General features: G+C 45.2%; 1 long non-coding RNA gene across 1 annotated transcript; it reads right to left on the bottom strand.

Moving 5' to 3' along the window:
- Positions 1-12,434: 12,434 nt before the first annotated feature.
- LOC104657708 lies at positions 12,435-67,546 on the bottom strand. Its single transcript, XR_747322.1, has 3 exons — positions 67,190-67,546; positions 57,033-57,157; positions 12,435-12,631 (listed from the first exon to the last, which is right to left on the bottom strand). It is a non-coding gene; the product is annotated as an uncharacterized LOC104657708 (long non-coding RNA).
- Between the last annotated feature and the right edge of the window lie 4,543 nt (positions 67,547-72,089).

The raw sequence follows: 72,089 nt of genomic DNA, 5'->3' as shown, positions 1-72,089 counted from the left end.
TCTATGACAAAATGTTCACATGTACTGGATCTGAGTGGTGGGAGCATGTGATTGTTTATGGTTCTCTGAAGTTTTTCAATGTTTCAATTATTCCAGAATTTAAAATGTTAAAATAATAATTCTATTATTCATTGGAAACACTGAAATCAACTTCCAATTAATGGCATAATCATTCAGTTATTTCCTTTTTGACTTTTTCTGTTTTTTTTTTTTTTTTTTTTTTTTAACATAAAGTACCACATCTTCCTACAAAGAGCATAGCTGAACTTCGACGTCATTTAAAACAAAACCAGAGAGAGCCTTTGGGGTAGAGTGATACTCGAAGAGGTTCAGTAATTTGCTGAGGCCAGCCCAGCCGTAAAAGTGGTAGAATTCTGTCTCCAAACCCTGAACTCCAGCTCTTTCCACTTGTGGAGGGATTCCCTGACGAGACTCTTTGGGGGGCTTTTCAGGACTGACATGTGCCTTTAGTAGTTTGAGGGGGGGCCTGGAGCTTAGACAATTGCTCGGGAGGCTGAGCGAGGAAGAGGCACCGGCCTGGAGCCGCTCAGTTGTAGAACCTCCAAAGCATGAGTCCCCTCCCCTGCCCCACAACTCCCACCCCTCCTCAAGGTGTGTTGGAATAGTCAGTGGCCTCCCGGGCCCACCCTTCCCCTGCTGGCCATCCACTCACCCACTGGGCCAAAGCAGGGGTCTTGGGCTCATCTACCAGGAAGTACCGGAAGAAGCTGTGGGAGTGAGAGACGCCCTTCCTCACCTCCTGCGGGAAGAACATTCCCTGCCTTCCTCACAGCGCCTCATCAACTACAGCAGACCCAAGTCACAGACTGGCATCCTACCTGCTCCCTGAGGAAAGGAGAAAATAAAAAGGTCGAAGGATCCCAGGCCTCGAAATGATTCTCCAGTCATTCCTGCTGGTTTGGCTGTCCCTGCTGACCCTGGCTCTTTATCCTTTGCTGTTGGGTGTAGATTTTCACTCTGTGTTCCCTTTGTGTTCACATATTCAGCCACTTGTAAGAATTCCCTTCCCCAGCCACGGACTCAATGGGCGGTTCCCACCAGACAAGTCTGCCACCCTCCCCTCCCTCCGTCCTTCCTCTTTCCTCCCCTCTCCATGCGCAAGTCCGTAAATTCTGGACCAACCCTCTGAGTTCCACCCCTGTGTATCCACGGGGTCTCCAAGGCTCTGCTTCGTACATTTTCCAAACCCCCAGCACCTGACCGTCCATGCTTCGCTCCCAAACCATCTCTCCTCTGCTGAGCTGCACGTGGAAAGGTCTGCAATCGTTCCGCAAGTTCTCACCCTCAAGCAGTGTATTTTAATTTTTTAAGTGTTGTTTTGATTAAAAGTGGGAAAACAATGAAGGAACCGTTTACTGTAAAAGTAGTCAAATACAGTAACTCTTCTGAAGGCATAACATCATGGGTAAGACACTTATCTAGCAAAGAAAATTAATTTGTAAGCACAGTTTTGGCGCTGGAGAATTTATCTGGAGCCATAGTACCCCGGTGACCAATTGAAAACCTGTTCTGAGGAGGATCAGCGCAGAGGGTTATGGGCCACCAGGGAGAGGACGCCCTCCACTCCTGTTGGTCTGCTGAGCTGAGACCCTGGCCAGCACAGCCTTGTCTCACTCCCCGGCCCTCCGTGGCTCCCCACCGCCAGCCCCTGCGGTGTCGTGAGCCTCTTATCAGTGTTGCAGACCACCTGAAATCACTGATAAGCCTCTCACATCTGGCCTGGCCTCTCTCGCACTGCAGCCTGGCTTGGAAGGGGGGGCCCAGATGCCATAAAGCCACACTTGCTGTCTGAGTGACCTCTGCAAAATGAATTTATAGCTTCTGCTTATCTCTGGCCACAGGTGGTGCTTCCTCCAAGGAGACTAGGCCCTAGGAATAGGTGTCCCCTTCAGAGCGGGGATCCATTAGAGGAAGGAGCCGCCGCCCCTCCCCAGTCCAGCCTCAAACCTGTGAGCCACCCCCATCCTCACTGCACCTCTATTTTTTTCTCTAATGCTCTGCAGTTTACAGAACATGGACAGACATGGTGGCCGATGTCACACTTTGTGTTTCAAAACACAAAATGAATGAGAGATGTGTTCAGAACACAGTGGATATCTGCCATCCGAAAGATGACGATGAAATGGGATCTTTAGACAGTGATGTGGCTCACCTGAAGGCACAGGTATCTGGCAGAAGCAGGCTTTGGACCAGTTCCTCTAGTTTGAACACAAGGCTCTTCCCACCAAGCACCTTGGCCTCTCAGCTGTAGAATAACCCTACTCCCTCCTGCCTCCATGTTTTCTTTTCTTTTCTTTTTTTTTTTTTTGAGACAGAGTCTCACTCTGTTGCCCAGGCTGGAGTGCAGTGGCACAATCTCAGCTCACTGCAACCTCTGCCTCCCGAGTTCAAGCAATTCTCATGCCTCCACCTCCCGAATAGCTGGATTACAGGTGCGTGCCACCATACCCGGCTAATTTTTGTGTTTTTAGAGAGATAGGATTTTGCTACGTTGGGCAGGCTGGTCTCGAACTCCTGGCCTCAAGCGAGCTGCCTGCCTCGGCCTCCCAAAGTGTTGGGATTACAATGTGAGCCACCGTGCCTGGCCCTGCCTCTATGTTTTCAAAGATTGTATTACAAAGTTCTCTTGTGTCCTGTGTTTCGGGAGTGAGATGGTTAAATGCTACCACCCCTAGGTGGGTGGGTGGCTGGGGCAGGGGGCAGAGGGGAGCTGGGGATACTTCTTGGGGTTCCACAGGAGGCGTCCAGCTGCATGGAGTGAGGATTGTTTTGACCTTGAAGTCTTCCAACCTACTGGCTGCTTCTTGGTCAAAAAACAAAAACAAAAACAAAACAAATTTGACAAACCCATGGACTGTGCACTGGTATCACATAGGGGACAGTGGTATCAAAAAGTGGGCACACGTCAGGACTCACAAAGTGGAGCGAAGGCCTGCAGTGGGCGTGGTGAAGGGACGCAGCTATTCTGCAGAGAGCAGTGTGGAAAGCAATCTTCCTCGGCTGGATGAACCATGAGCACAGAACTCCCAACAGTTACCAACAAGGGGCCTGATGCGGGAAGACTTCCTGGAGGGGAGGACATAAGAAGACATCCTGAATTGCCAGACAATGAAAAGAGGGGCAGGAAGGGCATGGGGGACAGATGGCATGGCAGTGTGAGCCAGCCCGAGGGTCCAGAAGGCTATCACATGGCTTAGTGCTGGGCACAGGACAGGATCCAGACTAAGAAGATGCACTTCTTGCTAAGGAGACTGGGAGATTTGGACTGAGTGGAATTCACCCCGGCATGACAAAGCGGCAGTGGCCAGACTCCTTCTCTAGATCCCTCCTCATTGGGCAGGGCATCTCTGAAAGAAAGGCAGCAGCCTCAGTCAGGGGCTTATAGATAAAACCCACATCTCCCTGGGACAGAGCACCTGGGAGGATGGGCAGCTGCAGATGCACTTCAGCGGGCTTAATCTTTCCTGCTTGCTGGCTCTGAGGAGAGCAGCTGATCCTGCCAAAGGGGATTCTCCCAGCAGAGCGCAACAGCTCTGCTAAGGTCAGACTGCCTCCTCAAGTGGGTCCCTGGCCCCTGTGCCTGCTAACTGGGAGAGACCTCCCAACAGGGGTTGACAGACACCTTATACAGGAGAGTTCCAGCTGGCATCTGGCTGGTGCCCCTCTGGGACAAAGCTTCCAGAGGAAGGAACAGGCAGCAATCTTTGTGGTTTTGCGACTGCCATTGGTGATATCCAGGCGAACAGTGTCTGGAGTGGACCTCCGGCAAACTGCAGCAGACCTGCAGAAGGGGGCCTGACCATTAGAAGAAAAACTAACAAAAGAAAGCAAAAACAACATTAACAAAAAAGATTCACACACAAAAGCCCCATCCAAAGGTCATCAGCCTCCAAGATCAAAGGTAGATAAATCCATGATGAGGAAAACCAGTGCAAAAAAGCTGCAAATTCCAAAAGCCAGAATACCTCTTCTCCTCCAAATGATCGCAACTCCTCTCCAGCAAGGGCGCAAAACTGGACAGAGAATGAAATTGATGAATTGACAGAAGTAGGCTTCAGAAGGTAGGTAATAATGAACTCCTCTGAGCTAAAGGAGCATGTTCTAATCCAGTGCAAGGGAGCTAAGAACCTTGATAAAAGGTTACAGGAACTGCTAACTAGAATAACCAGATAACCTGATGGAGCTGAAAAACACAGCATGATAATTTCCTGAAGCAAACACAAGTACCAATAGCTGAATCAATCAAGCGGAAGAAAGGATATCAGAAATTGAAGACCACCTTGCTGAAATAAGGCGTGCAGACAAGATTAGAGAAAAAGAGAACTACAAACCACTGCTCAATGAAATAAAAGAGGACACAAACAATGGAAGAACATATCCATGCTCATAGATAGGAAGAATCAATATCATGAAACGGCCACACTGCCCAAAGATAGGAAGAATCAATATCATGAAACGGCCACACTGCCCAAGGTAATTTACAGATTCAATGCCATCCCCGTTAAGCTACCAATGACTTTTTTCACAGAATTGGAAAAACTACTTTAAAGTTCATATGGAACCAAAAAAGAGCCCGCATTGCTAAGACAATCCTAAGCCAAAAGAATAAAGCTGGAGGCATCATGCTACCTGACTTCAAATTATACTACAAGGCTACAGTAACCAAAACAGCATGGTATTGGTACCAAAACAGACATAGAGACCAATGAAACAGAATAGATACCTCAGAATTAACACCTCACATCTACGAGCATCTGATCTTCAACAAACCTGACAAAAAGAAGCAATGGGGAAAGGATTCCGTATTTAATAAATGGTGCTGGGAAAACTGGCTAGCCATATGCAGAAAACTGAAACTGGACCCCTTCCTTACACCTTGTACAAAAATTAACTTGAGATGGGTTAAGGACTTAAATGTAAAACTAAAAATCATAAAAACCCTTGAAGAAAACCTAGGCAATACCATTCAGGACATAGACATGGGCAAAGAATTCATGACTGACACACCAAAAGCAATTGCAACAAAAGCCAAAATTGACAAATGGGATCTAATTAAACTAAAGAACTTTTGGACAGCAACAGAAACTAGCATCAGAGTGAAGAGGCAACCTGCAGAATGGGAGAAAAATTTTGCAATCAACCCATCTGACAAAAGTCTAATATCCAGAGTCTACAAGGAACGTAAACAAATGTACAAGAAAAACAAATATCAAAATGTGGGCAAAGGATATGGGCAGGCACTTCTCAAAAGAAGCCATTTATGTGACCAAGAAAGATATGAAGAAAAGCTCATCATCACTGAGAAATGCAAATCAAAGCCACAATGAGATACCATCTCAAGCCGGTCAGAATGGCGATTATTAAAAAGTCAGGAAACAACAGATGCTGGAGAGGCTGTGGAGAAATAGGTGGGAGTGTAAACTAGTTCAACCATTGTGGAAGACAGTGTGGCGATTCCTCAAGGATCTAGAACTAGAAATACCATTTGGCCCAGCAATCCCATTACTGGATATATACCCAAAGAATTATAAATCATTCCACTATAAAGACACAGCACATGTATGTTTATTGCAGCACTATTTACAATAGCAAAGACTTGGAGCCAACCCAAATGCCCATCAATGATAGACTGGATAAAGCAAATGTACACATATATACCATGGAATCCTATGCAGCCATAAAAAAGAATGAGTTCATGTCCTTTGCAGGGACATGGATGAAGCTGGAAGCCATCACCCTCAGCAAACTAACACAGGAACAGAAAACCAAACACCACATGTTCTCACTCATAAGTGGGAGTTGAACAATGAGAACACATGGACACCAGGGAGAGGAACATCACATGCTGGGGCCTGGGGCCTGTTGGGGGTCGGGGGCAAGGGAAGGGAGAGCATTAGGACAAATAGCTAATGCATGCACGGTTTAAAACCTAGATGACAGGTTGATAAGTGCAGTAAACCACCATGGCATATGTATACCTGTGTAACAAACCTGCACATTCTGAACATGTATCTTGGACCTTAAAGTAAAATAAAATAAAATAAAACAACCAACCAAACAAACAAAAAATGCCAGAAGACTGGGTATAAATTGAACCAGAAGTCTGGGTTTAAATCCTGATGCTGACTCCTCGAAGCATCTCTTGGCTTCAGTTTCTATAGTAAAATGGGGTTAATAATAATACCTACTGAATAGAGTTGTGTGAAGAGTCGTGTGAGTTATTTCGTGGAGAACATTTGGAGAAGAGGCTGGCACACACCAATGGCTCACCCCCTGTGGTAGCAACTGTCCTCAGGAGGGTGACCCCAGGAAGCAAGGAGACAAGGCTGGTGGCAGACAGATCAAGGAGCCTGAGCAGGACCTGGACAGGAAAAGGGTCAGGGAGAATGTAGTCAGGGGAAGAGTGAAAGCTTGGCCTGGATACATGGAGCATCGACAGCAAAAGCCAGAGCCCCCGAAGCCAGCTAGGCTGTGGAGGGGGAGCCCTGCCAAAAGTGATTAATTATAAACAGATTTACACTTGCAAATGAGGTTCTCTGCTAGCAACTATTTAGGCAGGGAGCTTTTACACAAAGCATCAGTGTGACCTCTCTATATGCATTTCTAAAGTGATTGACGATTCTCCAAGGTCAAGTTGCAGTGGTATGTAGATTCTTAAAAATCAATCCAGGCTTGTTAATGCCACCAATAACTGAAGCTGAGAAACTTAACATTGTTTGCCTTTCACAATTATTGTCATCCAGTCTGGGCATAAAATGCAGGCCAGGACTTGCCAGCAGGCTGCTCCAGTCGGGTTCCTCTCCGACTGTTCAGGGCCCCTGCACCCACCTCTCCACCATCCAGAGGGACCTTCTCAGGACACTGATCTAACCTGGTGCACCCAGCACACCCAACCCCACAGCCTTCCGGGATCAGCTGTGCTGATGGAAGTCGCTGGGATCACAGGAAAGGTGGCCTGGGAGAAAGGCTAGTGTGGGTCTAGCAGCAAGTCCCGAGTAACCTTGGCAAACCCTTTTCTTCTTTGCCTGCTTTTCCAGGTGTAAGAAGGAGGTCCAGGAGGGGATCACGCTGTGGTTCTCCACAGCCCTATCCAGCCTCCCTCCTGGGTCCTCGAACGAGTTCCTTTCCTCTGGCTTGGGCAAAGGGTTGGGGTTGGCGGTGGGGTGCTCATCGATCATGTTCCTGCTCCCTAAGTTCCTTGGCCCTCAGTGGTGACCTGGGACCAGACGAGGCTGACTGCTGTTGTTATCCCAAACTTCATGCAGCGGGAAAAGCACCGCTGCCCTCTAGCGGCCTTTGGCCAGAATGACCTTGGGCGGAGGTCCTAAAGGGCTCCCTATGGGGCTCAGTGAAATCCACATTTAACAGCCCTGAGTCCCCACTACGTGTCAGGACCCAATGTGCCCAGTGAGGGACACATGCCTGCCCATGGGAAGCTCACTCCTGGAGAGGGACAGGTGCATGGGTCGGGGGGGCACCACACATAGTGCCTTTTAGCACTTAAGTGACCTTAATCTTTCTGCATTCCTACTTCATCATTATAACCGGGCTAAAAATAAAATGACTTCCTTGCAGCAGCTGATCACCATGACTATGTCCCAGATCCAGCCCCTGCTCGCTGTGCCCGCTGCCCCCAGCCTGGACCAAGCCTCCAGCCTCTCTCCCTGTTTTTCCGGTTCCCACCTTGCCCCTCACTGCTTCTTCTGCACACAACAGCCAGAGGACGCAGGGAATCCCACTGCAATCAGACCACACCATCCTCTGTCCAGCACCCTCCAGTGCTTTCCACCCCACCTGGAGGAAAAGCCGAGTCCCAGCCATGGCCTCTGGGATTCTACAGGATTTGGGCCATCACCTCTCAGATCTCAGGACCTACCTCTCCCCAGCCCACCACACTGCAGTCACACAGCACCTGCTGGCCTGTCCTGGAACACACCAGCCTTCCCCGGGAGTGCCCAGCCTCCAGATAGCAGCTCACCTGACATCCTCACCTCCAGGTTTTCCCTCTGTGTATCCTCCCTGGACTTTCGATTTCAAATTGCAGCTGTCACCAGACACTACCATGTCCACTTCATTCCTCTCCGCCACACCTATTGCTATTACAGTGCACAGTTTACTTATTCATTTCACCTAACAGTTGCCTCCCCCAACCAGAATGTCAGCTCCATGGAGACAAGGACTTCTGTCTGTTTCATCCCTGGCTGTGCCCTAGCATCTATTGTAGTACATAAGTCGTTGCAGGCGCTGGATAAATATTTGTTAATTAAACAAACAAACATATGAGTGAACAAGTTTGGATTAGTATCAGCGAGTGAATCTTAGAGGGGTTGGCAAATGTTATCTCCTAGTATGGTTTATCTGAGCTAACGTCGAATATGAAATGACCAAGAGGGGGTGTCCTCACTGCTGTGGGGCACAGAAATCCCTTTCTCATAGTTTCCTAACCTCAGCAAGGCTCTTGGGGTGGGAGACAGGGGAACATAGAAACTGGGATTCAAAATAAATAGGAGCTTTCCCGCGTGAGGTAGATGTCCAAGCCAGGAAGCAGCAAGTATAGAAGTCACAGAAAGGTGCCCGGAAAGGGAGCAGGGTCACCAGGGTGGCTGGAACCAAGAGTGTGGGAGTCCAGGGACCCAGAAGAGAAAAGGAGGCGGAGGGCAGGTGGCCACTTGGCACGTGACTTCACATTAAAAGCAAGCTCTGCATTCAAAAGCTTGGGTAGGCTGGGCGCAGTGGCTCACATCTGTGATCCCAGCATTTTGGGAGGCCGAGGCAGGCTGATCACAAGGTCAGGAGATGGAGACCATCCTGGCTAACACGATGAAACCCCGTCTCTACTAAAAATACAAAAAAATTAGCTGGGCGTGGTGGCATGTGTCTGTAATCCCAGCTACTTGGGAGGCTGAGGCAGGAAAATCACTTGAACTCAGGAGGCAGAGGTTGCAGTGAGCCAAGATAGCACCACTGGACTCCAGCCTAGCAAGAGAGACCCCGTCTGAAAAAAAAAAAAAAAAAAAAAAAAAAAAAAAAAAGCACACATGGAAGCCAGAGCTGTCCAGGGGGTGTCCGGGAATGAAATTGGCTGGCCTGGGCATAGGAGTAAGCCCCTCATCCCAGGAGTGGCCAAGGAGAGACAATGTTACCTCTTGGGAAGAAAGTAGAGGGCGCATCTGCATTTGAGGTTGGACAAGGTGACCTGTAGGCATCCTCCCAAAACTGCAGGTTCACATATCTGTGACTGAAATGTCCCGAGAAGGGAGCCGTGAGAAGGCCCTGAGAAGCAGCCCTGCCCGGATTCCCACTCCTGTCAGGAGAGACCTAAACCAAGAGAGCCAGCAGGCTTGAGGAGCCTGTGTCCACCGCCCCATTCCAGACTGGAGCACAGAGAGTGGAGGCAGGATGGACTCACACAGCCTCACATATCTCACTCCTGCTCTCTCCTGCCCAGGGGGCCGAATTCAAGACCCCTAACGCCCCCGCTCAGTCTGTTTCCTTACATTTCACTTGCCATTTTTTAAAAGGTCCATTTATTTCCTATGATCTGCAAGAAGGCAACCGGCATGTGAGAGGGTGAGTATGGGCGGCTGTTTCCAGTTAAACAAGAGAAAGTTTTTCTAACTGTGTCAAAACTGTGAAGGAGAGACTGGCTGGGCTTCATTAGGATCAGCCCGCGGCGCCCAGGCCCGGCTTAGTCACTGTGGCTTCCTCACTCCTCAACACTTAACCAATATCTTTGGTCCCCCACCCCCACCCCTGGCAAATCTTTAGGCCCCACCTGGGGTTTGGTGGCAGGCGTCTGATGTTCTCCAGCCCCTGACAAAGGTCAGTCTGCAGGCCCATCACAGCCAGAGAGTGTGGAGGCTATGCTCGGGCCCTGCTGACTCATGTGGGCCTTGACTCAGCGATCCAAGGCTCCAGGGGCACTGCTTTGCCTCACAGGGTGTCAAGCTAGTGGCAGGGACCCACCCAGGCCAGCCAGTCTCCACTCCCAAATCCAACCCAACCCCGCCCTGCTGCAGGGCTCTCAACCTTGGGCACTAGTCCTTTGTCAGTGGCAGGGCTGTGCACTGTGGGGTGTTTAGCCACAGCCCTGGCCTCCACCCACAGGATGTCAGCAGCATCACCAGACGATGGCCCAGTCATGACGGCCAAAAACGCCCCAGACATGGCCAAATCAGGGCCCAAATCAGCCCTATGTTGAGAAGCTCTGAGCTAGAGCCAACAGCATCTTCCCTCTTTGCCTTGTTTCCAAAATTTTCTTGTGAGGTTCTGCAGGAAAAAAAGAAAAAATGCCTAAGTTTTCATGTTGGGATTTGGACATGAATGGGAGGCTACAAGCCCTGGCTTGACCCCATGGAGGTGGAGGGTGTTTTACACAGGGCCATCACACAGGGACATCACCTTGCTGGCACCTATAGGCATTGACTGTGTCATCCCTAACCCTATCCAGCCCTCTCCTATCATGGAAGAAGAAAGTGCAGCCCAGAGAGGTTAAGCAACCAGCTGGCAGTCACACAGCAGGCTTAGTCATCTATCCCCTCATCCAGTGCTCTTTCATACCCTACGCCAAACCTGGACCCAGCCAGCACCCACCAGGAGGCGAAAACTTTGCAGAGGCAAAACATCCCCTTCCAACAGGAACTCAAGACGAGGGGAGAACCTCATTTTCATGTTACAACGCTGTGAAAATGTGCAAAGCAAAATGTGGTAAAAACATGGGTTGGAGCCAAAGTGGTGGAATGAGAAAATACTGCTTGCCATGTGAGCCGGCTAATAAAAGGAAGAGCCCGGAATTGTTTGTTGCGATTATAAGGGTCATTTTTTCCCCCCATAAAAAAGAGTAATTTTCATTTACAGGGACCCCGGGCAATTTTCCATCTAATTTGATGTTTTATAATGTCTGCAGAGCCACACAACCTCAGTAGGCTGTGGGGGCCAGAGACGTTTTATTTTCAGATGTCCAAGGTTATTGGTTCATCAAGAGCTGAAGGAAAATGCGACCGGGTTTTCATGAGTCCCGGTAAGAAAGGGGGCAGGGGAGGGTCTGGGCGAGTGGAAATGAATTTGCTGTGAAGCCCCAACCCTCAGTTGAGTGCCACCCCCACTCCAGTAGCACCCAGAACACCAGGCTGGTAAGGCTGGGGCACAGTCATTGCCTCAGGTAAGGAAGCGGAAGACCTGACCCCGCCCCGCCTTCCGTCCAGAGCACAGCGCCATCCGGCTGACCTGTCCTGCACACACATGGCCCACCCAGCTCTCCTATTAGGAGTTTTGTGTGTATTTCTCATTTAATCATCACAGCAGCCCATGGAGAGTGGGGACTGCTATGATCTCTGGTTTACAGATGAGGAAACTGGGCTTAGAAAAATTAGCTACCGGCTTGAAGCCTCCCGAACAGGAGGTAAGAGTCTAAATCTAACTACTCTGTCTATACTGTGGCATAATCCTTTCACCACCACCATCATACTAGGTCCTTCCTGCTCACCCAGGCCCCACCTATTTTGGCTTCACAAAATGGGTGCAGGGTAGGGGGTGTGGGATACAGAGGTTGAAGGGGACGCAGTCTTTACCCTTAGTGCTTATAGGATTGTTGGAGACTTGGGACAGCCATCCAAAACCAATCCCAATGGACAGTGCATCATGCAGGGCCTCAGTTTCTTTTTCTATAAAATGGGCGTAACACCATTGATTTGACTGCAAGGTTATGAGGCTTCGATGAGATAACACCATTGGGAAAAAATTTGGTCTTGACACTCCCGTCCTGCTGAGATAGCCAAACAAAGAAGGGATTATGGGAGTAAGGACTAGAGACAGAGGGTGAGAAAAGATGGAGTGAGGAGGAATAAGGAATAGAAGCAGAGAAGCACAAGGACAGCTGAGAGAAGAGCACAAGGTAGGGTGCCCATGGCTGGGCTTTTACTGAGCACTTAGTGTGTACCAGGCCTCGGGCGGGGTGCTTTATGTGCGTAAAGCCGTTCAATTTCCAACAGGGGGTGTGGAGGCAATTATTTCTACTTTACAGATGAACCTTCTACTGCCTGACATGGGGGTGGACCACAACCCGAAGGTTGTTGTGACAGGGCTCTTAACCCGACCTGGGGACCTGGAGGGATCACTGTGGGGCAAAAGGGCAAACAATCACATTCCCGGCTCCTGGAACAGGCCCATTCCTTCCCAAGATCTCTCTTCTTCCAGGACCATCTCTGTGCCCAGTAACACAGACTTGGTAGAAAGCAGGGAGGGGCCATAGTAAATGCAAATGTTTTTGTTTTACACAATACCTGTTCTTACAGAAATAGAGAATACCACAAATGAGCTGGGAGAAAAGGAAAACGTCCTGAATCCCAGTCCTTAGACACTGATGCATATATTTCTAATATTTATACCAAATGGGATCATAATGCATCTTGTAGTTTGCAAGTTCTTTTTGAACTTTATTGTAATGGACGGCTTTCCACATCAGTTAATATTCTTGTATAGCACTGAAATGACAACATGGTGTTCCACTGTTCAGCCACTGCAGAATGTTGTCTAACAATTTCCCAATTCAGCAGGCCTCTCTCACCCACTTTCACTTTCCTTGTGTCAGTTATCCACGATCAACTGAGCTCTGGAAATAGATGAGTACAGTAAGATATTTTGAAAGAGAGTTAGGTGAACCGTGTTCACCTAACTTTTATTATGATAGATTGTTATAATTGTTATTACAGTAGATTGTTATAACAGTAGATTGTTATAATTGTTCTATTACAGTAGATTGTTATGATTGTTCTATTTGATTATTAATGTTATCAATCTCTTATCATGCCTAATTTATAAATTAAACTTTATCATAGGTATGTGCATATAGGAAAAGACATGGCGCATTTAGGGTTTGGTACTGTCTGAGGTTTCAGGCATCCACTGCAGGTCTTGGAACATATCCCCTGCAGATAAGGGGATAAGCTGATATTTGTGATGATTTAGAAGGTGGCATTGGATACTCACATAACTAAGGTTCACATCGTCATTTGCAGGAAAAAGACAACATCATACAGCCCTCAGGATCAGATAGGAAAGACAGAAGGGGTCTGCGGGAAGAAAAGGGAAGAGCGGCGAGCAGAGGGGCTGGTGGAATTTGCTTCCAGGTCGTAGAAGATGCGGAAATTCCCTGCTTGTTAAAACAAGAGAGGAAATGGAGGCCTCTGATCTCAAGGGCACGGGCAGAGCCCAGTCAGCCCGGGGCTTGTGGGCTGCACATTCCCTCTATCATGCGGGGCCAGGGAGGCCCCCGGATGCTTCTGCTTCCACCAGTCCTGTGCCAACTCCACTGAGCCTCCCCAACTTCTCTGTGTGTGCCTGACCCCAGCTGACCTGCAGGGCCTTGAGGACAAGGACCACACTGGAATCATTTCTCTATTGCCCAAGTGCCTTGAGTAGGGCTAGGCACAGAGTCACTGACAGTGAATGAGCACATGAGGCAATGAATGGGTGAGTGATTCTTGTAGAATTTAGAGAGGGCTCAGTCAGGTGCACAAGGAAAAGTAATGGGAGGCTATTTTCCAACCCTGTTTTTAGAGAGTCAGATGAATTGATGAGACATTGACTTGATTCCTTCTCAGCTGCTGGTTTATTCTGCATGTCCAACAAATTACTGAACCTCTCTGCCATCCAGTTTCCTTGTGGGTAAACTGGGCACGATAGGAGGTAGTGCTGGGGCTGATGAAGATAAGATGGGTGGCATTTTACTGTATGTGATTATACCCAGAAAGAAAAAGGGAGGGTGAAAGCTCTGAGCCAGGCACGTGGCATCAACAGGATATTGATTGTTAGAAAATGCATGCATTCTTAAGGTGATCCAGGATTTGTTTTAATCAAATATGGTAAGACCCAAAGAAGTGACTGTTAGGAATGAAAAAGTTTTTATCTCACAGATCCCTAGAAATGAGAGGCACAGCTCTCCCTGCAAGTCGCCAGGGTCAGTCAGGAGGCAGAGGGGGCAGAAACACGTGGGTAAGAGCCTTTGCTGTGGTTTCCATGGGAAGGAATGGGCAAGGCAGTGTAGCTACATTGAGTTGTCTAGGGGCATAGACGGGAACAGTGGTCCTGAGTGAGAACTCAATGGAGGAGGTGGTTGGGGTGTGGGATCTGGACTGGTTGGTTTACATCTGAAAGTCACACTCACAGGAGTGGTTTCCAATCTATAGAAATTGGCTAGCCCTGGAAAGGGGCAGTCTCTCTACGGTCTGCAAGGTCCCAGTCATGAAAGCATCAGAATACAGAAAATAAAAGACATGGTTTATAGACTATGAGGCCCAGTGCATTAACAGGGCTCTGAGATCAGCTGAATTCAAATCCCAGTTTCATTGCTTTCGCGTTGGTAGCTTTTCATTTTTTAATTTTCATTTTTTGAATTAGGGTCTCATCCTGCCACCCAGGATGGAGTGCAGTGGTGTGATCACAGCTCACTGCAGCCTCAACTTCCCAGGCTCAAGCAATCCTCCCACCTCAGCCTCTCATGTAGCTGGTGTGTACCATCACCCTTGGCTAATTTTTTTTATTTTTGTAGAGAGGGGTCTCACTTTGTTGCCCAGGCTGATCTTGAACTCCTGGGCTCAAGCAGTCCTCCCAGCTCAGTCTCCCAAAGTGCTGGGATTATAGGCATGAACCACCATGCACAGTCTTGTTATGTGGCTTTTAGCAAGTCACTTAGCCATTCTGGTCCCTGTGCTATCGGCTGTAAAATGAAGACTACAGCAGCTACCTCTAGTGGTGTGTCAGGGGTGGCCAGCCAGGCCTCTGCCTGGGACACGGCTCAGTAAGGGCATGAAAACATCACTGGCATAAATCAGAAATCCAGCTCCAGTTAGCGCAGGTCTCCAGTCACGATAGCTTACAGAGCTGGCCAAATGGGAGCTTGAACCCTGGTCCTGCCAGTGTGGACACTGCCTGGAATGGAAATTAAACCACGCTAGTCTCTGGATGACCCACCTCAGCTGTAGATTTCTGTACCAGGCTCCGCAAGCTGTATCCACTTGGCTCCAGCCATCAAGAGGGAATGTGAAGTTGCAAATCACAGCCAGCTGAGATTCAGAAACAGAACGAGGTATTATGTAGGGCTGTTGACCCCAGATGAGGGCTTTATTTTATTATCTACATTTTAGACTCTTTAATATGCCTCCCAAGATGCTGTCTGGTTTGGAAAATCACCTATAATAAATGCACATAATAAATCTCTTATTTTGAGCATAGAGAGGCATGCAATTTTTATTAATAAAAATAAGTTCCTCTCTGCACCCCTCCAAATAAGCGTTCCACAAGTATTTAAAGACAATCTGTTGAAAGGATGCCAGCTGGTCCACCTCCCAGAGCAACTAGCCAGTCTCAGTTGGGCCTCCCGTACTCACTGGGTGAAATGAAAGGGTGTTCTGGAAGGTGCCGGCATCTGCTCCCTTCCCTGTCATTTCGTGGGTCCCAGCCATTTCCAACCCTGGGCAAGTCCATCCACTCACACTGTCCCTGGAGAAATCACACAAGGGCATAGGACCTCCTTCTTCTCCCTTGTCCTGAACTAGACCCTCCCCATCCTGCCATCCCTGGGGCTCCTGGCCTCCTGTCTCGCTCCCTCCTTCATCAGACACTCTGCAAATCTCCACCCTAGGACAAGGAGAGGAAAACACCCTGTGTGGCCATTACGGGGAAAATGGAGGGGGATGCAATGCCCTGGCGTATAAGTGACAAATTTCACCACTTCACAGCAGCATGATGGATCTTAAGACCTCACACAAGGCTGAGAAGGAAGAAAGAAGGAAGGAAGGAGAAGGAAGAAAGGACAGCAGGAAAGAAAGAAGACAGGGAGAAATCAAGATATGGGACCCAATACATCCTACAAAAAATATATATGTATACAAATAGCAGCACATATTTTATAATTGAAAAGTACATGTCAAAACTGTAGAACGGTTGACTATGGGAGGAACGGAGCTGGGGTATGGAGCTAAGAGAGAAGAAATCAGTGAAAATTAAGGCTTTCTCCTACTAGATGGGGATGAGGTCAGGAAATGATCACCACAACCCTCTGCATCTGAGGCCCCATAAGAAATAAAACATAAGGAAAAACTAAATACAGACAGACAGACACACACACACATGCACAGAGAGAGAGAGAGAGAGAGGCAAATCCTACTCTAAAAATGACCTGTTTTTTGATTATTCCAATGAGCCATGCTTGCTCCATGCCTGGCTTTGGACATGCAATTCCCTCTGCATGAAATGCTGTTCCCCACCCTTTCAGCCATTCGACTTTGCCCATCCTTCAGCTCTCTCCATTTCCTGTCCTTCCCCCACCTGCCCCCGACCAGGCCAGGTGGCCGTACCTGTCGTATTAGTCAGCTCAGGCTGCTCTAACAGAACACCACAGACCAGGCAGCTTAAAGAACAGGAGTTTCTTTTCTTACAGTTCGGCAGGCTGGAAGTCCAGGATAAAGGTGCAACAGGGTTGGTTCCTGGTAAGGCCTCTCTACCTGGTTTGTAGACTGCCACCTTCTTGCTGTGTCCTCACACAGCCTTTCCTGTGTGGATGCTCAAGGAGAGAGGGCTCTGGTGTCTGTTCTTCTCCTTATGAGGACAACAGCTGTACCAGATTGGGGCCCCAAGCTGATGGTCTCATTTCACCTTAATCACCTCCCGAAAGGCCCTATCTACAATGATAATCACACTCTGAAGTATGGGGTTTAGGGCTTCCACATGTGAATGTGGGTGAGGGGGACGCAATCTAGCCCCCAATACACCTCCTGCCCTTGTTTGTTTTCCTTCAACAGCTTCTCATGCACCTGCGCGTATCCGAGGCTATCCTCTGAGCACGTCCATGTCAGGACTCACTCACCTTCGATGGTCATCCTCGCCTGCTCAAACGCACCTCTGCCCCCTCCTCCTTGCTGCAAAAACCACAGGCCCACATGATGTTTCAGTTGGCAAATCCAAAGGCTCCTCTCAGCTCACGTCCCTGGGACTTCCCCATGAGAGTCTGCCTTGCCTGGCCCTTGGACTCTGCCCTCTCCTCTCCTCTCCCTTTCTCTCCTCTCCTCTCTCTGCCTTTTGCCCCAGCAGTGGCTTCTTGCTGCTTCCACATGCCAGCCTGGCTCCCCTAGGCCCACTCCCATTCCTCTCTGCATGGTTCCTGGGGGGTTTCTCCACACCATGACTCCCCTCTTCCCTGGCTCACTGGCCTGGCCATGTGGATGCCATAGGCCCCTCCAGCTCAGTACACCATGAATGAATTCATCCCTTTCCCCGACAAGCCTATTCTCTGTCTGGCCCCACCACTGGTGACACTGGAGACTGGGGCATCCTCTGTGACTCCTCCATCAATCCCTCCATTGGACCAACCACCAAATGCTGTCCTCCCATCCTGCTGCTTGTCTCAGCTCCCTGCAGGATGGGGATTACTTTGCTGTGCAGGGACACCAAGATGTGGGAAGCAGAGGCTGGACTCAAGAGTCCTGCAGGAGGCAGATTTTGAGACAAGCGAGTGAAGGCGGTTGGATAGATAGAGAGGAGGGTATTCAGCTGGTCTGCTCATGGCTCCATCTCTGCCAAGAAACAGAGACTCTCAAACTGTGTGACTGAGATGACTTTAATACAAAGACTACTCATCAAGTTGTGAGCGAGGTTTGGGTAACCAGCAAGAGACAGTGCAGAACCCAAGGGCTAAGGGCAGGGGGTGGTGTCACTGCTCCTAGGCCTGATGGGGAGTGAGGGGGTGGTCACTGGAACAGAGACAGAAGAACAAGGTGGGAGCAACGGGCCAGAGCAGTGGGGTTCCAGCAGACAGAAGCAACCAGCCCTAAGCAACCTCATGTGTTCATGTATGTATGTATGTATTATTATTACTATCATTATTTTGAGACAGAGTTTTGCTCTTGTTGCCCAGGCTAGAATGCAATGGTGAGATCCCGGCTCACCGCAACCTCTGCCTCCCGGGTTAAAGCGATTCTCCTGCCTCAGCCTTCCAAGTATTTGGGATTACATGCTACCATGCCCAGCTAATTTTGTATTTTAATAGAGACGGGGTTTCTCCATGTTGGTCAGGCTGGTCTCAAACTCCCGACCTCAGGTGATCCACCCGCCTTGGGCTCCCAAAGTGTTGGCATTGTGGGCGTGAGCCACTGCGCCCTGCCATAGTATTATTATTTAGGTATGAAAAGGCCAGCAGATTGGGAGAGGACTGGCACTGAAAAGATCATTTGTTCCTTAGAGTTCCCAATAAGAAAGGGCTCACCATGCTATGAAGATCCACGGGGGAAACATCTGGGTGGGTCAGGAGACAGGGAGGGGAGATGGTAGGCAAGAGCCTTCATTGAGGTTTTGATGGGAAGGAAAAAAGAGACAAGGCAGGCAGGCTTAGGATTGCTGGTTTGAATAATTTTAGCTGATCTGGGGCACAGAGTTACTGCCCTGCGTTGTGTTCCCAGCCCTGGGGTGAATAGGGCAGGTGGAGTGTGACAGCTCCACAGGGGAGGAGGTGGAGGATGTGGGTTCTGGATCTGTGGGTTGGCATTTGTAAAGCACACTCTTGAGTGAATTGTTGACCATTTCTAGATTGGCCTGCCCTGGGAGGGGCAGACCCTTCAGAATTAGCGAGGCCTCAGAGGTCGAATAATCTGAATACAGAAAACAAAACACCTAGTGCATACACCACACAGAGAGGGAGCTAGGGGAACCAATATCCACCCCCACTCTTCTCCCCCATTCAGATCTGTGGATGTCGCCCCTTGGCCAAACCCAACAGGATTATGGAGAGTGAGGAAGATGGCTGGGACAGTCAGGGAGGGGAGTGGCTCTGAAGAGGGACTAGACTTAGCAGCCGCTAACCTAAGCTCCTGTGCAGACAAGAGTTTTTTACTCTTTTTGAAATCTTACCAATACATGCTAGTTGAAAGGAGATGCAATCAGCCTGGGGAGATACAACAGGGCTTGCAGAAGGAAACGCATCCTGAGCTGGGTTTTGAGGGATGAATAGGCATTTTCCAGGGAATGCTAGACACACAAATGGAAGAGCATAAGCAAAGGGATGGAGATTAACACAGTATGTTTGGCAAGCTGCAAACTTTGCAACAGTTCTGGATTGTGAAATTTCTGGGGAGGAGGCTGGCACAGAGCAGATTCCCTGGGAGTGTCTCTGCCCTCGGTCATTTCATTCTCCTCTCTGGGTCTCTCTGCAGAGCAATGTGTTCATGGGTGTAAAGTGCTTCCAAGGGGGCTGGTACAGAGGGAAATGCTTGGTAAATGGTGGTGATTATCATAATGATGATTAGCATGCCTAATAACATCACCTCCCCTACTTCCCCGCCTCTGGGGGGCCTCAAATAGGACAACATGTTAGAAGTTCTTTGCAAAACAAAGGATCAACACAACCCAAGGCAGAAACAAGGCCACAGGGCTCAGGGAACCATCTCCTGTGGGCAATAGTCTGGTTTCAGGACAGAGGAGCCAGCCCAGAAGTCAGACCCGATGGCTCTGGTGCTTGGAGACAGGGGTGATGACTGGCCTGTTTGGGATTCGCTAGCCTCATCGATCAAATGATCCAGGGGATGAGGGAGAATGCCAGGGTCCATTTCCCATCTGTGATCAGCCTTGACTCCAAGTCCATACTCCACACCCAGTTTTCTGGAAGAGGGAGAAATAGCCCTCGGGGGCCAAAGAATATAATACCCTTGGATGCCCCGGCTGTGTGAGACCGTCTGAGAGGCCTTTATCACTGCACACAGCGGCTGCCAAAGTCAGACCTAACTCCTTCCCAGGAAATTCTTGGCTCTGCTTGTGAGCAGCCCGTCTGGTGGAATTAATTTCAGCCTATATGATGGTAACGCCATGCAAACAGAGACATATAAAACAGTCCTCCCAAGGCTTTGCATGGCAATAAAGACTGAACCGTGCTTAATTTATGCACATTGCAAGGCTACCCTCTGCAGGAAGCATAAAGCCATCCCTTGTGGGGCTGGAACAGTAAGGGGCTCCTCGTGCCCCTGGGCCTCACGGAGGGAGCTCATTCCCTCTTCCCAGGCTCCTTCCATCTTTCTGTGTGGATTGTGGATTTCCAGACTTGGGCTCTGGCCTTTATCAGTGAGACAGCCATGGTGTAGGGGATCTGCAAGGGCTGTAGAACTGGAGGTGGAACTATGTCCTTTGTTCCATGCAAACCACTGCGGAAGGGACACTTGGAAGGTGATCTGCATCCTGGAGTCACGGGGCTATCATCTGCTAATGCTAGAAAGAGATTTTGAGATCAGTTCAGACCCAGGCGAGTTCAGAGATTTAAAATGACGCAACCAAAGTCACACAACATACTTGTGGAATGATATGGATTTTGACATCAGAGTAGGGGTGGGGCAAGTTCAAAAATTTGGAGTTGGAGAGTCCTGGGTTAAAACCCAGGATCTGCCAGGTCCTTGCTTTCTGACTTCAAGCAAGTTATTTCAACTCTCTGTGCTTTGGTTTCCTTGTTCATAAAGTAAGTGCACCATGGGAATTCTGGGAGAATTAAGGGAGATACTGTTTGTTCAGCATAACCACATGCTCAGCATATGGTAAGCATCCAGTAATAGCAGCTATTGTTATTATGGCTTCTGAGTAAATGCATATTTTAGTGTGGGTTTCTTTCAAGCCAAGACAGGAATTTAGGCATAAGCAGTGATACGTTTGGGATCTGTGTCCCCACAAAAATCTTGTGTCAAATTCTTTTTTTTTTTTTTGAGACGGAGTCTCACTCTGTCGCCCAGGCTGGAGTGCATTGTTGGGATCTCAGCTCACTGCAACACCCGCCTCCTGAGTTTAAGCCATTCTCCTGCCTCAGCCTCCCAGGTAGCTGGAATTACAAGCAGGTGCCACCATGTCCAGCTAATTTTTGTATTTTTAGTAGAGACGGGGTTTCGCCATGTTGGCCAGGCTGGTCTTGAACTCCTGACCTCAAGTGATCCACCCACCTCAGCCTCTCAAAGTGCTGGGATTACAGGCATGAGCCACTGTGCCTAGCTGGTGTTATATTGTTAAAAGCAAAACCGTAGACAATTAAAAGAGTTTAATTGAACGAAGAGTGATTTGCACAGTGGGCTCAGAGACTCCAGTGCAGCCATGTGGTGGAAGAATATTTATGGTCAGAAAAAGGAAAGTGACCTACAGAAGATAGAATTGAGGCACCGAAACAGCTAGATTGGTTATAGGTTGGCATTTGCCTTATTTGAAGAGTTTGAACAGTTTGAACAGTTGGCTGTCTTTAATTTGCCCAAACACAGTGACTGGCACTAGAGTAGGTTAGTTTACACTGTTTACACATCTAATTCAGTTGCAGTTTATTACGTACAGAGAAACCTTTAGACTGAACTTAGAATATATAAGGAGGCAGCTTTAGGCTAAACTTGATTTAACAATATTAGTTAAGGTCTGGCCAGGGAAAGAGAAACCATTCTGGGAACTCTAAGGATGAAGAGACATGATACAGAATTAGAGGTTTTCATAGTCTTTGGAAAGCTGAGGGAGCAAAACCCAGGAAGGGCATGGTCAGGAATTCTGAGGTTTCTGGGATCACAGGGCAGATACTGGAGCCCAATGTGAGTGCTTCTCAAAAAGATGCTCAAAGTTGTGGTCAAAACTCCATGTCTGTGCTTTGCAATACACACAGAGTCCCAGAGAGAAGAAAGAGGCCTTCACTTCCTCCCTCCAACCTCATGCCGGTGCCTCGCATGATGGACTCTCATTGGGCCCATGAACAACAGAGTCTGGGAAATGTAGTTTTCAGGCTCTGTGATCCAGAGGCACAGGGAAGAGCTCAGGACGGTGAGGCTGGTAGTGAGAATGAACACACAATATTTGGCATAGACATATGTATTGATCTCCTTCCACCCCTGGATTTATTGGCAAATGCAATGAGATGTCAACTGAATCCTTGAGAATTGTGAGTCATAAAAATAAATGAAGACATGAGGATAACCAAGATATTGTTGAATAAAAGGAAGAAGAAAGAGGCACCAGAGAAGGAGAAAGGGTGTATTCAGGGTCCCAAGACCACCCCAGATTTAATGATTCACCAGGAGACTCACAGGACTTGACATGTGGTCACCCTCAAAGCTATAACTTATGCCAGTTAAGGATGCAAAGCAAAATTATCAAAGGGAAAAGGCACAGGGGCAAAGTCCAGAGGAAACTGGGTGCAAGTTTCTAAGGGTCCTCTCCCAGTAGAGTCTCATGGGACTCACTTCATTCATTCTTCCAGCAATGAGCTATGACAGTATATCTATCAGGGAAGGCCACTGAGACTCACCGTCTAGAGTTTTTACTGCAGGCTGGATACATGGCCCCCTCTGCCTGACATGCACCGAACTTCCAGACTCCTGGAAGTAAGGCAGGTGGTCAACATGAACCTACTGTTTGCACAAATGGTTTAGGCACAGTGAGCCACTCTTATCAGTTCTGGAAATGGTTGCAATCATCCCCAAATCCAGGTTCCCAGACATCATTCAGGGCCAACTTTGTAAGCAGGACTTTCTAAAGAGAGCAGTGTCAGGTCTGCTATATGAGCTCTTTTCTCCACAAAGGGGAACAGGCCCGACCAGAGAGCAAAACTTATTATATACTGTATTAATGACAGTGTAGTGTTGACCCAGGGGTAAGATATAGATTAGTAAAAATGAATAAAGAGCATGAGAGAGGTAGACTTCCCCACTCCCATATATAGGTACAAAGCTAGCATTACAAATCATTGGAGAAAAAGTATTATTCAATAAATGGTTTGTAACAATCAGGAAGCCTTATGAAATTAAATACATTGGATCCCTTACTCATTTCATTCATAAAAATATACTTTTCCTCAACAAAAGATTAAATACAAAAAAAAGACACTTTAAAATAAAAGTTTATTGAGGGTAAAGATACCTTAAAATGCAAAAAAGGAGGAGGAGAGTTCATGACATTGAATTTGGCAATGATTTATTGGATATGAACTCGAAAGCACAATCTAAAAAAGAAAAAATAGATAAGCAGTATTTCATCAAAATTAAAAGGTTTTGTGTATCAAAGAGCACTATCAACAGAGTAAAAAGGCAGCTCATAAAATGGGAGAAAAATTTTGCAAATTATATATCTGATAAGGGATTTAAATCCAGAATAAAGAACTCCAGGCTGGGCATCGTGGCTCAAGCCTGTAATCCCAACACTTTGGGAGGCCGAGACGGGCAGACCATGAGGTCAGGAGATCAAGACCATCCTGGCTAACATGGTGAAACCCCGTCTCTACTAAAAAATACAAAAAAGCTAGCCGGGCGAGGTGGCGGGCGCCTGTAGTCACAGCTACTCAGGAGGCTGAGGCAGGAGAATGGTGTAAACCCGGGAGGCGGAGCTTGCAGTGAGCTGAGATCCGGCCACTGCATTCCAGCCTGGGCAACAGAGCGAGACTCCGTCTCAAAAAAAAAAAAAAAAAAAAGAAGAACTCCTAGAACTCAAAAACAACAAAAAAGAAACAGCACGATTCAAAAATGGGCAAAGGACTTGAATAGACATTTCTCCCAAAAAGATATACAAATGGCCAATAAACACATGAAAAGATGTTCACCATCACTAATCATTAGGGAAATGCAAATCAAAACCAGGATACCACTGCACACTCATTAGGATGATTATTATTTAAAAAAATAAAAACAGAAAAATCAAGTGTTGGTGAGAAGGTGGAGAAATTGGAACCCTCCACCAGGTGCTCCTCCGGGAGCACCGCAAAGGCCCAGGCAGAGCCAGCGCTCGTGCAAACCCCGAGAGGGCAGCACGACGGGCCACCGGGACAGCATCCCCACCACCGCGGAGGGGGCCACCCGCGAGGCGTCAACCACAGGAGGCGCAAGCGAGGGGTGCCTGCTGCGTCAGAGGACCCTGCGACCCCTGCCAGACACCAGTGGGCACTCTCTGTGGGGGCTCCAACCCCACATTTCCCCACCTGCACCCCCTGACACTGTCCTACCAGAGGTTATCCATGAGGGCTCCACTCCTGCAGCAGACTCCTTCCTGGACATCTAGGCATTTCCATACATCTTCAAAAATCTAGGCAGAGGCTCCCAACCTCAACTCTTGCCTTCTGTGCCCCCACAGGCCCAACACCACGTGGAAGTTGCCAAGGCTTGGGGCTTAAACTTTTTGAAGCAATAGCCTGAGCTGTACCTTGACCCCTTTTAGCCACAGCTGGAATTGGAGCACTGGGATGCAGGATGCCATATCCTGAGGCTGCACAGAGATGCAGGGCCCTGAGCCCAGCCCACAAAACCATTTTTCCCTCTTAGGCCTTCAGGTCTGTGATGAGAGGGGCTGCCCTGAAGGTCTCTGAAATGCCCTGGATACATTTTCCCCATTGTCTTGGTGATTAACATTCAGCTTCTCTTTACTTATGCAAATTTCTGCAGCCAGCAGCTTGAATTTCTCCCTGCAAAATGGGTTTTTCTTTTCTAGCACATGATTAGGCCTCAAATTTTCCAAACTTTTACCCTATGCTTCCCTTTTAAACAGAAGTTCCAATTTTAGACTACCTCTGTGAACGCATATGAGCGTACACTTTTAGAAAAAGCCAGGTCACCTCTTGAATGCTTTGCTGCTTAGAAATTTCTTCTGACAGTTATGCTAAATCATCTATCTCAAGTTCAAAGTATCACAGATCTCTAGGACGGGGGGAAATGCTGGCAGTCTCTTTGCTAAAGAATAGCTAGAGTGACCTTTTCTCCAGTTCCCAATAAGTTCCTCATTGAAGCCTGGACTTCATTGTCCATATCACTATCAGCATTTTGGTCACAACCATTCAACAAATCTCTAGAAAGTTCCAAACTTTCCCACATCTTCCCATCTTCTTCTGGCCCCTCCATACTGTTCCAACCTCTGCCCACTACCCAGTTCCAAAGTCATTTCCACATTTTCAGGTATCTTTACAGCAACGCCCCACATTCCTGGTACCAATTTTCTGTATTAGTCTGTTCTCACACAGCTATAAAGAACTACCTGAGACTGGGTAATTTATTGAGAAAAGAGGTTTAATTACAACTCACAGTTCCATAGGCTTAACAAGAAGTATGGCTAGGAGGCCTCAGGAAGCTTATAATCAAGGTGGAAGGCAAGGGGGAAGCACCTTTTTCACATGGCAGCAGGGGAAAGAGAGAGATGAGGGGGGAGTGCTACAAACTTTTAAACAACCAGATCTCATGAGAACTCACTCACTGGAACAGTAAGGGGGATGTCTGCCCCCATGAATCAATCACCTCCTACCAGGCCTTCCTTCAACATGTGGGGATTACAGTTCAACATGAAATTTGGATGGGGACACCAAACTATATCAACTTATCAATGGACGAGGGATAAACAAAATGTGGTACACACACACACACACACGCACACACACAGACACACACACACACACTAAAAGATTACTCAGTCTTAAAAAGAAGGGAAATTTTGATATACGTTACAACGTAAATGAACTGTGAAGACCTTATGCTCAGTTAAATAAGCCAATTAAAAAAGATAAATATTTTATAATACCACTTTTAAATGAGGTACCTAAAATAGTCAGTTCATAGAGACAAAAAGTAGAATGGTGGGTACTGGGGATAGGGGAAGGGGAATGGGGAGTTAGCATTTAATGGGGAAAGAGTTTCAATTGGGGAGGATGAAAAAGTTCTGGAGATGGATGGTGGTGATGGTTACACAGCAACGTGAATATACTTAATGGCACAGAACTATAGACTTTAAAATGTTCAAAATGGTAAGTTTTATGTGATGTGTATTTTATAACAATAAAAACCACAAATCACAAACATATGAATAACTGTGACTACATGGAAATTTAATGCATGTAAGACAAAAAGCACCACAAAAATGTAAAAGACAGCTTGAGAGAACATATTAGCAACCTTTAGAATAGGCAACAAATTAAAATGCTTTTAAGCCCTTGAGAAAAAGACAGAAAGCATAATAGAAAATAAATGGACAAAATATATGAGAGACAATTCACAGAACAGAAAGTCCAAATGGTGTATAAACATATAAAAACATGCTCGTTCTTGCTAGGAATCATAAAACCACAAGATCAAGCAATGACAATACTATACTACTGTCACCAGATAGGCAAACAATATTAAGCCTGATAACAGTGGTGTGGATGGAATGTTTGCAGATGGGAACTTCTGCACAATTCCAGAAAGGTATGCTTATGCAGTGACTTGAGAGTAACTGGCAATATTCAGCAAAATGGAAAATGCACACAGTTTGAAGAAGTTGAAATATTTAGTTGAAATATGCATCACTGACAAAGACTTTGTGCCAAAAATACATAACCGTACCCACAGAGCCATCTAACAGCTATATTATAGCCACCCTCAGATCCCTCGTGATGCCTAAAAGCACCAAAAAGAAAACCATGAAGTCCCTCTGTCTCTGGCTGGCTGAATGTTTGAGGCGGGAGGAGACAGAAACGTGTTAGATTTTGTCACGGTGATGGATTTCAAATTTCTTATTATTAAAAATAATTAAAAGATAGATGATAGTGTCTTAGTTTGTTTGTTCTGCTATAACAAAATACCTGAGACTGGGTAATTTATAAACAATAGAAATGTATTCTCACAGTTCTGGAGGCTGGGAAATCCAAGATCAAGGTGCTGGTAGATTCAGTGTCTGCTGAGAGTCTATTCTTTGCTTCCAAGATGGCGCCCTGTTGTTGTGTCCACACAGGGTGGAAGGGCAAAAGGGATAGATGCTGTCCTCACATGGGCAGAAGAGAGCCCATGCTCTCAAGCCCTTTGATAAGACCCCTTGTGATGTTGTAAAATATGTATTTGGTCTTGGTCTTCATCCCAGAGTCCTGGCATCCAACTCCTAAAATCCTTAGAATCGTCAAAGTGATGTGCCTTTTTATATACTAATGAGTTGACTGGTGGCTGGCAGCCCTAGGTTGCTTCAGGACGGGGGTTGGAAAGACTAAGGCAAGATTAGAAGATTGGATCTTTCAGCCCCCCAACCCCCACTTCCAGAAAGGAGAGAGGGGTTAAAAGTGATCTTAATCACCAATGACTAATGACTTAATCAATCATGGCTATGTAATGAAGCTTCCATAAAAAAACAAAAGGACTGAGTTGGGAGAGCTTCAGGAGAGTTGAACACATAGAGGTTCCTGGAGGGTGATGCACCTGGAGAGGGCATGGAAGCTCTGGGCCCCGTTCCCCATATCTCAGCCTATGCATCTCTTCACCTGTTCCTTTGTAATATCCTTTATAACAATACGTCTCTGGCCACAGACTTAAAACTCAAGCTTCAGAGTGACTTGCCAAAAGCCTCCCAGCCTGAGATTTAGAGTCATTGGAATAATTCTTCGGGATAGGTCCCTGCCCTACCTCCAGTACAGATTGTTAGCCTGACTGTGCTTGTTCAGATTTCAGGGACTTGCCGAATCTTCTTGCCATGTGGTCTTGTCTTCCAAACAATCTCTCCTAGAAACCCCACCCTAGGTCAGCTGTCCAGATATGAGCCAAAGGCCATGGGCTAAGATCTGTGTTCCTGACTCACACAGACCAGGCGCCCAGGGCGGAGTCTGGCCTGAGTTCCCATGAGTCACTAAAGCATGGGCCAAGATTGACACTTGGAAGGCGACATTCTACAGTTTCCCATCAGGAGGTGCCTGCAGTGACAGCTCAGGTTCACCCTGAATCTTGGGCACATGGGTGCCTCTGTGCCATGTATACCTTTGTACATGTTTAAACAGGCCAAATTTTTTATGAAATGTGAGGGAACGAAAAGGTGGCCGTGTGTGTGCATTGCATATTCAGAGTTTCACTGTTTTCACAGCAACATTGTCAAACATGTTTCATGAATCCCTATCCTTCAGAGGTAGGAACTGAGAAGAACTCAGAGGGAAGGTCAACTGGCCACATTCCCACAGCTAGGGAGAAGCAGAGCTGGGCCTGGGATTCAGGAGTTCAGATTCTGAGCTGCTACTCTGCCCACTCCTCCCTCTGTGTTAGTCCAGATACTCTAAGAAGCAGATGCCCAGATGGGATGAAATGTGCAAAGGGGAAACACCTTCCTCTTTTGTTAGGGGAAACACCTGCAAGAGGACACAGGGAAGGCTGAGGAACTACATGGTCAGGTGCCCTCACGAAGGAGAGAGGGAAGGGAGGTTGGTGGAAGTGCCCTAGAGGTGCAGCCTAGAGAGGGTTGAGCAAAGCCACTGTCGCGTCTTCAAACCAAAGTCACTGTCAGGGAACTTCAGTTTCTCCCAGACTCTCAGAGAGCAGCCACTGGGGCCCTTGGTCCATAGCTCCTTGTCTTGGAGGTCTTCACAGCACACTCATGATTGCCATACTGTCCGGTTCCCTTGAGATGTGGCTCAACCTTTTGAAAAGCTATTCGCCAATACATCTCAGGAAACTTAAAATGAGCACAGCCTTTCCTCTATGTACTCCCCTTTCTAATGAGTTATCCTAAGGGAACAGGATAACTCCAGGTCCAGAGATGTCTTTACACACAGCATTGCTGAGGGTAGTGTCAGTTAGCAAATAAATAAATGTGCACGCATACAGAAATGATTTATTTGATAGATGAGATGGCACTTGTAGGGTCATCTGCAGAGCACGTGGGCCCCCAGCCAAGACAGTCAAAGGTTAAGGCTGATGATGTCACATGAATGCCCCAAGGGTATCAAAAGGTTTGTTACTGACATCATGGATGTCTCTGGGGAGAGCCAGACAGGCCTTTCCAACAGGTCCAAAAATGGCTTGAGAGATTGGAAAAAGGAGACTAGCTTGGGGATTTCATTGTGGCTAGGGTGCTGGGCTGGGTAGAGGTTCCTGTGCACTGTGGGCAAGGGCTTACCTAGTTAAACCTCCCACCAATGCCAATGGAGAGAGAACCCAGTTTTTTTTTTTTAATCAGTTTGCCCAGATAAGGAAAGGGTGGGTGAGACTTAAAAGCTGTCATCAGTCAAACATAAAAAAAAAATAAAAAAATAACAGCAGAGGCAGACTTTTTAAGCAGTGAGAGGCTGCCATGCATTCATCTACTTTTCTCAAGTGGGTATGTTAATTTCTTCAAAACTACTTTCCTGTGTCTTCCATCTCTCTTTCACTTCTGAAGGCTCCAACGTACGTGAAGTGGTGATTCACCTTGCAGTTGGCCAGATGAATGTCCTGCTATAGGTAAAATCTCCCCAAAGAGGGCCCTAAGGCAGGCCTCAGCAGGCCTGGGTATGGTGGCAAAATCAAGCTGAATTCTCCCCTCCAGTAGTGAAGCTAAGATCTGTCCGACTCCTGAATCTATTTCCAACTTGTTTCCAGACTTTAAATTCCTTAAATCACAACATAAAAATAACCTTTTGGGCCAGGCATGGTGGCTCATGCCTGTAATCCCAGCACTTTGGGAGGCTGAGGCGGGTGGATCATTTGAGGTCAGGAGTTCAAGACCAACCTAGCCAACATGGTGAAACCCCATCTTTACTAAAAATACAAAAATTAGCTGGGCAGTAGTGGCATGCACCTATAATCCCAACTACTCAGGAAGCTGAGGCAGGAGAATCGCTTGAGTTTAGGAGTTGGAGGTTGCTATGAGCTGAGATTGGACCACTGCACTCCAGTCTGGGCAACAGCGTGAGACCCTGTCTCAAAAAAAGAAATAAAAAAGAAAAAAAAGAATAACCTTTTGTATATAATATGATATCAACTATGTAAAATAAAAAATAACTTGAAATACGGAGTACGGGAATATTGTCAGTGGTTGACTTTCTATGATATTTTTCTGACTTTTCTATGTTTTCCAAATGTTTTGAGTGCACATTACTTTTAAAAATTGAAATAGATTTTGTTTTAACATTCTCCTCAACATTATGCTTGATCTGTGAACTCCCTTACAACAGGGTTTAGATCTGTCATGGGAGAAAATCAGAAGTGAGACTAGAGAAGAAGAAAAAAGTGATATTCCACAACAGCTCTGTTAGATATGAGCTCCCAAGTGAAAAATCACTACCAATGTGAAGCTTTGCAAAAGGTAATTCTTGTGCTAAGAAAAGTCTGAGCAGAAGTTTGCTTTGCTTTTTACAAAGATACAAACTCTAACACCTAATCTTTTTTTTAGGCAGATAGGGTCTTGCTATATTGCCCAGACTGGAGTGCAGTGGCTACTCACAGGTGCATTCATAGTACACTATAGCCTTGAACTTCTGGGTTCAAGAGATCCTTCTGCCTCAGTCTATAGGCATGTGCTGCAGTGCCTGGCTCACCAACACCTAATTGTCTCTTAGGTTTTGGTATTCTGTTAATGTATTCATCAGGGAAGGCTAGGTAACAAGGAGTCTTAAACGTGGAGTAGCCCAACACAATAGAAGTGTATTTCTTGCTTATGTAACAGCCACAGTGGTGCCAAAATAGCACAAGTGAAAAATGGATGTGGGAATGCCCCTTATTTGATGAAGCCACTCAGGGACCCAAGTTGACCAAGGCTTTGCCCCCTCCAACTAGTTGCTGGCGAAGTTGCCTTCATCATCTCCATTCCAGCCAGTAGGAGGGAGGAAGGCCTGTGAGAGGTTTTCGTCCGCCAAGAAGGAAAATGGCCACATCACTTGTGCTCAATTCCATTTGGCTAGAACTCAGTTACTTGGCTAATTTCACTGCCACGAGATAGGGAAACATAGTGTCCACCAAGGAGCAAAAGACACAGATTTTGATGAGCCACTATCATTTTCTATTAGTGTTTTAAAAGCTGGTTCTATGCCCAGCAATTAATCACTTATAAGGGATCCAAAAATAATGCTGGATCCCACTAACCAAATCAAATAATTAAACATCTTCAAAACTTTGAATTACATTTATAAATTGCTTACACTCAATTTGCTTTTAAATATCTCAGTGATCTGACAACTCTTCCCAGTACTGAAGTAATTCTTATACATCAGATAAAGTTACATAAATAGTGAAGTATAGATACATGATATACATATGAGATATATAAGATAGGCGATCTATATCTTATATGATAGATATGACATCTACAAGATATGAGATCTACATCTTACAGATATAAGATCTATATCTTATATCTATATAAGATATATTTTATATATATTATATATATAAGCTTAGTAAGATTTCCACTTAAAATCACAAATATAAATCAATTATTGAACTGTATATTTAATTGGAGTCAAAAGACTACCACTCTAAAATATCAAATTATCTTAATACCAAATTTATACTGATTCCTTAATGAGCAAAAATAATGTGGTGTGTTTTGAGTCTCTTACATACATTGGAAGCATCCTGGACTTTGTCTTGTTATGTGTGATTCTTTCTCCCTGGTCACAATTTGCCCCGGCCCACTGGATAATGACAGAATTTGAGGGTTGTTATTGGCTTAGATGCAATGAAGTGTTTTTGCAGGAGGTCTTGAGGAGGGTTGGCAGTCCTCCAATCAGCAACAACCTCAGTAAATCTCACTGGAGTTGCAAGCAACAGGAGGCGAACCTCCTCAGACAGGGGAGGAGTGCTGCTTCTGCTGGCAAAGGAAGCTTGGCAAAGTCTAGAAGTTCAAAGTTTTCATTGTCATTGGAATCTGCCCATGTGTCCATTTCCAATTCTCAAGGCCCTGCTGTTTCCCCAATTAACATCATAACTTAAAGATGAAATAATAAAAATGAAAACATATGCTCATGAATGTTTACAGCAGCTTTATTCATGATAGCCAAAACTGGAAACAGTCCATTCATAGGAAAGCAGGTAAACAAGTGGTGGTATTTAAACAATGATATTCTACTCAAGAAAAAAAATGAACTGCCAATACACCCACAAACACAGATAATCTCCAAAATATGATGTGAGTGAAAGAAGCCTTACACAAGAGTACATATTAGATGATTCCATTTATATAAAGTTTTAAAACAAGTTAATCTAATCTATAGTTGAGGAAACAGAGGTTACCTTTACAGATGTGGGGGCAGGGATCAATTGGGAAGGTGTGGGAGGGAATATGTTGGGGGTAATGTTCAGACTTTCAACTCTGATTGGAATTTTGTCAGCTAAATGTCCAATTTCATAGTCTACAAGTTCTGCTTTCCAAATAATGGTTGGTCACAATTCCACTAAGTTTTCTGCTGCTCTGTAACTAGGACTCACTTTACTCCAGTTCCCAATAACATGCTCCTCACTTCCTTTTGAGTCTTCTCTAGCAGCACCCATCTACCAACAGCCTATTTATGATGATTTAGATATTCTCTAAGACAATATAGGTTTTCCCTGCTGTGCCCCTTACTTGATCCTGAGTCTTCACCAGCCGAGTTCTTAAGATCCCTGTTTCTACTGAGAGTGGGTTCAGCACAATTCAGGCCTCATCTATCATGCTCCTGAAAATTCTTCCAAACTCCACCAATTGCCCAATTTCAAAGCAACTTCCACATTTTTAAGTGTTTCTTGTAGCAGCACCCCATTTGTGGTACCAAACATGTATTATAGTTTCCTATTGCTGGTGTCTCATATCACCACAATATTAGTGGCATAAATAACAAAATTGATTATCTTACAGTTTAGGAGGTCAGAAATCCAATGGATCTCACTGGGCTAAAACCAAGGTGTTGGTAGAACTCCATTCCCTTCTAGAAGCTGTAGAGGAGGATCATTTTCTTGCTTTTTCCAATTTCTAGAGACTGCCCACATTTCTTGGCTTGTGGCCCTATACCTCTAGCTTCAGTCAGTAATGCTGGACCACGTTCTTCTCATATTGTCATGTCTTTGATTATACTGCTTCTGCCTCCCTCTTCTGCTTTGAAGAATCCTGTGATTATTCAAAGGCTCACCCAAAAAAACTAGGATAAGCTTCTCTTTTTACGGTTAACTGATTAGAACTTTAGTTCCATCTGCAACCTTAATTCCCCTTTGCCATCTCTATTTGTCCATCCTCACACTGCTATAAAGAACTACCTGAGACTGGGCAATTTATGACAAAAAGAGGTTTAATTGACTCACAGTTCTGCAGGCCTAACAAAAAGCATGACTAAGAGTCCTCAGGAAACTTACCATCACAGCAGCAGGCAAAGGGGAAGCAAGCACTTTCTTTATGTGGTGGCAAGAGACAGAGACAGCATGAAGGGGAAAGTACCACACACTTTTAAACCATCAAATCTCCTAAGAACTCACTCACTGTTATGAGGACAGCAAGGGGGAAATCTGCTCCAATGATCCGATCGCCTTCTACCAGGCCCCTCCTCCAATGTGACATGAGATTTGAATGGGGACACAAATCCAAATCACCTCACTGCATGGAAATCTTTAGGCAGCCATTTTCCTGCCGACCACACCCAGCCTGGGGAGAATTCCCATGAAGTGACAGGGAAAGCAGTAGCCCAGATGGAGCCCAGGGATTGCCTTGAGTGGAAGTGATGTAACTGAGAGTCCAGGGAAGCGAAAGCAGGTAGAATCCACAAAGGACATTACAAAAGAGGAATAAGAAAAAGTAGGGAATAAAAGAAAAATACCTGAGACTAAGGAAAGAACCACTAGAAAGCATTAGAGGGAACAATCTCTGGAGCTTACTTAAGTATGAGAAGAGTTCCTCTTCCCTCCAGCCAGAGTGGAAAACCTTATTATTTGTGGAACATCCAGTAGAAAAATCAGAAACATACTACTTCAGTAGTGGAGAGAAATTTACCCTAGGCTAAATGATGGTCTGGTCTCACCTCACAAGCTTAAAAGAAATAACCAAAATAATTAAACTGTTTTCAAGTAACTTGCCTGTATCCCAAAGGAAACACAAAAATATAGCAATTCTAAAATATCTAGCACCCAACAAGGTAAAATTTACAATGCCTGTCATCGACTAAAAAGCTACCAGGCATGAAAAAAAGTAGGAAAATATAACATATAATGAAGAGAAAGAGCAACCAATAGAAACGGACCCAGAAATGACATGAGTTGTAGAATTAATAGACAAGGGCATCAAAACAATTATTCTCACTGTATTTTATGTATTCAAAAATGTAGATGAAAGATTGAGCATATTAAGAAGCAACACAAAAGATATTTAAAATACCCAAATTGAACTTCTGGGGGTTAAAAGTACTTCTAAGATAAAAAATACACTGGATGGGATTAAGGACAGATTTGATACCATGGAAGAAATAATTTGTTAAATTTAAGATTTAACAGAAGCTATTTAAATGGACACAAGGAGAGTAAAAAGAACCCTTCTCCCCCAAAAAGTAGAAATGCATAACTGGAATCATGAAACAAAGGAGATAGAAAAAATGGGAAGAAAAAGTATTTGAAGGAATAATAGCCAAAAACTTCCAAAGTTGGTTAAAACCATAAACTCACATATCCAAGAAGCTCAGCACAGGACAAGCACAAAAATCCTGAATAAAACAACACTAAGAAACATCATAAACTTACTTGCTCAAAACCAGTGATAGGCCAGGTGCAGTGGCTCACACCTGTAATTCCAGCACTTTGGGAGGCCAAAGAGGATGGTTTGCTTAAGCCCAGGAGTTTGAGAGCAGCCTGGGCAACATAGTGAGATATTGTCATATCTTTGATTATACTGCTTCTACCTCCCTCTTCTGCTTTGAAATTGGTGATGAATAATGGCACATGACTATAATCCCAGCTACTCAGGAAGCTGAAGTGAAAGGATCACTTGATTCCAGGAGATCAAGGGTGAAGTGAGCCATGATCCTGCCACTGCACTCCAGTCTGGGTAATAAAGCGAGACCTTGTCTCAAAAAACTTTTAAATAACATAAATAAATACATAAATCACAGTGATAAAGACAAAACATTGAAAGCAACTAGAGGAAAGAGCACATGTCATATACACAGGAAACATGATAAAGGATTACAAGCAGACTGTTAGTCAGAAATAATGAAGCCAGAAGACACTGGAGCAACATCTTTAGAGTATAGGAAAAAAAAAAGAGAAATGTCAACCTAGAATTCTATACCCAGCAAAACTATCTTTCAAAAAATGAAGATAAAATTGAAATATTTTTAAACATACAAAAGCCGAAAGAATCCCTCAACAGCAGACTTCCCCTACAATAAATGTTAAAGGAAGTCCCTTGGACAAAAAGAAAATAATATCAGGTAATGGCTGAGCTATGCAAAGAAAGGAAGAGCACTCAAAATTATAAATATGTAGATAAACAGGAAAAGTTTTTCCTCCTGTGATTTAAATCTCTTTTTAAAAAGAATGAACTCTTCCAATTAAAACTGATATTAATGTGGTGTTTTTATTAATAACATATATAAAAGCCAAATGTATAATAACAATAGCATGAAGACTGGAAAGAAATAGAAGTATACTGTTGTAAGGTTTTTATGCTATACACAAAGTGGTATACTGTTCTTACAAGGAAAATTTTGATCTATTAAAGATAAATAATATAAACAACTAAAGCAACCACTAAAAACACACACACGCACACATTTGCACACATATACATAGTGATATCTAATAAGTAAACAAAAGAGGTTAAATGAGATCATTAAAAATACTCATTTAATCCAAAACCAGGCAAAAGGATCTATAAACGGATGGAACTAATAACAAATGAGCAGCAAGTTAAACTCAGTGATAGCAGTAAACAAATTAAATGTCAAATGCTTTTACATGTATGACATTTAACACACTAGTTAAAAGGGAGTGATTATCCAATAAGGAAAAAAATAAGACCTAACTATATGCTACCACCAAAAGGAAAAAAAAGAAAACTAAAAAATAACGCCCTCAAAAAGCAAAAATATTTAAATATGAAAACAAAATAGGGTTAAAAGTAACAGATCAGAAAAAGATACACCATGTTAATACTAATCAAAGAAAACTAGGGTGGCTATATTAACATCAGGCGAAGTAGATTTCAGCAAAGAATATTACCAGGAACAAATAAAGTAATTTCATAATGATAAAGGAGTAAGTTCATTAAGAGGATGCAAAACTTCTAAGCATTTATAGACCCATAATCTCAGAGTTTCAAAACACATTAAGCAAAAACTGACAGGACTAAAAGGACAAATGGACAAATAGAGAAATCCATAATAGTCAGATTTCAACACCCCTGTCTCAATAATTGATAGAAAAAGTAAACAGAAAATTAGTAATATAGCTATTACTTGAACCACACTTAGCCTAATTGACATTTAGAGAACACCGTACTTAACAAGAGCAGAACACATTAACTTCAAGTGCATATAAAATATTAACCAAAGTAGTTCATATTCTTGGCCATGAAACAAGTCTCAATAAATTTAAACTTGGCTGGGCATGGTGACTCATGTCTGTAATCCCAGAACTTTGGCCAACTGAGGCAGGTGGATTGGTTGAGCACAGGAGTTCGGGGCCAGCTTAGGTGACATGGTGAAACCCTGTCTCTACAAAAAAAGTAAAAATTAGCCAGGCATGATGGCACAGGCCTGTAATCCCAGCTACTATGGAGACGGAGATGGGAGAATCACCTGAGCCTAAAAAGTCAAGGCTGCAGTGAGCTGTGATCCTGCCTACACTCCAACCTGGGCGACAGAGTGAGAACATGTCTCAAAATAAATAAATAAATATATAAATTTAAACTCATTCAAAACATAAAAAGTATGCCCTCTCACTATAACAGAATTAAAATAGAAATTAGAAATCAATAACTGAAAAGTGTCTTTTAAAATCCCCAAACACTTGGAAACTAAATAATGCACTGATAAACAACCCATGGGTAAAAGAGCAAATCAAAAGAGATATTTGAAATATTTTGAATTGAATAAAAATGAGAACACAACATATTAAAAGTTCTAGGACTCACCTAAAGCAATCTCAGAAGGATATGTATAATGTAAAATGTCTGTATTTAAAAAGAAGCAAGGCCTCAAACCATCAATGATTTCAACTTCTACCTTAAGAAATTAGAAAAAAAGATAACACATTGCAGAATGGTGAGCCAATTAAACCTCTTCCTTTATAAACTACCCAGCCTCAGGTATTCTATAGCAATGCAGAAATGGCCTAACAAAACATTAAAAAATTGCTCAATGTAATTCACATTATTAACAGAACAAATCAGAAAAAACAAATATCATCATTACAAATGCAGAAAACACATTTTAGAAAACCCAACATTCATTTCTGATTTTTAAAAATCTCAGCAAGTCAGCATAGGATAACTTCTTCAATCAATAATGAGAATATATAAAAAAATTATACCCAATATTAAAATTAATGGTGAATGGTCCACTGTTTTCCTTCTAAGACCAAGAGCAAGAAAAGGATTTCTGGTATAATCTCTTCTCCTCATCATTGTACTGGAGGTTGTAGCCACTCTAATAAGGCAAGAAAAAAGAAAGATACCCAAATGGGGAAAAAAAAGTAAATATTTTGATTCACAAACGTCATCATCCTTTATGTAGCAAATCGGATGCAATATATCAAAAAAAAAAGAAAAAGAAAAAGAAAAAGCTACTGGAGTAAAGTGAGTTTATTTTGAGTTTGCAGGATATAAGATCAATATAGAAAATTCAATTTTATCACTAAATAATTAGCAATTAGCAATCAGAAATTGAAATAAAAGTCCATTTACAGTACTATGAAAAGCAACCCAATTGTTTAAACTGGCAAAATATTTGAACAAGCACTTTACCCAAGATGATATCTGGATGGTATAAACACAAGAAAAGATGCTCAACATGATTAGTCATTATGAAATGCAAATTATATCATAGCGAAACACTATTACATGCTTATTACAGTGTCTATAATTTTAAAAATGGATTAATACCAAATTTTGACAAGAATATGCAGCAACTGGAGCCCTCATACAGTACTGGTAAAGATCTAAAATGGCACAATTACGTTGGAAAACAGCAATTTTTTTAAAAGTTAGACATACATCTGCCCTATGATTCAGCCATTCCACTCCTAGGTATTTAACCATGATAAATTAAATACGCATCTGTGCAAAGATTTATGCACAAATGTTTACAGCAGCTTTATTTTTAATAATTTAAAAAAATAGGCTGGTCATGGTGGCTCATGCCTGTAATCCCAGCACTTTGTGAGGCTGAGGTGGGAGGATTACTTGAGCCCAGGAGTTTGAAACCAGCTTCCTCAACATAGTAAAACCCTGTCTCTACAAAAATTAGCCGGGTGTGGTGGTGCTTTCCTGTAGTCCCAGCTACTCAGGAGGCTGAGATAGGAGGATGACTTGAGCCTGGGAGGCAGAGGTTGCAGTGAGCTGTGATTGTGCCACTGCACTCCAACCTGCGTGACAGAGTGAGACCCTGTTTCAAAATAATGATAATAATACAATCCAAATGTCAATCAACAGGTAAATGGAGAAACAAACAGTGGTATACCCATAAATAGAACACATTTAGCAATAAAAACAGATGGATTAGTGATGAATGCATCAACAGAGATGAACATCGAAATAATCATGCTAAAAAGAAAGGCAGACATAAATGAATATGCACCAGATGAGTCCACTTACATAAAATTCTAGAAGATGCAAGGCAATCTGCAGTGAGAGACAGATCAGTGGTTGTCTGAGGATGAGAGGGAATGAGGAGGAGATGGGAGGAGCAAAAGGAAGGATTTAAAGGGGGCACAGGAAACTTGGGGCAGCGGATTTGTTCACTATCTCCATGGTGATGATGGCTTCACAAGTGTCTACATTTGTCAGGACTTAGCAAATTGTATGCTTTACGTGTAGTTTATCATATTCCATCATACTTAATAAAGCTACTCTTAAAAAATATTGTCTCCTGGAGCTTTCATGGTAGTGGTATGCAAAATAAAAAGTACAAGAGAGGCTGTCCAAATCCAAACTCACTGGCTCTTATCACCACCTAACACATTCTATAATTACTCATTTATGTGGGTTTTTTTCTTCTCCTTCCACTAAAACGTAAGTTTTCAAAACAAAGGGACTTAGTCCACTCTCATTGATGAGACGTAACAAGATGAAGAAAAGTTCATGCTCTTGGAACCAAGTTCCTCTGAGAAACACAGTCACTCTTGCTGGAAGAATGGCCTGATCAGCTCTGAAAATTCTAGAGACCTGGGGGAGCTGCATGTGACAGGGTTGGGTGCAGGGGCTGGGTAGTCACAGGGTGGGAAATGCCACCCGACTCAACTCCTCCACCCTCTCCAACCCCTGCCAGTTTTCTGCCTATGCAAGATTGCAGAATGCTTGGAACCTGTGGATTCCTCTTTTCTTGCTGACTTGGTGAAGGAATGGCACTTTGTGCATCAGGGTGATGGGAGAGAATGAAAGAGAAAGCGGACGCGGGAGTTGAGCCATGAGAAAGTGAAACCAGGGTTAACAGACTCCCTGGGGAGACTTGGATGTCCTTGGACCATGACTTGCAGTTGGAGGCATTCCTACCTAGGTCTCAGTGCTGGGAAGGCACCAATGGATACTCCTGAAACAGGTATGGAAGTGAATCTCTGCAAGGCTGAAAAGCTTGGAAATTCACAAGGTTACAATGTGAATGTGAATGAGCTGAGGATCTTGCTCTTCCTACCTCTCTGCTTTGTCTCCAAAGCTCTGCCCACAGGGGAAAAATCATTATATTCTCTTATTTATGGTGAAGCATAAACATTGGAAAGAAAAAGAACAGAAAAGTAGCAGGCTCCTCCCCAATCCCAATTAGCTGCAGAGAGAAACTGGCTTTTCTTGGGACTGGAAAGAACCCCCGGCCCAAGTGGCCTCCTGGAATCCTGGGGTGAATGGCTCCAGATTTGGGGGATGGCCCCCTGGGTGGGGGAGAACTGGCCAAATAATCAGGGCATTCACATGAAGGGCTTTGTTTGCTGTTTCAGTGCAAATTAGCAATTAGTAAGGGCTGGCACTGGGCCACCTCCCATTGCAAGGCCAACTGGCAGCACGCGTCGTTTTGTTCTTGGCTGGGGACCTGCAGGCTGGGTGGCAGGGAACAGGCAGTGTCTAGGTCTGGACAAGAAGCACCATGGCCCTCCACCTAGCGGACTGCTCCTCCTCCCAGACACAGTGCTCAGGGATCCCCTGCATGTCGCCTTCATCTGCAAGGAAATAGGAGCCCTGGTTCCACCATTGCTCTCAACAGAAGGAAACAAAGTAGGAGAATGAGTGCTTTTCATAGGCTGAATCAGCTTGGGAGGAATGGAACTGGTATCCAAACTCTCCTGCTGCCTAATGCAAGGTGTTTCCCCTAAACTAGAGGTTCTCAAACTTGAATGAGCCTCAGCAGGCCCTGGTGGGCTTGTGGAAACACAGATTGCTGGGCCCTACTCCAAAGTTTCCAATGAATTTGCACTTCTAACAAGTTCCCAGGTGATGCTGATGCCAGTGGTCCTAGACCCACACTTTGAGAATCACTACCCTAAACTATTTCTTACAAGATCATGAGAGAGAATATTTCCTTCCTTATTCATACTCAAAATAATTGTGGGGTATAAGCAAGGACCAGCAGGAAAAATGGGGAGCTACACAAATCATTTTGATTGGCATCAGGAAAGAAAAGAAACAGGGATTCAGATGAATGATGGATTTCACCAAAAAAGAAAGTTAGACAAACATGAGAGTTTGGCAAATAATCCACTTGGCCTGCATAGAAAGCTGGAGAAAATGGGCAAAATTAATTACTTGCAGGGATGCCCTGACTTGGTACATTTAAGGCTTAAAAGGCTTTCTGACCCCCTGCATGCCCCTCTAACTCTCTAGTGCCCAAGGAACAGTGCAGGTGAGCCACAAATGCTTTGGTTTTATTGGAGATGGTAGTCCAGACCTAAAGCTGCCAGATTTAGCAAATAAAAATAGAAGGTGCCCAGTTAAATTGGAATTTCATATAATTATTCGATCTATGTATGTCCCAAACATTGCATGGAGCACACTTAGACTACAAACTTGTATCTAGCAACCCTATGCAGCTGCTGCTCCTGCCTGTCCCAGCTCCAGTACCATTTCTGCTGACCTGCATCTAACTCACATACCAGCCTAACCCATCTCTGCAGAGACTATTAAATTATTTCATCCATCAAAGTGCTTAGAACCATGTTTGGCACAAGGGTAGTGCTCAGTGAATGGTAACTCTCCCATCTCCTGTGTGGACAAAAGTCCTCCCACTTAATTCTTACCATCACCTTGCAAGGTTACCATAATGCCATTTTACAGATGGGGAATCCAAGGCTCCCAGCAAGTAAGGGATGGAGCTGGGTGTAAACCACACTTAATCTCACTCCAAAGCCACTCTCCCTCCACTGCAGCCAATGCTACATCCATGCACAGCTGGCTAGTGTCATTAAGCATATGTGACTGCCTCAGGAGGATCTGAGGTTCCTGAAAATGTGTCATTGTCCCCATGGCCTGGCACAGGAATGTGGGGCTTTGGCTCATCCAGGTGCTCCCTAGACTCCCTCGAGTGGAGATAATTTTGGCCTTGGTCTGTTGGATGCATGAGATCTTGGTTTTTCGCACGAAGGAAATAACTCAGGGAAATTGTAGACATCACAGTGAAAAGCCCCCAGACTCTGGCGTCAGCCAGACCAGGCCTTCAATCCTGGCTTGGTCACCAACTGGCTATGTGACCTTGGGCAAGTGGCTAAACCTCTCTGAATCTCAGTTTGCTAATCTAAAAAATGGGACCAACCATGCCCACTATTTCTGCTTTCCTGGGCTGCTGGGAGACTGATGTAGAATAATGGGTGACACATCCCTTTGCAGATTGCAAGGGGCTGTGTTGACGGTTTCAGGTCTTCTGGTGAGTCCTGAGGTCTCAGGGTATAGGTCAGAGCTAAGTGTCCTGAGAAGGCTGGCTGGCTTTGAGGTGCTGAGCCTGAGAGCAACTGAGGTTTTCCAGGGCTCATGGTGGAACTGTCAACCAAGGACTGCAAAATGCCTTTTCCTGAGACATTTCAGGATGATGCATTTTAGCCGTTGTTTAAAAGGTGTTGCAAATCTATCTCTTTATTTGAATGAACTCATGTTATCTAAGACACTCATTATTATTAGGGTCATCAACTATGCTGGTTTGTCCAGAGCCTAGGGGCTTTCTGGGACACAGGACTTTTGGTTTTATAACCAGGGAAATTCCAGGAAGACTGAGACAATTTGGCCTTGCTAGTTATTGTTGGTTTTACCATTATTATCCAGCTCCTTACGTTTAGACCGATGGCTCTTTACATCTTCCTCTACTATCACTCTGAGCCCATGCCATCACCTCCAATTCCTAGCAATTGCCATTATTGACAAGTACTGCCTGGTTTCCATAATGGTTTTACAGCCAGTATTTATTTAACTATTCAAACTGTTCCCAGGAGAAACACATTGCAATTCCTGGGAGCTCTGAGGCTGGGGAATTCATACATCTCTCTTCTCCCTCCCCTTGAAGGTATCCTTGAGGGATCTGCAATTTCTCTGTCTCTCAGCTCCTGGAGATAGTCAGATCCCCAAGCTGTTCCTAGAAAATGGAATGTTTAGTACCAGGAACGAATGACAACCAGAGACAGAGGAAAACTCTTGGGAAAAAACCAGAAACATCCGAACCTCATCACCCCCTTCCACAACGACTGTTGGATACAGGCAAAACCATGACTCCTTTCTGCAAACCAAGTGCCAACAACAGCCTTCCAAGGTGGAATCCAAATTCCCCTGGTACACTGGAGTCAGAGGAGCAGGACCAGGGCATTCAGTCTGAATGCAGAACCTACCACAACTTGACTGAGCAATTAAAAGCATGAGGATGCCTAACTCGACATTCCAACCCATGGCAGGGCATGAATTAAACTCGTTGCTTTCTTGCTTTGTTTTGCTCATTAATTCAATCCAGACACTGGGTTTTTGAGGAATTATAATGTTCTTAGCACTCCAAGAGGGATCCAAGAGGTTGGAAAATGGGCTCTGAGAATTAGAAGTCTTTTACTCCTAGAAACTGACCCTATAGAAATAATCCCCCCAAAAGGGCTCTGGAGTAAGGTAGAACGGGGTTAGAATCCGGCATCTGCCTCTTCCCTGGGTCCTGCATCAGGCAAGCCTCGTGGCCTTTTCTGCCCTGGGAAATGGACTTCAGTACTACGTAACACAGAATTATGTAGTTGAGAAGGAAGCTTCACCATGTGCAAGGTTCCAGCTAAAACTCCAGGCACAGGGAGGTGTTTGTAGTAATAACAGGGAGAGCGGCCAGCCTCGCAAAATGTCTGCATTCCTATATCAATCGTGTTTGGAAGCAAAATAGAAAATCAAACCTTTTACGTGTGTTTGTGTGATTGACCCATAATTGATTTTTAAATTATTTTAATATTTCTTGTAGCCCCTTTGACCTGTGGAGACATTCAAGAACCTCTGATCTCAATGATGATAAGAACAATAGCAATAACCCACCTACTAGAGTACTTAGTGCAGAACAGGCACTATTGTAAGCACTGGGCATGCACTGCCCACCTCAGCCAATCCTCCCAGGGAACACAAAGGAAGTGTCTGAGGTAGGTACTGGCTTTGCCCCTGTGCTTAAGAGGAGCGAATTAAGACATAGAGAGATTGAATGCCTTGCCTCAAGTTACAACAGCAACGGCAGGATTTGAACCCAGACAGTCTACATCTTAGTCCACATTCTGAACCATCCTGGTCCAGATACTGGGCCCCAGGCCTGGAGACACGACTGATGTCCCCCTCATTGTGTGTTCTTTAGTTCATATGTGAAGGGACTTAACGCAGACATATTTGTTTCAATACAGTTGTAAAGCTTTCATTCCTGAGATAAGATGCACAGAAAGGGTCAATGTAAAGGTCTTTACAATAAAAATCTCATCAAGATAAAATAGTAAGCACATGTTTTGTTCATTGAATTTTTTTTGTTTGTTTTTGAGCTGACGTTTCACTCTTGTCACCCAGGCTTGAGTGCAAATGGCGTGATCTCAACTCATTGAGACTTCCGCCTCCCAGGTTCAAGTGATTCTCCTGCCTCAGCCTCCCAAGTGGCTGGGATTACAGATACATGCCACCATGCCAGGCTAATTTTTGTATTTTTAGTAGAGACGGGGTTTCACCATGTTAGCAGGCTGGTCTCGAACTCCTGACCTCAGGTAATCCACCGGCCTTGGCCTCCCAGAGTACTGGGATTACAGGCATGAGCCACCACACCCAGCCCATTGAATGTAACTCTTCCATTCACCATCTTGCTTCAGAATCACCATTCTCCTCCTGATCAAATGGAGTTTTACTTGAGTGCCAGTAGTAGAGGCTGGGTAAATACAAGAACGGTTCTTATCTCAAAAGGAAGTTGGGAGAACTCCTAAGAAAGACGCATAGAGTGGGGAGATCAACAAATGGGCCTTGGAGTAAGCTGACTTGGGTTTAACTCTTGGCTCTGCCACCACAAGACCTGTGGCAATAAACAAGTCCCTTCAACTCACTGTATGAATCAGCTAGGGCTGTGTAACAAAGTACCACAGCCTTGAAGCCTTCAACATCAGAAGTGTATTCTCTCACAGTTCTGGAGACCAGAAGTCCAAGATCAGGGTGTGGGCAGGGTTGGTTCTTCCTGAGGGCTGTGAGGGAAGGATCAGTTCCAGGCCCCTCTCCTTGGCTTCTAGATGACTGTCTTCTCCTTGTGTCTTCACATGGTTTTCTCTCTGTATGTGCCTCTGTGTCTAATTTCCCCTTTTTGTGAAGACACCAGTCATATTGGATTAGGGGCCACTCTAATACCCCATTTTACTTAATTACACCTTTAAAGCCTCTATCTCCAAATATTGTCACATTCTGAGGTCCTGGAGGTTAGGAATTCAACATATGGATTTGGGGGGACACAGTTCAGCCCCATAATATTGGCCAAGTCCCAGCCTTTTGATCTGTACAATGAGATTGTTGTATTCATTCCTCTTTCTCTCTTTTTAATTAAAAACTCCTTTTGGATCCTCCTCCCCAAGGCTTCTATTTGTCATCAGTCAACCAATTTTTATTCATCTCCCATTGTGTCCCACGCCCCTGTGCTAAGCTGGGCAGAACCCAGATGGCCCTGAGGGTTCCTTCAGTCAAGAGCAGAACTCAGACTACAAGCAGATGCTCAGGTGGAAGAAAGTTCCAAATGCCGTGGGAGCCCAGGGAACCACTCTCTCGGGCAGTCAAGGAGGAACCCCCAAACTGATCTGAAATAATGAATAAAAGTTCACTCACTAGGGAGAGCTTGGGCTGTGGGAGGGATGAGTGCATTCAGAGTAGAGTGGGCCAGTGAAACATGGCTATTTTTTGGCTTGCCAGAAAATCTAGACTCCCCTGTAGATCCTCCTGATGCCAGAAAAACTGGCAAGCCAGGGCCCAGCAGGACATCTAGCCCCCATCCCATCAGATACCGTTTGGCTGTGTCCCCACCCAAATCTCATCTTGAATTGTAGCTCCCATAATTCCCACGTGCTGTGGGGGGGACCCAGTGGAAGGTAATTGAATCATGGGGTTAGTTCCCTCACAATGTTCTTGTGGTAGTGAATAAGTCACAAGACCCGATGGTTTTATAAGAGGTTTCCCTTTCACTTGGTTCTCTCATTCTCTCTTGCCTGCTGCCGTGTTTAACACATGCCTTTTGCCTTCTGCCATGACTTTGAGGCCTCCCCAGCCACATGGAACTGTGAGTCCATTAAACCTCTTTTTCTTTATAAATTGCCTAGTCTCGGGTATGTCTTTTTCAGCAGTGTGAAAATGGACTAATACACCATCTCTTTCAACTGTGCTCCAGCCTCTAGCCTGTCCTGCTATGGCACAGCCCTTGCCTCTGCTGCTGGGCCTCTTTAGCTCATTCTCCTGGTCCCCAGCCACTTCCATCCTACACTGGGCTCCAGGTAGGTGAGAGTACAGGCCAAGGCAGGCTGCCTGGATAGCCCATGGAACCCCTTCCCTATCATTCCAATACTATTTCCATGCACAGTTGCACACATGTGTGACAGTGTGTGTGTGGGTGGGGGAGGCTTGGGCAGGGGTGTATGAGAGAGAGAGAGAGAGAGAGAGAGAAGTTTTATCCAGAGGAAATTAAGTCTCCCTGTGATCTGCAGTGTCCAGACCTGGTCTGTTCAGTTCAGCTATCTAAGTTGCAAGTTTCCCTATGAGCAAAATTGGGGAAATAAGACCTAAAACCTAATTAATAGAGTTAATACATGCAAAGTGCTTAAAAGTCCACCTCAAATGTTCAAATAATGCTCACTGGCTATTTTTATTGTATGATTAGTGCACAGATTCGTTGTTTCAATTAAATGAGATGCTATATACAGGGACAAAAATAGTGCCAGGCAAACCGGAGCTGTTCAATGAGCAGTTGATGTTAATTTTAGGGATAAATGCTCAGGTCCAAAAACTTTGGGTTGATGACCCCAGGCAGAAATGAAGTAGCCAAAACTCTGTCTCACTGGCCTGCGTCAGAAGGTACAGGATCAGAAACAGTAAGAGCATTAACCAACATGTGCTGAGCGCCTCTGTTTGCATTGTTCTGGTTTTGAAATTACTTAATCTCCATGATATTAGAGGATGAACCATTTAATTACACATTTCATTTATTCTCCACTACTCTTGCCCCCATCTGAAAGAGGAGGAGCCCGAGGCACAGAGAGACTAAGTGATATGTCAAGCTCACACAGCAGGTGAGTGGTGAAACTGCACAGGGCACAGGGCAGAGCTCTTTCTCTCAGGAAGCAGAGCTGCTCTTTATGCAGAGTCAGTTCTACCCAGCCATTCACTCTGAGAGGCAAAGAGGGGCAGCTGCCAGGCCATTTGAAGGCCCCAACCCATGTGATAGAAATGCCTCAGCTGCCCACAGCCTGCCAAAACAGACCTTCACGTCATGGGCTGGTTCCCTCGCACACAGAGTCAACCGGCCTGAAACCACCATTGCGAATCTGTTTCCTGTTCTGACAGCATACAATCCACCGTGCCACTGCTCTTTCCCAAGTCTCCCCTGCCAGCCGGGCTGCTTCTGAAGCTCAGTCATGCTTTTGATAAAGATCCAGTTGGGGAAATCAGTTCCGGGGAGCACTGCACAAATGTACGGGCTGAGCGGCTGCCCTTCAAATGTGTTCAGTGTCCACAGACTCCAGTGTCCTCCAGGGTGCAGAGGCCTTCAGCCTCCACCAGTTTCTCAACCCCACTCTGAAAGGCAGGGGGGGATGATGAGCATTGCTTGCGGCCTGGTCCCTCACAGTAAGAAGCTGGTGGTACCACACCCCCACCCCACAACCCCTGCCTCAGCCTGGCTGTGTGTGTGTGTGTGTATGTGTGTGTGAGAGAGAGAGAGAGAGAGCGAGAGAGAGAGCGAGAGAGAGAACTTTCCAGCAAACTCAAGCTCTGCCACTAACTAGCTGTGTGACCCTAAAAAGTCACTCATTTTTGGAGCTTAGTTTTCTCATCTGGAAAATGAGGGGCTTGGACCACACCATTGTCAGAATCAACATTCATCGAGCCTGGTGGGGTTCAGGATGTTGCCCTGAGAGCTGGGGTGCTGAGAGGTGTTATACCATTTTGTTCCATGCCAAATTGCTATTGCTTTAATAGTAGCTTCAGTTAACTGATAAAGCAATCAAATAGCAAGTATTTAGTGCCATCGTGGGCCAGGGAAAAAGCCAGAACCAGCCTAAACTGTTCCCTGGGTTCAAATTCCACAATCTTGCTGAGCTCAGAGCCCCATCTGTAAATTGTGGATTCGAATGCTTCCCTCTGAGCTTGGGAGAACCAAGGAATTGACATTTGGAAATGCTGGACACATCTGTGGTTGTCAATAATATGCCAATTTCTCTTTCCTCCAATTATCAAAGTTTAGGGGCTTGACCATGCCACAGAGAATAAAGATAAGAACTTTTGGCTTGAAGAACTGTTTTAATTGGCTGAAGAGAAAAGACAAACCCTAAGTGGCTCTGCAAGCCTGCTAGGGATTTTTGAAGAAAACCTTTACAATCTATCTATAGAGATGAGTAATTACTCCTCAAAGCAGGTAAAACTGGCTTCCCAGGGTGCTTCACCTAGATATTTTTCTAGAGTTCCCCTTTGAAAGTCAATTTGAAAACGAGATAAATGTTTTTCAAATGTATCACTGTTGTTTCCAATTCATTCATTCATTCATTCATTCATCCATTCATTCACCCAGCAAACACTCATTGGAATAAGTACTACATCTTAGTGTTTGAGATACCGCTAGGAAGTGCAATTGTAAATATGACAGTAAAGCCAGCCTTCGGTGTCCACATGGGACCCATGGGTACTGAGAGCTGATTAGAAGGTATTTGAGCATCCATGGATTTTGATATCCTCGGGGGTCCTGGACCCAATGCCCCATGGGTGCAGAGGGCCGACTGTATTCCTATTGTTATTTTATCATGGAGGCTATAGTTATTGCTTTCATTACTTTTTATAATTATATCCCTGTTCTAAAGCAGCCAATACTCTGGATTTGATTATTTTTAACATCAGAAGTTATTTGGAGCTAAGTATAGCAACTCAAGAAACCTGTGACATGGGATAACAGTAAGAATGTCTTCACAGTGCTTTCTCGTAATATGCTTTTCCATAAAATCATTTACTTTATCCTCTATTAAAAGGAGCTATTTTTCCTACTATACAGAGGAGAAAAATAAGGCTCAGAGAGAGAAAATGTCTTGTCGAAGGTCACATTTCTAAAAAGTAGCTGAGCTACCATTAAAATTTCAGTCTCCGCCACAAGTCGGTAGGACTATCAGGTAATCACCTGGCTAGTTATCTCACAATTATGGAAGATTTCATTAATAGCCCCAAATCCTCACCTCCCCATGTATGCACATTCTTTACCATATTATTATTTCAGTTTTATCTCTTCAAACAAACAAACAAGACTATTTCCCCACCCATTGACTTGGAGTTCAGTCACATAGCTTGCTTTGCTCAGTGGAATGCTAACAGGTGTGACATGACGCGTGGTCGTTATGTGTTTGGGTGGTTGGGTTTTTGTACCATTGCCATGAGAAGAGCACACCTGGGTTAGAGCTTTGGTCTCTGGAGGAGGATGAGAGGTCTGTGGGGCCTGAGCTGGGCTGCCCCTGGGGAGCGTGGCTAACCATGGGCCAAGATCAGTCACCCTCCAGCTGACCTCTGAGCTAAATAAATGCTGACTGTTGTGTGCTGCTGAGATTCTGGGTTTGTTGGTTAGGTAGCGTTATTGTGGGTGATATATATCTTCTCATCCTGTTTTTAGGGCTCAGTGGCAGCTACAGTATGGAGCAGTTCACCTCAGTGTGAGGTTGATTAGCTCAGGGACTTACCTAGTGGCCAAGACACAAGATAAATGTGACATGTGTTCTTAAGCGTTTATCCTACTGATAAGTCATTCAAAGCACTATTTCTATGTTAAAAACAGAGTTGGTGTAGTATACAGCAAGATGGAAGGTATGCATGAATGAAGATAAAGTATTAGATTTTTATCACATTTTTCTCATTAGAGGAACCCACTGTAAACTTTTCTCCCAGAACCCTCAGGACAGCCTTGCTCTTTAACAGGAGTGCTTTCACGGAAAAATGAAACACTGGTTTAGTGGAAACTTGGACCATGAAGCACTGAGAGAAAGTTCTACTGTTTTCCAACTGTATGATGCTAGGCAAGTCACTAGCCTCCAGAAGCCCCTGTTTTCTCATATAAGAGGGGAGGCCCAGGCTCCAACCTAGGAGTGTGAGGAAAATCTCACTCTCATGCTATATAGTTATATATATTTATATATATGAGAGACTTTATGTTGCAAGCATAAGGTATGGATGATGCTCATGACCTAATAAGTAAATAAAAATAACAAGTTTCTGTTGGCACGAACACGCCCTTCCACCTTTCTCCAGCAATAACTCTGCATAGAAATCCCAAGCAGTAAGTTTTGTTTCCTAGAATTCAAGAGGGACTTCTGAAATCATGGTATGCTCATGCCAAGACCCTAACGAATAGATTTAACACTGGTGCTACTATTATTTACCATCCAAGAGTGTTTACAGAGGCCAGTGGGGTTTGGGGCACTATCCAGAACCTATAGGCAGACACGGTCTCTTCCTTGCAAATAAACGAAGCCTTGAAATATTATATTTTTTATTTGTGCCATGGGCTTTCTAAAAAATAGCATGCCCTGTGCAATGTTTTCCTTCCCTTGCTTAAATGCGCTCGTCCTAAGCAGAAGAAAACAGTAAATGGAAGAAATTGCAGGCAGTGGGATCCAAAGGGAATTTTCAGAGGTCTCTCAACCCTGTAGTGTCTCCAAGCTCTTGAGTTCAGAAGTTAGAAAATGCAGCCGATCAGATGGGAAAGCAAGCCATGGATTGCCCTCAGCTCCCACCTGCCTCTCTGCCTCCTGCAGGCTGCTCACCCCCTCTCTTGGTTGTCCCTCTGAATTCTCCCTCAAATGGACCCCTCTTGCCAGTCCTGAAGCCCCACCCAGGTCCAGCCCCCATGGCCCTAGGCTTTGACTGTTTGCATCAGTCTCATTGCCAGTTCCTCTAATCCAGCTTCCCCTGCAATGGAGTCCTCTTTCTGAACCCAAGACCTAATGGCATCTTCACTTGTTTCCCATTGACAGTGAGTAGAGTTCCAATGTCCTTAGTTTAGAAGACAAAGATGGCTCCAATCTGGTTCTAGCTTTCCTATTCAGCCTCACAAGTGCCCCTCCCTCCCTGGCACAAGACCTGTCAGCCTTGCCAATTTGACCACAATTTCCCATCATGCTATACTTTCTCCTGCCTCCAGTTAGGCCTATCTTACCCCCTTCCCTGCCTAGAAGACTTCCATTTGACCTATTGATCCTAAGTCAAATACGATCACCTTGGGGAAAGTTTTCTTTCATCAGCAAAAGTTTACCAAGGTCTTGGGCCCCATGCTTGGTTTAATGTTTTGCTATCACAGTCTTGAAATTCTTAAGGACGTTGTCTTTGAACTTGTGTTTTGTGAGTGAAGTCTGATGGGACAATAGAGCCTGCACATGAGCAGAGGAGACACCACAGCATGCAGTGTACCCGCCATTCCCTGCCACCCCATTTCCATGAAGCACTCAGCAGGTCCGGAATTCTGGTGGATCCATGATGCATGAGAGTTTAGCGCGACCCAGAGCAACTGCACCACAAGCATGAGGCCTCTCCGTCTCAGTAACAGGGGCTCCGACTGCCCCTGGAGCCCATGCTTTTTGTTACAACCCAAACTTGGGTCAAAATGCAGAAAAAAGGCCATGATGTTCAAATAAACATGAATGACGGAGAGAACTTGTCCAATCCTTTTGTACTGATGTTGCTTCTCTGAATTAACCAGTCACCAACACTGGAGATGATGGCATTGAAAGAAAGACAGGGCAGGACACAATTCCCTTTTTGCCCAGTCCTTCCTTACTCAGCAGGAAGGCACAGATAAGCGCATTGGTAGAATGTGCCTGTGTTGGAGGTGCAACCAAAACCAACGAGTTTGTTTTGTGCCTCGTTTCCGGTGTTTAGGTAAGAATGAAATACATGTGCCGAGAGGAGCTACAAGATAGAATAGGAACGTGTAATTCCTGAGATTCTATATAAGAGATCGATGCACTCATATTTGCAAGGAAGACTGGCATCACACAATATAAAGATAAGTGATAAAATTCATGCTAATGATTTTTAGTTTTATTTTAACTTAGATTGCAGGGTTTTTTGTTTGCTTGTTTTTGTTTCTTTGAGATGGAGTCTTGCTCTGTTGCCGAGGCTGGAGTGCAATGGCGTGATCTCAGCTCACTGCAACCTCCACTTCCCAGGTTCAAGTGACTCTTCTGCCTCAACTTTCCGAGTAGCTGGGATCACAGGCGCCCATCACTACTCCCGGCTAATTTTTGTACTTTTAGTAGAGATGGGATTTCACCATGTTGGTCAGGCTGGTCTCGAACTCCTGACCTCAGGTGATCTGCCCACCTCAGCTTCCCAAAGTGCTGGGATTACAGGCATGAGCCACCTCACCCTGCCATGATTGCAGTTTAACAGTAAATTTAAAGAAACACTATCACAGGGCAAGAAGAAAACCACAAAAGGAAAGATGCTTTATATTTCAGTAACTTTTTTTTTTCCAATAGTTTTTGGGATACTGGTGGTTTTGGGCTATGTGGATAAGTTATTAAGTGGTGATTCTGAGATTTTCATGCACCTGTCACCTGAGCAGTTACACTGTACCTAATACGTAGTTTTTTATCCCTCACCCCACTCCCAACTTCCTCAGAGTCCCCGATCACTCTTATGCCTTTGTGTCCTCTTGGCTTAGCTCCTACTTACTGGTGAGCATATATGATATTTGATTTTCCATTCCTGAGTTACTTCACTTAGAAAGACCTCGAGCTCTGTCCAAATTGCTGCAAAAGACATTATTTTGTTCATTTTTTTTTTGGCTGTGTAGTATTCCATGGTGCATATATACCACATTTTCTTTATCCCCTTGTTGGTCAATGAGCACTTAGGTTGGTTCCATATCTTTGCAATTGTGAATTGTGCTGCTATAAACTTGCGTGTGCAAGCGTATTTTTCATATAATGACTTCTTTTCCTTTGTGTAGATACCCAGTAATGGGATTTCTGGACTGAATGGTAGTTCTACTTTTAGTTCTTTAAGGAATCCCCACACTGTTTTCCATGGTGGTTGAACTAATTTACATTCCTACCGTGGTGTAAAAGTGTTCCCTTTTCACCACATCTATGTCAACATCTTTTCTCCAGTTTGAAAAAGGGGCCCACTATTTTCATTTTGCACTCTAGCAGCCTTGCCTGGGGAGACAGACACTACGAAGAGGCATGCTCTGCCCTCCAGGTCCTGAGTGCGGACAGTGGTGAGATGGACAGTTATAGCCACAGACCACCAGGCTCACAGCTCTGTGTTTATCCCTCCTTCCAGCACGTGGCTTATGGCATGGTCATTGTTCTTTGTTTTTCTGCCCCCTAGACTGTAGGCCCCATGAGGCCATGGCCCTGGCACTGAGGAGTCCTTGAGGAGTGCCTGTGAATGAACAGATGGCCTCTGACTTGCTACCTTCTCTTTGCTCACATAATCACTTGATTCCCATCCAGTGGTGTGCTTAGTTCTAGACATGCCTGTTTTGAATTAAATCCCTCTTGGCCATTCCTTTTAAGTCACACATACTGTGATTGCTTTTGATTAAGGCAGCAAGGACATGAGGATTAACAAGAGATGAGATATGCCTAGGCTCCCCAGGGATCCAACAGGAGCCACCATGCTTGATGTCTCCAGTGGATTTCCATTTCTGCACCCCATGCTAGAGGTTCAAGAACTTGTCTGGTCCTCCAATCCTGGGAACTTTGGTAGCACAAGGGCCAATCTGCTCCAACACTGTCACTCCCAGGTAATCACATCTTGCTACAATTTCCTATTTACATGTCTGCCTGTGCAATTCATTTTGATGAATGAATGAATGCGTTAATCAGTAAATCAAAAGGTGAAAGAGCCAATGAAAGAATAGCATATCAGAATAATGACTGCTGAGTTTGCTCCCCCAGCAGTAGGTCCTAGAGGGCGTTCTTAGTCAGCACTGAGTGCATGAACCATGAGACCTCTGGCTCCTGTTGTATCGAGCTAAGCTGGGACTGGCAGCCAGACCAATCATGTCAAGGTTCAGCTTTTCAGAGGCTCCTGGGTAAATGGGGCAACAGCACAGGCATTAAAGCCAGATGGACAAAGGGTAAAATCTCAACAGTCCTGCTACTTTCTGTGATTTTGGACGAATCACTTGTTGCCTCTAAGACTCAGTTATCATTTCGGCAAAATGGAAAATATATGTATTTTATGGGATTTTAAAAAATCACTGTATATCATTTATATTTTTAAACTGGCAATTCCTGGCATCAATTATGATTCTTATTTCCATTTGTCCCTAGATACACATAGAGATCTCAAGGCAGCTGCTATGGGAGTATCTTCCAAGGTCATAGAGCTTTCATCTGCGTTATTTGGCCCATGAGATGTTTTCCATGTTCTGACTTAGCTTGTGTAATTAACTGATGGGAAAGAAGTAGAACAACTAGCAGACACTCAATAAACATTTACTGAACTGAACAGCATCCAGGGCTCTCCCCATGCCCTGCTTCCATTAAAGGCAAAGCTGTCCCCCACCTCTCAGGACCCTTCTTTTCCTCTCTTCTCCCTACTCCGTGCCATCAGCCACCAGGTCCTGCAGGTTTTGTCACTGTGTATTAGTTCATCATGAGTGCCTACTGTATGACTGGTGCGGTGCTATGCCAGCCACTGTGGATGTCATGGGGAGCAAATCAGGAGAGGTCCTTGTCCTTGTAGAACTTACAGTTTGGTAGAAGAAAACAGACCCTATACAAATACACACCAAATATTCGTTTCGTTACATACTGCACACAGGGCTCCAGTGAAACAGGATGGGGAGGGAGAGTATGAACCTTCAGTGGGTGGGAAGAAGAAAGGTTTTGTTATTGTTGTTGTTTTGAGACAGAGCCTCGTTCTCTCACCCAGGCTGGAGTGCAGTGGTGTGATCTTGGCTCACTGCAACCTCTGCCTCCTGGGTTCAAGCAGTTCTGCCTCAGCCTCCTGAGCAGCTGGGATTAAAGGTGCACACCACCACGCCCGGCTAATTTTTGTATTTTTACTAGAGACAAGGTTTCTTCATGTTGGCCAGGCTCGTCTCAAACTCCTGACCTCCTGATCTGCCTGCCTAGGCCTCCCAAAGTGCTGGGATTACAGGCGTGAGCCACCACGCCCGGCCAAAGAAAGACCTTTCTGAGCAGAGATGAGCTCTAGAGAATGAGAAGGAGCTAACCAGGAAAAAAAAGATGAGAAGTGCTTCAGCGGCAGAGGAAATAGCACATGCAAAGGCCCCAGGGTCTGAAGGCACTCTTCAGGCCCAGCTGGAACACAGTGAGCGAGGTGGAGGTGGCATCATAGTTGCTCACATTTACCGGGCACATAGGAGGTGCCAGGCACTATTCTATGGCTTCATAGGTCTTGACTCGCTTAATCCTTTCAAAAGCCCTATGAGAGGTTTTGCTCACCATTTTACAGACAGAGAAGCTGAGACCCGGGGAGGTGAGGTGGCTAGCCCATGCCCGTCCAGATTCTCAGCAGCTGAGCCTGGGTTCCATCTCGGGCAGTCTTGCTCCAGCGACCGTGACTAACCCACGGAGCTGCCTTCCTCAAGAGGGGCCACAGAGGCAGGTGGCAGGCCTGAGAGGCCATGCTAAGGAGGGATGTTTTCCTTTCAAACATCTCTTGCCTTTGCTTCTTAGCATTGACTCTGAATTCTCCTACTTGCTAAGTGGGGGGTCTTAGGCCAGTTACTCCACCGCCCTTTATTTCATTCCACAACTCTTTTTATCATGTGTGTGCTGTGTGCCAGGCATGTGCTAGGAGCAGGGTAGACATGCAATGGAGAGCAAAAGCAGGTGTGCATCCTGCCATCAAGGTCATTGCAGTCCACTTGAGGGAGAGCAAGTTAATCAAACAGTCCAATAGAGATAAGGGCTGTGAGGGCAAGATGCACGGTCCTGGAGAAGCTATATGCAAGGGGCTCCTTCTGGACTATGAGTCAGGGAAGGCTTCCCTAAGGAAGTTGCACTCAAGCTGAGATTGGAAGCATAGGTAGGAAATATCCAGGTAAAGTAAGAGGATTGGGACTGGGCACAGTGGTCCACGCCTGTAACCCCAACACTTTCGGAGTTCGAGGTGAGTGGATCATCTGAAGTCAGGAGTTTGAAACCAGCCTGGCCAACATGGTGAAACCCTGTCTCTACAGAAAATACAAAAAAATTAGCTGAGCGTGGTGGTGCACACCTGTAGTCTCAGGTACTTGGGAGGCTGAGGCACGAGAATTACCTGAACCCAGGTGACAGAGGTTGCAGTGAGCCTAGACCACACCATTGCACTCCAGCCTGGGCAAGAGCAGGAGTCCCTCTTAAAACAAAACAAAACAAAACAAAACAAAACAAACAAACAAACAAACAAAAGGTAAGAGGGTTGGGATAAAAATGGGGCTGCCCAGGGCTGGGCGTGATGGTTCACACCTGTAATCCCAGAACTTTGGGAGGCTGAGGGCGGGCAGATCACGAGGTCAGGAGATCGAGACCATCCTGGCTAACATGGTGAAACCCAGTTTCTATTAAAAATACAAAAATTAGCTGAGCATGGTGGCATGTGCCTGTAATCCCAGCTACTCGGGAGGCTGAGGCAGGAGAATTGCTTGAACCAGGGAGTCAGGTGTTGCAGTGAGCCAAGATTGCACCACTGCACTGCAGCCTGGTGACAGAGCAAGACTCTGTCTAAAAATAAATAAATAAATATATAAGATAAAAAATAAAAATAAAAATAAATGGTGCTGCCCAGGCACCCAGTTAAATTTGAATTTCAAATAGACAAAAAATAATGTTTAGCATAACATTATTATATTGCATGAGATGTGTTTATAATAAAACTTTATTCATTGTTGATCTGAAATTCCGCATTGAACTGCACCTCCTATTTTTGTTTATTCATTGAGTTTTGTTTGTGTATCTGGCAACCTGAGGTAGGAAGGGTATTCAGGACAGAGGGAATAGCATATGCAAAGTGATGATCATAGGACGAAGCACAGTGTTAGAGAGAAACTGCAGGGAAGCCAGTGTGACTGGGCATAGCAAGCCTCAGTTTCTACTTATAAAGTGGAAGTTGTAATAGTGCATAACTCACAGGAGTATATATGTAAAGTGTTTAGCATAGTGTTGGTGCATAGTTATTGCTTAATAAAGGCTAGATGCTATCATGCCTTCTCTTTCCCCTCCACCATCTTCTCTTTTTCTACCAATTCCAACCAATTCTAGAGCCTTCTGGACCCTTGCAACTGCCATCTTTTAAAAAAAGAATTGTCAGATTCTCACCAAAATTATGATTTAAAAAGCCTTAGAAGTTGAAGATTTTGTTTGGTGTCAGCTTAAGCTATTTCTGAAAATGGCCATGCTAATAAATACATTATTATTAGTCCACTCGTGTTGCTGCAAAGAAATACCCAAAGCTGGTAAAGAAAAGATGCTTATTTGGCTCACAGTTCTGCCGGCTGTACAAGAAGCATGGCACCAGCATCCGCTTCTGGTGAGGGCTGCAGGCTGCTTCCGTTCATGTCAGAAGGCAAAAGTAGCTGGTATGTGGAGATCACATGATGAAAAGAGAGCTGAGAGAGGGATGGAAGGAGGCGCTAGGCTCTTTTCAACAACCAGATCTTGCAGGAATTAAGAATGAAAACTCACTTACTCCCACAAGAATGACACCAAGCAATTCATGAAGGATCTGCCCCACAACCCAAACACCTCCCACAATACCCCACTTTCAACACTGGGGATCGAATTCCAACATGAGACTTGGCAGGCCCAAACAAGCCATATCCAAAACATAGCATCTATTAACATACTGATTGGAAGACAGTGACTCAGGAGTGAAATTAACTGCTACAGAGAAGCAGTATGCTACTTGGATATGGAGTCAGTTACCATAGCAGAGGCCCAAGGTAGACATTGACTTCTCCCTTACATATGCAGGCTAGCCAGGCAGCCCCCAAGGTAACAGGAACCCAGGCTTCTCCCAGGATGTTGTTCTGCCATCTCTATGATGTTGTTTTGTGGTCAGCCTCTGACCATTCCAATATCTGACATCTTTGTAAGTCTATTTCTATTGTCTTTTATTTCTACTGGTTATCACCATGGAGTCTTATTTCTTTGTTTGCTTTTTCATTCAGGATTATCCCACTTAAACAAATGAAGAAATTCTCCCAAAGAGTTCACCAACACACTTGTATTCCAACTAGCAGGAAGAGAAGAAATGGTGCTGGAGAGGGTACAAGGCTTCCCTTTACGGGCATAACTCAGAGCTTGTATAAGTCACACTCATACCCTTTGGCCAAAACTTACTCAGAGAGCCACAGTTGGCTGCAAAGAATGCCGCTAAATGTAGTCTTTACTTTGGGTGTGGCTGTAGGCTCAGCCAAAATGTCAGGCTTGTATTACCATAGAAAGAGAGGAGAGCGGATATCAGAACACACCAGCAGCGTGCCAACAGCCAAGGTGCAAAGTCACTTGAAATAGACTCGGCTGGCACATCTTTCCATCTGGGCTCTGTTCTGGCTACAAGGAAGGAGAACACAGGGGCCCTGGAACAAGGGAGGCTGGAAAGACAGGGATTCCGGGGAGTAGCAAAACATGGAAACAAATCTAGGGATAATTAGGACAAGCAGCTAAATGTGATGTTTAATGCCAGCCACAATGAAGAACAAGTTTTCCACTCTAGTTGCTCAAATTCAAAACAGCTTCAAGGAAGGAGAAACAGCTTGAAAAACTTTTGTGAGTATATAAATATGGTGACAGAATATGTTATATATTATTTATATATATATATATAGAAAGAGAGAGAGACAGGCACAAAGACAGAGAGACAAAGAGAAGTGACACCTCAACTAAAATTGGTCTTTATTTTATATCTGTATTTGTGTCTGCTGATTATTGAGCAGTTGAACATTGGTGTTGCTCTTTATTTGTTTGTTTGTTTATTTATTTATTTTTTGAGACAGAGTCTTGCTCTTTCTCTGTCACCCTAGGCTGGAGTGCAGTGGTACAATCTCGACTTACTGCAACCTCTGCCTCCCGAGTTCAAGTGATTCTCCTGCCTCAGCCTCTCAAGCAGCCTCTCAACAGGCACCTGCCACCATGCTCGGACAATTTTTTATTTTTATTTTTAGTAGAGATGGGGTTTTACCATGTTGGCCAGGCTGGTCTCAAACTTCTGACCTCAGGTGATCTGTCCTCCTTGACCTCTCAAAGTGCTGGAATTACAGGCGTGAGCCACCTTGCCCAGCCTGGTGTTGCTCTTTAAATGAAAGCAACCTTGTGTGCAATCTCCTCCCTCCTTCATTCCTCAAAGCTTTAGGACATCTCTGCTTTCCACCAGGCCTGGCCCCAAGCCAGGGCCAGGATACAGATGCTACAAAGACTCCAGCTTCTCCCCCAGGAATATGTGCGCCCCCTAGAAAGGCATAACCACTAGGTCTACCTATCGGTTCACAGCAGCGCCACAGGGCTAAAGGCATTCTGGAACCTTCTGTCATTGTGTATCAACAGTCAGGTGCTCCTGTCTTGATGGCCTGGTAAGAAAACACCCACTCTGGAGGAAGACAGTCCTGGGTTCAAATTCTTCCTCTGCAGCTTCCTATTCATGCGGCCTTACAGGAAAGAGCTTTGCCTTACATGTGAGGCTGGCACAGTGTTGAGAGCAACAGTCTTGGGAACCAGGTGGACCTGGCCATCACATAGGCCCTGACTCTTCTAGGGTGACCAACTGTCCTAGTTTGCCCAGAATAGAAGGTTTCCAAAGATGCAGAAATTTCAGTGCTGAAACCACACCAGTCCCAAGCAAATCAGGACAGTTGATTGCCCTGCTACCAGACACATGCTCCAGGGCAAGTTACTTAATGCTCTGAGGCTCAATTTCCTTGCATATAAAAATGGGCCTAATAATGTCTATCTTGTGGGAGAGCTGTAGGGAACAGAAATAGTGCCTCATGCAGAGTAATCATCAGAATTATTATTAATATTATTAACTTCTCCCCCTCACTGCCTGGGCACCTCTTTTATAATAGCCAATGTCTCAATTTACCAGAAGGGTCCACACAGCTCTATCAGGCCATTATAAAGCAGCAAAAGTGAAGGGCTTTCTCCCTAATGCATTGTTTTCCTATGCAGGGGTCAAGGAGACTCCCAGCCTCCAGGGTTCCCCACATCTCTGGGCCTGAGTGAGCTCTCAGTGTCCCTCCAGCATTGCTGAGGCCTTGAGTCAGTTGTTAACCTTCCCTCCAACCCCAAGACCACGTGGCTTTGTTCATTAAGGCTGTTGTTTGGCTCTACAGCTCTGAGACAACGCCGAGTATGACTTTGTTCACCCTCATCTTGATTGCATTCACAAGTACTTCTTAAAATTAATTACCAAGAAAAAAATAAAGTCAGATACATGTTGGTGTCTCTTTGTTGCAAGAAAAAAATTCAGTATTCGTTCCAAGTAAAATTACTTCATAACTCAATAATTTCATCCAGCCTCCCAGGCCCCCAGAAGGCACCGAAATACTTAGCATGTGGCTAAGTGCAGCACTCAGAGAAGGTGTGAATTTGCAAGAATGTGGAAGTTTCATTCAACTTTCTCAGTTTCATCACAAATGACTGTCTTCCTCCTTTCTGGGCCCAGTCCTCCGGACGTCAGAACAAGAAACAGGCACATTGACTGTGAACCCGAGACTTTTGTGAAGACAGGGAGGGTACTAAAGGAAAATGCCAAAGCCTTTTCTTTTCTTTTATTATTATTATTATACTTTAAGTTCTGGGATACATGTGCAGAACGTGCAGGTTACATAGGCATACACCTGCCATAGTGGTTTGCTGCACCCATCAACCTATCATCTGCATTAGGCATTTGTCCTAATGCTATCCTTCCCCTAGCCCCACACCCCTCAACAGGCCCCAGTGTCTGATGTTCCCCTCCCTGTGTCCATGTGTTCTCATTGTTCAGCTTCCACTTATGAGTGAGAACATGTGCTGTTGGTTTTCTGCTCCTGTGTTTGTTTGCTGAGAATCATGCTTTCCAGCTTCATCCATGTCCCTGCAAAGAACATGAATTCATCCTTTTTTATGGCTACATAGTATTCCATGGTGTATATGCACCACATTTTCTTTATCCAATTAATCATTGATGGGCATTTGGGTCGGTTCCAAGTCTTAGATATTGTAAATAGTGCTTCAATAAACATATGTGTGCATGTGTCTTTACAGTAGAATGATTTATAATCTTTTGGGTATATATCCAGTAATAGGGTTGCTGGTTCAAATGATATTTCTGGTTCTAGATCCTTGAGAAATCGCCACAATGTCTTCCATAATGGTTGAACTACTTTACACTCTCTCACTGTGGTTTTGGCTTGCATTTCTCTAATGATCAGTGATGATGAGCTTTTTTTCATGTTTGTTGGCCACATAAATGCCTTCTTTTGAGAAGTGTCTGTTCATATCCTTTGCTCACTTTTTGATGGGGTTGTTTGTTTTTTCTTGTAAATTTGTTTAAATTCCTTGTAGATTCTGGATATTAGCCCTTTGTCAGATGGATAGATTGCAAAATTTTTCTCCCATTCTGTAGGTTGCCTGTTCACTCTGATGCTAGTTTCTTCTGCTGTGCAGAAGTTCTTTAGTTTATTTATAGCCTATTTGTCAATTTTGACTTTTGTTGCCATTGTTTTTGGTGTTTTAGTCATGAAGTCTTTGCCCAGGCCTATGTTTTGAATGGTATTGCCTAGGGTTTATACTAGGCTTTTTATGGTTTTAGGTCTTACATTTAAATCTGTAATCGATCTTGAGTTAATTTTTGTATAAGATGTAAGGAAGGGGTCCAGTTTCAGTTTTCTGCATATGGCTAGCCAGTTTTCCCAATACAATTTATTAAATAGAGAATCCTTTCCCCATTGCTTGTTTTTGTCAGGTTAGTCAAAGATCAGATGTTTGTAGATGTGTGGCATTATTTCTGAGGTATCTGTTCTGTTCCTTTGGTGTATATATTTGTTTTAATACCAGTACTATGCTGTTTTGGTTACTGTAGCCTTGTAGTATAGTTTGAAGTCAGGTAGCATGATGCTTTGTTCTTTTTGCTTAGGATTGTCTTGGCTATTCAGGTTCTTTTTTGGTTCCAGATGAAATTTAAAGTAGTTTCTTCTTAGTCTGTGAAGAAAGTCAATGGTAGCTTGATGGGGATAGCATTGAATCTATAATTTACTTTGGGCAGTATGGCCATTTTCATGATATTGATTCTTCCTATCCATGAGCATAGAATGTTTTTCCATTTGTTTGTGTCCTCTCTTATTTCTTTGAGCAGTGGTTTGTAGTTCTCCTTGAAGAGGTCCTTCACATCCCTTGTAAGCTGTATTCCTAGATATTTTATTGTGAATGGGAGTTCACTCATGATTTAGCTCTCTGTCTATTATTGGCGTATAGGAATGCTTGTGGTTTTTGCACATTGGTTTTGTATCCTGAGACTTTGCTGAAATTGCTTATCAGCTTAGGAAGTTTTTAGGCTGAGACAATGGGGTTTTCTAAATATATAATCATGTCATCTGCAACCACAGACAATTTGACTTCCTCTCTTCCTATTTGAATACCATTTATTTCTTTCTCTTGCCTAATTGCCCTGGCCAGAACTTCCAATACTAAGTCGAATAGCAGTGGTGAGAGAAGGCGTCCTTGTCTCATGCTGGTTTTCAGAGGGAATGTTTCCAGTTTTGCCTATTCAGAATGATATTGGTTGCGGGTTTGTCAAAACAGCTCTTATTATTTTGAGATACATTCCATTAATATTTAGTTTATTGAAAGTTTTTAACATTAAGGGATGCTGTATTTTATCAAAGGCCTTTTCTGCATCTATTGAGATAATCATGTGTTTTTGTCATTGGCTCTGTTTATTGATTTGCGTATGTTGAACCAACATTGCATCCTAGGGATGAAGCTAACTTGATCATGATGGATAAGCTTTTTGACTTGCTACTGGATTCGGTTTGCCAGTATTTTATTGAGGATTTTCACACCGATGTTCATCAGGGATATTGACCTGAAATCTTCTTTTTTTGTTGTGTCTCTGCCAGGTTTTGGTATCAGGATGATGCTGGCCTCATAAAATGAGTTAGGGAGGAGTCCCTCTTCTTTGATGTTTGGCATAGTTTCAGAGGAAATGGTACCAGCTCCTCTTTGTATGTCTGGTAGAATTTGGCTGTGAATCCATCTGGTCCTGGGCTTTTTTTGGTTGGTAGGCTATTAATTACTGTCTCAATTTCAGAACTTGTTATTGGTCTATTCAGGGATTCTACTTCTTCCTGGTTTAGTCCTGGGAGGCTGTATGTGTCCAGGAATTTATCCATTTCTTCTAGGTTTTCTAGTTTATTTGCATAAAGCTGTTTACAGTATTCTCTGTTGGTAGTTTGTATTTCTGTGGGATTAGTGAGGATATCCCCTTTATCATTTTTTATTGTGTCTATTTTATTTTTCTCCCTTTTCTTCTTTATTAGCCTGGCTAGTCATCTATCTATTTTGCTAATTTTTTTAAAAAACCAGCTCCTGGATTCATTGATTTTTTGAAAGTTTTTTTTGTGTGTGTGTTTGTGTCTCTATCTCCTCCAGTTCTGCTCTGATCTTAGTTATTTCTTGTCTTCTAGTAGCTTTTAAATTTGTTTGCCCTTGCTTCTCTACCTCTTGTAATTGTGATGCTAGGGTGTATCAGGACCCCATTTGAAGGTCACCAACGTCAAAGACTAAACGTAGATAAACCCATGAAAATGATGAAAAACCAGCGCAAAAAGGCTGAAAATTCCAAAAACCAGATACCTCTTCTTCTGCAAAGGATTACAACTTCTTGCAAGCAAGGGAACAAAACTGGATGGAGAATAAGTTTGATGAATTAACAGAAGTAGGCTTCGGAAGGTGGATAATAACAAACTCCTCTGAGCTAAAGGAGCATGTTTTAACCCTATGCAAGGAAGCTAAGAACCTTGAAAAAACATTAGCGGAATTGCTAACTAGAATAAGAAGTTTAGAGAAGAACATAAATGACATAATGGAGCTGAAAAACACAGCATGAGAACTTTATGAAGAATTCACAGGTATCAATAGTTGAATCCATCAAGCAGAAGAAAGGATATCAGATATTGAAAATCAATGAAATTAAGTGTGAAGACAAGATTAGAGAAAAAAGAATGAAAAGGAATGAACAAAGACTCCAAGAAATATGGGACTTCATGAAAATACCAAGCCTACATTTTATTGGTGTACCTGAAAGTGGCTGGGAGAATGGAACCAAGTTGGGAAACACTCTTCAGTATATTATCTAGGAGAACTTCCCCAACCTAGACTTTTGTTCTCTTAAAGAAGGAAGCACACAGATATTGACCCTGTGAGAAGGTGATAAGCTTATCCTGGAGGTAAACCTGTGCTCTGGTTCCTCTCCTGAGGAAAATTTTAGAAAAGGTACTATAGATGGGGGCATGATCGATTTACACCGACCAAGACCCCAGCCCTGGAGCTGGGCTGGAGTCAGCCTCCGTTGAAACCCATGGCTACAAGGAGAAAGGTTGTTGCTGAAACAAACTCTAGGTTCACTTGGAATGGAGGAAGTTGGAGCATAGCTAATAGTAATAAGTGAGTTCTTTGGAGTTGGTCACATGCCAGGCACTGTTGTAAGCGTCACCCTCATAGCAACTGAGTTGGCACAGCAGGCGCCATCAGCACCTGGCCCATGCCTTTCTGCCTACCCTAGAGTTCCCAAACATAGCCTTGACTTCCTGCATCTCTGTGGCTGAGGGTGTTCTCTGGTCATAGGGGCGTGCTTGGTCCACACACGAGGTAGGTGGGGCATTCTGAGGCACTAACATCCTAAGAGCAGCCCACAGATAATGGATAAACACCCAGGTTCCTCACCCCACAGCGGAGCAGCTCTGAGGTGTGTTCCATGTACTCCTGCAGAGGCTCCTGGGGGATCAAGCCTGGTTGCCCTTGGTGAAGACCTGCCCATCTTCCCACTTGAATGAATTTACTTCCCTTCCTTTCTCACTTCTTGGTCCTGACCCCTGACTCCTGGGTCATCACCAAATAAATTACTTTAATCAAATCTATGTATTGGGATCTGCTTTGGGGGAATGCAATCTAATTATTGGCCACACTATTATTGTCCCTCTTTGATGGATGGGGTAGCCAGGTTTGGGGGTGTATTAGTCTGTTTTCACAGTGCTACAAAGAACTGCCCGTGACTGGATAATTTATAAAGGAAAGAGGTTTAATTGACTCACAGTTCCACATGGCTGGGGAGGCCACAGGAAACTTACAATCATGGCAGAAGGCAAAGGGGAAGCAGGCACCTTCTTCACAAGGCAGCAGTAAAGAGAAGAGCGAAAGGGGAACTTCCAAATACTTATAAAACCATCAGATCTTGTGAGAATTCACTCACTTTCAGGAGAACAGCATGGGAGAAACTGCCCCCGTGATCCAATCACCCCCTTTCCACTTGGAATGTCAAGTGATTTCTCTGAGCCTACACGGCTAGGAAGTGGCAAAACCAGGAAGGAACTGGAGCTCATGTCCACATCTACATCATGATTGGCCCAAGACTCTAGCACCCTCAACCCCCAAGCTTTCTACGTGGTATTGGCTCACTGCTGGAGAAACCAATCCTGGAGGAAATTCTGCCATGAACAGTGATGAATGACTTTCATAAACATGAATCAGTTTCTGAGAAGGTGTCCTCTTGCCTGGGGTCCTACTTCAGATGGCCAAGTCAGAAGGACATAACCCCACTGCTGGGCAATCTAGGCCAGGTCAGATTCCATACATGCTTCAAAATGTGAGAGCCCCAGTCTGCTGGCGTGGTCTCGGAGATGGAGGGAGCCGCAGCCTCCGAGTAGATCCCAACCCAGCATTCCATGGCCGTATCGTTTGGAAAGAAACTTTCACCAAACCTGATGGGAACCTCTCCTCCAGGGCTGCAAGGACAGGAAATGGGGTATGCAAGATCTGGAAGGTGGAAGCTGGCCACATCCCCCAAATGAGCAGATACAAGACACTTCTTTATACATCAGGAAAGCCAGAGTCCAGAGATGGTGAGTGACTCAAACAAGGTCCATCCCTTCATGAACTAGAGGAAGCCACGGCTCAGATCCACAAGTCCCAGCTCTCTGCCCACTTCCTTTTCCTCTTCACCATTTTACATTTAATAGGAAATTTGTTATTTCTCATGTTTGAGCCTGTTTTGTCTCCACAGCCCTCATCTTCCCTATGAGCACAATAGAGAAAAATTATTCTCTGTTTCCTAGGAGAGAAATCCAAGGCTTGGAGCCACTTGGATGGTCACTCAGGGCCATCAGCATCTACTAGCCAGGAAGCGGCTGGGACATTCGGGAGATAATGGAGAGAAGGAACTAGAAGCAAGAGGGCTGGGGCTCCCAGCAGTCTCATTACAGGGTCCCAAGGCCCAGCAGTCTTTTGGGGAGAAAAATCTGTCGGACTTGGACAAATCAGCTGCACAGTGTTAACCTTCCAGAGGCTGAACTGTCTCCCCATTTCCAGGAATCTAATCTTTGAATAACTTTTAAAAAATGAATCCTGAATAATTTTAGATGTTTGTAAGGATCTGGGTATATCACCACCTCTCCCCACATCCCCTACCCACCTCACTTCCATACCTCCCTGCAGATGTACATGCAGTAGGGGACTCAAAAGAGAAAGCTGTCAAAGGATTTCATTAACTGAAATATGACAGTAACTTTCTCAGGTCTTTCCGGGCGTGGTGGCTCACACCTGTAATCCCAGAACTTTGGGAGGCCAAGGCAGGTGGATCACCTGAGGTCGGGAGTTCAAGACCAGCCTGGGCAACATAATGAAACCCCATCTCTACTAAAAATACAAAATTAGCTGGGCGTGGTGGTGCGTGCCTGTATTCCCAGCTATCTGGGAGGCTGAGGCAGGAGAATCACCCGAACTCAGAACACAGAGGCTGCAGTAAGCTGAAATCCCACCATTGCACTCCAGCCTGGGCAACAAGAGCAAAACTCCATCTCAAAACAAAACAAAACAAAAACAAAAACAAAAAAAACACTTTCTCAGGTCTCTTCCCAATTCCATCTCTCTCTCCTACCGTGAGACTACAGGGTAATTGGAGCATTCATAAAGCTCCGGAGTGTACCCAAGGAAACCATGGTCAATGTTCTTGATAGTTTGAGGTTTTTAGCCAGCAACTGAGCAGGTTGGCTTTGGGTCTTCTCAGAGTCCTGGGGTCCTCAAATAGAAAGCAGGGCCTGACAAAGTCTGATACAAAGATTAGGGGTGTGGAAGAACATGGAAGCTTTGCTCTCCTAATTGCCAAGCCAGCGTTTACCCCACCTCCTGTTAGTCCTCCATTTAGTCTTTCAAAAAGTGTGGGAGGTTGCCCCCACGAGCCTGCCCCAGTGGCTGTCTACTGTGCAGGAGCTCCTACGTGGGAGGAAATTGGAGGTGAGCACAGAGGAATGGGGCGGACCATTGTGAGATGGGGATGTCTACCTCTCCATGGGGCACAGGAGAAGACACAGCTGAGTCCATCTGGGTGGGGAGGTGAGATTAGGAAGGCTTCACAGAGGAGGCGATTTGAGCTGAGGACTGTCACTTACCTGTGTGGATGGAAGACCACAATCTCATCCTGCCATCTCCTGCCACAAGAAAAAGTGCCAGGTGAAGAAGATGAGGAAAGGTGTTCAAGGCTAGGGGGATGTGAGGGTGATTTGGCTGTGACATCTGTCACCCCACTGAAGGCCAAAGTTGATTCAGCTGATCTGGCTGGCTGGCTAGGCAGGTGTCCCCTTCCTCCCTCACCACTCCATGTGCGTCCCTCCCAAAGCTGCACTTATGACCATCTCCAACAAAGGAGGACTGGTCTTCAGCCAAGGGTATATAAGTAGCTGTGCACCCTTGCTAGGGCCTCCAAAGAAGCTCTCAAGGTTTTGAAGGCTGAAGGAACCTAGTGAGCAAAGACACAGAGGCACATGCTTGGTGGGGCCTAGAATGTTCTAGAGTGCTAGAAACTGGAAATTTCTAGGACTCTAGAGCTTAGAATATTAAGAAAATCTTGGTGAGGGAGGAGACAGAGAGGATGGGAAGGAGCAGGTGGATCCTCAAGAGAACGTGGATGCCCGCCAACTGTGGCTGGTGTGAATGTGTGAATGGGGTGACAGACGGGGAGGGGTGGGGGAGAAGAAAGGGATATAGGAGAGACTGAGGCACCCAGGATGGCCAAGGTGTGTGGGGTAGCTGTTATGTGCCAGCACTGTTTTGGGTATTCTCTATATACACTCTCACTCAGTCCTCCCAGGATCCCCCAATATCCCCTTTAATAGATGGGGACCCTGGGGCATGGAGAAGATCATGAATGCACCCAGGATGCCACGGCTCAGAGCTGACAACTGAACTAAAGAGGGGCCAGATGCCCTGCAGGCTGTCACCTCAGGCCCATCCTGCCCTTCATCCCTGCCCAGGTTTGACCCAGCCCAGAACGAACACGCTCCTCACTTGCTTCCCAAACTCCTATCAACATCTGACAACAACAGCAAGAGGGCCCAGAGGATCTGCTGCATGCTGCGGGCGTCGCCAAGTTCTTAATGTTACCCAGCTGTGCAGAGAGGTTGGCCGGCAGCCTGGCCCGGGCAACCGGCGGCGCCATGATTCACATGGGCTGAACGGTACCGAGTGAGTCACCGGCATCCCACAGCCAAGCCAGCCACTGGACTGTGAGCTGCTTGTGGGCATGGAATGTGCTCTCTGGATGCCTGGCCTGCAGTGAGTTCTTGGTGCTACTGCTGCTGGGCTCCCTCAGCCTGTACTATTGCATCCACTTGCTTTGACCACTGGGCCATTCTGCCCTCTGAGAGCTTCCCACTCTGGGTGTGCTTGGTGTGTCCTCTCTGGACAGCTGAGTGGCAAGTGGCAGGCGCAACTGTGTCCAGGAACTCAAGGTTGCTTCCAAGGAAGTAAAGTCAGGCAAAGCCACCCAGGAAGTTGGATCCTCAAGATAACTGATTTACCCAGAATTCTGGGACACCAGGGCCCAGCTAATGAAACCATCCTCTTTAGTAAGATGGGCTCCAAGGTAACCAGGCAAAGGGAACTGAGCCCCCACCTCCCTACCCCCACACACCTGACAGCCTGTCCTTCACCGCACTAGCCTGCTGACCCCTGGGATGTTTTGCACATCACTTAAAGTGGGGCTCCAGTAGCCTTTCCCTGGGTTCCCATCTGCACAGTGAGACAGACAGAGATGCACGGGGGAGAAAAGAGGAAAAAAATCCCAGTCCAGGCACTAAACCAAGGTGGCCCCTGCTCAGCCACAAAGAGCCACTTGGCAGATCCATGCTCCAGGGCATGGACCTATCATGGCCCAGCCCTCAGCCCCTGGCTCTGCAGCCTGCTGGGCTCAGAGGCCTAGGGAAGCCTGAGGAGGGCCTGGGAATTGAGAGCCCAAGAACAGCTGAGAATGGTGAAGCTGGCACTTGCACTGAGTATTACAGGGTAATAGGAGTTTGCTTTTGTGGGGGTGGGGGTGAGGGTGTTGGGAGGTCATATGCAGAAGCTGGTGGGTAGGCAGCAGCGATCATTCAGTTGTGCAGGTAAGGACAGAGGGCATCTAGACTCTGGGACAGGGTGGAAGCTCAGTGGCCTTAGGCACAGGGTGATAGCGTGCACAGTCTCAGTAGCAAGCAAGGCATGAAGGTCTTCTATAGCATGGGCCACCAGGCAGGAAGAAGCCCAACTAGGCAGGCCAAGGAGTGGGAGGTGTGATATGGCTGCAGACCCAGGTCCCAGGGAGTACCTAGAGAGAGCCCTTTGTGCAATCCCAGCCCTCTCCCTCCTTGTCTGGTAGCAGCCCCCATCTATCTGCTCACAGAGGTATGTGAGAGATCTCCTGGCTGCCTGGTGTCTCATCTCTTAGACCACAGTCCTGGGCCCAAGGGGGAGCTTGTACCCTAGGTGAGCCAACCTCATCCTTCCAAAGGATTTTTGAGGGGAGAGCAGGAGACAGAAGACCTTTTCCTCTTGAGTCAGGCATGGCTCCAGAGGCATGTCTCCCCAGTTAACTATAGCAGAAGAAAACTAAGCCACAGTGTGCAAAAAGAAGCAGGTACCCTTGTGGAGAAAATGTCACTCTGTGTTTCTGGCTGTGCTGGCCCTTCTGCAACATCCACTTCATGCTCCTTTTCCATCTTTGAGGACTTGAGCCAATAGATGTTCCTCTTGGACTTAAGCTGGTTACATTTGGCTTCTGGCATCTGCAACCGAAGGCACACAACAACCCACTGAGATCCCACCCTTGAAGGATGTGACATTGTTGTCCTCCCCAGGCCACTCCCAGGGTCTGGTGCCATGTTTGTTGCTTGTTTTTCTGCCTCCTCTAACCCCTAGATTGTAAACTTAGAAGGCCAAAGCCTTACCCATCGGGGGCCTAAGGGAAGTATTTCTTGCATTATTAACTAATCTAGGTTTTATGGCCCATGTTAGCCCAGTCCAATAGGGAGCGTGACGTCAGGGGTTACAGAAGGTAGCAGCCCCCAGAATCAATGAGGGTGGCAGCATCATAGTTCAGTTTGGAGTGGCCAGGGGGTGGGACTGACAGCTCAGAGTGGGGACAGCACCTGTGGGGACAGGTGAAGACAAGAGAGATGAGGGGCAGACACCCATCCCACGGGAGGCAAACAATGTATTGGCATTTATTTATTCATTTAACAAATACTTTGGAGCACCTATGATATGCCAGACACTGTTCCATGCACAAAGGATACAGCACTGAACCTCACAGGTTCAGTCCCCACCCCTGTAAGGTTTACATCATGTACAGGGGAAGTGGTATGGTTTGGTTGTGTGTTCCCACCCAAATCTCACCTTGAATTGTAATAATCCCCACATGTTAATGCGGGACCAGGTAGAGATAATTGAATCATGGAAGCAAATTTGCCCATGCTGTTCTTATGATAGCGAGTGAGCTCTCACAAGATCTGATGGTTTTATAAGGGGCTTCCCCCTTTGCTCAGCACTCATTCTCTCTCCTCCTGTGCTGTAAAGAGATACCTTCCACCATGATTGTAAGTTTCCTGAGGCCTCCCAAGCCATGTGGAACTGTGAGTCAATTAAACCTCTTTTCTTTGAAACTACTCGGTTTTGGGCAGTTCTTTATAGCAGCATGAGAATGGACTAATACAGGATATTGGTATCAGGAGTGGGATGCTGCTATAAAGATACCTGAAAATGTGGAAGTGACTTTGGAACTGGGTAACAGGCAGAGGTTGGAACAGTTTGGAGAGCTCAGAAGAAGACAGGATGATGAGGGAAAGTTTGAAACTTCCTACAGACTTGTTGAATGGCTTTGACCAAAATGCTGATAGTGATATGGACAATAAAGTCCAAGCTGAGGTGGTCTCATATGGAGATGAGGAACTTGTTGGGAACCTCTTAGGTGCAAAGGTGACTCTTGTTATGCTTTAGCAAAGAGATTGGTGGCATTTTGCTCCTGCCCTAGAGATCTGTGGAAGTTTAAACTTGAGAGACATGATTTAGGGTATCTGGCAGAAGAAAGTCTAAGTGGCAAAGTGTTCAAAAGGAAGCAGACCATAAAAGTGGAAAATTTGCAGCCTGATGATGCAATAGAAAAGAAAACTCCATTTTCTGTACAGAAATTCAAGCCTGCTGCAGAATTTTGCATAAGTAACAAAGAGCTGAATGTTAATCACCAAAACAATAGGGAAAACGTCTCCAGGGCATGGCAGACCTTCATGGCAGCCCCTCACATCACAGGCCCAGAGGCTTAGGAGGAAAAAATTGTTTCATGAGCTGGGCCCAGGGACCCTTTCTGTGTGCAGCCTAGGGACTTGGTGACCTGTCTCCCTGCAGCTCCAGCCATGGCTAAAAGAGGCCAAGGTACAGCTCAGGCCGTGGTTTCAGAGGGTGCAAGCCCCAAGCCTTGGCAGCTTCCATGTGGTGTTGAGCCTACAGGTGCACAGAAGTCAAGAATTGAAGTTTGAGAAACTCTGCCTAGATTTCAGAGGATGTATGGAAATGCCTCTATGTCCAGAGATAAGTCTGCTGCAGAAGTGGGGCTCTCATGGAGAACCTCTGCTAGGGTAGTGTGGAAGGGAAATGTGGGGTTGGAGCCCCCACACAGAGTCCCTACTAAGGCACTGCCTAGTGGAGCTGTGAGAAGAGGACCACCATCCTCCAGACCCCAGAATGGTAGATTCACTGATAGTTTGCACGATGTGCCTGGAAAAGCCACAGGCACTCAATGCCAGCTTGTGAAAGCAGCCAGAAAGGAGGGCTGTACCTTGCAAAGTCACAGGGGCAGAACTGCCATGGGAACCCACCTTTGCATCAGCATGACCTAGATATAAGACATGGAATCAAAGGAGATAATTTTGGAACTTTAAGGTTTAATGATTACCCTATTGGATTTTACACTTGCATGGGGCCTGTAGCCCCTTTTTGTCCAATTTCTCCCATTTGGAATGGATGTATTTACCCAATACCTGT

The sequence above is a fragment of the Rhinopithecus roxellana genome, chromosome 2, assembly GCF_007565055.1.
Source record: "Rhinopithecus roxellana isolate Shanxi Qingling chromosome 2, ASM756505v1, whole genome shotgun sequence".
Classification (NCBI taxonomy): Eukaryota; Metazoa; Chordata; class Mammalia; order Primates; family Cercopithecidae; genus Rhinopithecus; species Rhinopithecus roxellana.
This window is presented reverse-complemented; position numbering and strand designations above follow the sequence as displayed.